The sequence below is a fragment of the Solanum verrucosum genome, unplaced genomic scaffold (assembly GCF_900185275.1).
Source record: "Solanum verrucosum unplaced genomic scaffold, falcon-dt-bn FXZP01000007.1, whole genome shotgun sequence".
In the NCBI taxonomy this organism is placed as follows: Eukaryota; Viridiplantae; Streptophyta; class Magnoliopsida; order Solanales; family Solanaceae; genus Solanum; species Solanum verrucosum.
Genome location: NW_026020177.1, coordinates 4261194 through 4333282, shown reverse-complemented (window position 1 = coordinate 4333282; position 72089 = coordinate 4261194). Strand labels below are relative to the sequence as shown.

The 72089-nt window shown below is 35.4% G+C and overlaps 2 protein-coding genes across 2 annotated transcripts; one reads left to right on the top strand and one right to left on the bottom strand.

Moving 5' to 3' along the window:
* The first annotated feature begins 32541 nt into the window (after positions 1-32541).
* Positions 32542-33528, top strand: LOC125829113 (uncharacterized). Its single transcript, XM_049508379.1, has 2 exons — positions 32542-33211; positions 33326-33528. The coding sequence occupies exons 1-2, from the start codon at positions 32542-32544 to the stop codon at positions 33526-33528; spliced, it is 873 nt and encodes a 290-aa protein (XP_049364336.1).
* Positions 33529-41359: 7831 nt separating this feature from the next.
* LOC125829066 (probable prefoldin subunit 3) lies at positions 41360-67207 on the bottom strand. The gene is made up of 6 exons (XM_049508339.1): positions 66939-67207; positions 59198-59255; positions 58189-58260; positions 47908-48027; positions 47706-47807; positions 41360-41641 (listed from the first exon to the last, which is right to left on the bottom strand). Exons 1-6 carry the CDS (start codon positions 67088-67090, stop codon positions 41561-41563), a joined length of 585 nt encoding a protein of 194 aa, XP_049364296.1. The 5' UTR covers positions 67091-67207; the 3' UTR covers positions 41360-41560.
* Between the last annotated feature and the right edge of the window lie 4882 nt (positions 67208-72089).

Sequence of the window (72089 nt, the reverse complement as noted above, 5' to 3'; positions counted from 1 at the left end):
GCTTATTTTAGTGAAGGTTTGAATAATAAGTTAACACAAAATAATATTGCAGATTTTTTTGTGAATGTTCAATGTGAATCGTCATATTTTATTTTTTCATGCGAACCTATGAAGATGGTGAGTGAAAAGTTTTATTAGTTAAATGCAATAATGTATATATTTATTTCAATTTGAAAAAAGATATTCAGAAGCATATATCTAAATCACAAAAGAAACTGTTAATAAAAACAAATGAATTTAGAATACATCATGTTAACTTCATATATTGGAACAGTACATACTAATGTATATATTAAGCAAAAAAAAGAATTATTATATCATTAAAATTATTTTCCTCAATTACTCGATATTATGGAATATACCCTCTTAGGATAGAACGATTTACTTCATCAGAATAGTGGTACCTGATATTCCGATAAGCTTCAAACTCACTCAACGACAATAAATCACTCAAAAATTTTAAATTTCAAGAAGAAGAAGAGTAGAAGATTAAAAAAAGTTGTGGTTGAAAAATGAGAGGAAGCCCCTCTATTTATAGTCAACAAATGGTAGTATGAAGAAGTGTTTTTTGTGTCTTATCTATAAAGTCATGACCTTTCCGAGAAGTCACAACCCTTTAAAAAAGTCACAACTTATTGAAAGAGTTACATTTATTTGGAAAAGTCACAACTCATCGAAAAATCACAACCCTTTGAAAAAAGTCACAACTTATAGGAAAAGTCACAACTTATAGGAAAAGTCACAACTCATCGAAAAAGTCACAACCTAAGTTAGGAATATTATAGTAATTTAACATTCAAGTTAGGAGTTCATGCTTTTAATGTAATATATAAATATATATTTAAGAGAACCCTAGGCCCGCCAACGTGGAGCCACCACAAAGCAGGATTCCCTTTTAATTTATTTATTTCAAAAACTAGCCTTCCCTTTTCATGAAAAGTTGTGACTTTTATGAAAAGTTGCGTCTTTTATGAAAAGTTGTGACTTTTATGAAAAGTTGCGACTTTTATGAAAAGTTGTGACTTTTATGAAAAGTTGTGACTTTCTGAAAGATGGTAACTTTTTCAAAGACTTGTTACTCCCTTCCGATAAGGCACAATAAGTATTTCTTCACACTACCCTTTGTTGTCTATAATTCTAAACTTCGACTTCTTTTTATTCTACACAATTAAATATTCATGTACTTTACTTCTGTTGAGTGGCTCACTAACACCATTATTTTTGTATCAATACACTTGTGAATAGAATTGTTCCATCCTGAGAGGATTTATTCCTTTATACCTCAGGTACTAGAGGAGAATAATTATATTAAGGAGACATTTTGCATTCAGTGGGCTCGATTTTTCCTTTCTATTTTCATTCTATTGTTACAGATCCTGGTATATTTCTTTACAATCATTAATTTATACTTATGTTATTAATTGTTGTTTTTGAGTACATGTTTTAAAGTTTGTTTTTTATGTTTGTGCAAAGTTATTGTTATAAGTATTTGTTAGTATAGATTAAATAACACACGTTAATTGAGTATTCACACAAGTTTTCTCTACTGCAATTGTTGAAGGTACAATAAAAAAATCCCTTAAAGATCTATACTACCATCTCTTGAAGACAAAATTCAAATTTGGTATGCCATTGTAAGGACATAAAGACCTTAAAAACCTTATCGTACATTGATGTGCGAAGTGAACCACGAAAAGAAGACAAGAACTAATAAACTTTTGATATGACTTCAAGGATGTTGTGCCGGATGACCTATAGAGGAATGTGACTTCACTGGAGACTCTTTTAATCCCAAAGACATAGATAACTACACAAGTGTTTCTCGACACTACAATTGGAGTAGAAGTGTAGTTTCAAATTGAACTCCATCACTCTAGTATGCTGATTTTTAAAAAGCACCCAAACAAATTAAAGAGTTTTGTGTAATATTTTTCTCTTTCAAGTATATATGATAAGTTGAATTGCTATCCAATATGATACATTATTCCTTTAATTTTCTATTTAATAATTTGTTATGATACATTTATATGTGGAACTTTAAAATGATATATGTAAAACAAAAGGTAGGGCTGAACTTTCTACACATTAAAATTAGAATTTTTGTTCACTTTTTTCAGTGTTTTAAAATTTATTTATCCCCTCAACAATGATTATTTATTTATTAGAAAATTTAATATCTCAGGTTGATGTTCATTTGATTCCCAAAAAATGTCATATAGTAACACTTCCCGAAAGAAAAAGGATATATTATAAAATTATTAATGTTCGTGACTACGTAATCTTGTATGTAAGATAATATAGTGTTTTAGTTTTAATGACTCATAAGTTTTAAGTACTATTTTATAAATTCCATGATAATAAAACACTTCCCGAAAGCAAAAGGATAAATTATAAAATTATTAATGTTTGTGATTACATAATCTTGTATGTAAGATAATATAGTGTTTTAGTTTTAATGATTGATAGGTTTTAAGTATTATTATATAAATTCCGTGATATTAAATTCTCACGCGAAGCGTGGATAATTTTACTAGTACAAATATATTTATAAAACTCCTCCTTAAATGGTACATAAATCCAATGTCTTATACATATAAAGCGTCCTGGGTCATAAATTGATGGGCCTTGAATCCAACATATTTTATCACGTGCACCAAGACTTGAACTCGATATCTTACCCTCTTTGTGCGATTGGACATGAATCCATCGTCTTATCCTTTTGATGTGATAGAATTTGAATCTATCGTCTTATTCTCAACCAATGATATAATAGGTAAACATATAATGAGGTTCATTATTGAACGTTCTAGGAGATAGAGCCAAAGAGTCTTATCACTAAAATAATATTAACAAAACAAGTATACTAAAATAATTTTGAAATTGTCCATAATTTTATCAGAAACTTTGAATACAATAATAGAATATTGTATTAACAACTTGAAAATAATAAAATATTATATAACTATAAATAAGTATTTGTGAGTTTCAATCAATGACCATGCAATCATTACTTATCATTACAACAATATAGTTAGTATTAATTTTGACATATATTCATACTAGAGTATATATATTTTCAGCAAATAAATTATATTTCTCTTCCAAATTAGTGCTGCCAGAAATGGTAGTAACAGTTATTTTTCTCATACTTACATGAGAGAAATATTTCTCATTTTTGAAATCATATATGTTGTACCAGAATCAATCAAAAAAATGTCTTCATAATTAGATAATATATTTAGAGAACTATCCATATCTTCAAATAAAATGAAATAAATATCTATTAAGCTTTTACTACAAAGTAAAACTAAGATAGTATAATAAATTATTAACTATCTTCTACTAAGTAATTAATAAAGTTAAGGGTACATACACATACTATACCAATTTAAATTTTGTACGTATGTGAATAAGTTATGTTACTAGACATTCTGCAAGAAAGAAATATTAACTAGTGTATAATAATTAAATAAATATTCAATAAATTTTCAGTACACTATTTTCGATATACTTAATACACTCAATTTATTGAACAGATTCAACCATCATTCAAAAGTAGAGGGAAAAATGAAAATATACAAAATTTATTAGAATACAAACTAATAATAATTTTAATATTTATTCACTAGACCAATTTAAGACCTAGTTTGATATAAACATAATGAAATTTAGTGTTTGACTAAAAAATTCCTCCAAAGCTTTTTTAAATATATATAAAAATCAACTCCAATATCTTGAGATAAACATGTTTAAGGTTACAACAACAAACTCAAAAGTTTTGTAACAAAGAATAATAGAGAGGTTTATTATTATTATTATCGGAGAAGGGCCTAAAATTCCCCTCAACTATTAGAATTGGTACAAAACTACCTTCATCCACCTTTGGGCCCCCAAATACCCCTGACATTAATTTTTTGGCTAAAAATACCCTTATGTCTAACGGATCATACTCATTAGGTGGATGGAGCGCAATATTGTACCAAATCTCATAGTTTAAGGGCATTTTATGTCATTTTTCATTAAAATAATTTGAAATTACTTAATATATAAGCTCACATGATTGACTTGATTTTGAATTTCATAGTAAATTAAAATTAAAATAAAAGATTAGGCATCTACTCTCTACGTCCCCCCCCCCCCCAACTATTAGACTTGGTACAAAACTACCCTTCATCCACCTTTGGGGCCCCAAACACCCCTGACATTAATTTTTTGGCTATAAAAAACCTTATGTCTAACGGATCATACTCATTAGATGGATGGAGGGCAATATTGTACCAAATATCATAGTTTAAGGGCATTCTAGGCCATTTTCCGTTAAAATAATTTGAAATTACTTAATATATAAGCTCACATGATTGACTTGATTTTGAATTTCATAGTAAATGAAAAAAAAAATTTAGGCATCTACTCTCTACGTCCCCGTCCCTCCCCCTCCCCCCCCCCCCCTCCCCGCCTTTCACTTCCTATCTCTTTTCAATTATGACAAACAAGAGAGAAAAAAAGAGGAAAATAACGATGCATTCATATAGAAATAATTAGTTCAATAAAAGATGACTTAATTAAGCAAATATGTACAAATATTACATTTTTCTTTTGTGTGTACCCAAAATTTAAAAAAAAAATCATTTTTCATATCCTCACCATAACAATAATACAGAGTAATAGAATATAAACATGTGAGTTCATTTCAAGTTTGAGTCCCGAATATCTTAATTATGAATAAGAGATTAAAAAAGGAATAAAAAAGAAAATGAACAAGACATTTGGATAATTGATAGAAAATTTTATATAAATGAAAAAAATAATTTTTTTTAGATAGACAATCAGTCGGGTGAGTATGGATTTTAGTTGTATCCCCATTTATGAGTTGGGTTACGTATAATAAATTGGGAATTGATTTAAAATAAGCCAATAGGAAGATATCATAAATTAATTATTTTTTCAATATTATTTTCAAGTGTTAGGGTCAAAATATGAATTATATGTGTTTTTTAAAAAAACAAATTTTTAAAAATATCATTTTATTATTTATTTGTAAATTTGGACCAATCACATCAAGCACTATAGTATATAAATATTTAATAATTTTACTTTAAGGGATCCATTAAAAATAAGGGCAAAAATGAGTCAAAGGATTACCATTGAGGGTATTTTTGAGCCAAAAAGATGGACGGTCGTGGTATTTTAGGGCCAAAAGGTAGATGAAGGGTATTATTATGTCAATTCAAATACTTAAGGGGCATTTTACACCATTCTCTGTCTTATTATTATTATTTTTCTTTGTTGTAAGCAAATAAAACAAAGAAAATTTCATTTAATTAAGCCAAAATCAAATTCAAGGCAAATAAAACAAAAAAAAATTCATTTAATTAAGCCAAAATTCAATTCAATTCTATAATATGACTAAACTAATTAATACTACTAGTACTCATTTTAATAACTATATGATTTATTCAAATATTACTATCATTAGCAAAAACAAATAACTTTAAAATCATAAAATTATTTATTCTTTCATGGCCACAGAACCATCATCAATCACTGATCTATAAGTCCTTAAGGGTGTGCGAAGAAATCTGCTACATCAAAGTGTGTGATGTTAGCATGCTTTTCAGAGATAAAATTTGCTTCAGGATTTTTCTCTTTCTTCTTTAGTGATGCTTGAAAATCTCAATCAAATGTTTGAGAGTACGACAATCACGTGCATGCGACCTTGCACCACATCGGAAGCAGTCAAAGTAGACTGCTTCACGCTTTTCATCCTTTCTTTTTTATTTGATGAATAATTAGCAACAAGAAAAAATTTTGTTCTTGAGCAGAATCACGTTCACATTCCCTATCACGATCAGGGTCGTGACCTTTTTCACGCCCAACATAGTAGGTGTACATCTCATTCATTTCAGGAAATGATGTAGATCCAGTAGGTCGGTTCTCATCATTTTTCATTAACAAATCATTATTTTGTTCAGCCACGAGAAAATGAGAAATTAGTTTTGAAAACTTCTTGAAACCTTTCTCTTGATATTCCTGTTGCAGGGGGCATCGAATCATGAAAAGTGGAGATCGTCTTTTCCATCATATATACCAATATCACTAATTGTTTCTCCACATAATTTCAATTGAGAAATAATTCTGAACATAGAAGAATTGTACACATGAATAGACTTAATGTCTTGTAGCCTCAGATGCATTCAATGATATCTGTCACGCCTCGAGCCTACACCCTGGACGTGGCCAGCACTCAAGAACCATTGCTGGCCCCAAGCGAACCCTTGGCATGACTCAACTCTTAGAGGAAGATTTACTCATAAATAATATGAACTCAAAATCACAACTTTACTCAATGTCTCAAAAAAATACTCACAAAATTTTAAAAATAAAACATTCAACTGGCCAAAGAGGAAACTCAAGTCTTTAAACATTAAAAGTAGAAATGAAGAGACTCTTGAATTACTATTGTCTATATATCTATGAAGCCTCTAATAATATGAGGGATGTCAGGACAAGACACCCAATCATCCTAACAAAACTGAAATAGATGAAGGTAAATAAGGGATCCTCTGGAAGCAAGGAAGCTCACCAAACAACTCTGAAACTCAACTGGATCAACGAAGAGCTGGTTGATCATCCTGGTTACCTGTATCTGCATCATGAAACGATGCAGGCCAAATTACGTCAGTAAATGGAATGTACGAGCATGTAAGGGGAACACTGAACATAACCTGCAAGCTTGAACTGATATAAAGGAAACATACTCACCTCGACTATACTCAACTCAACCTCAACTTATGGATACTCAACTTAATGCAATATAAAACGAAGATAAAAGTGCAATTTATATAAAGCATTTAAATCAGTAGATAACAACTCAGTGTATTTCAAAATACAATAATAACTCAGTTTGTATATAAAAATACAGAATAACTTTGTTTGGGAGATTCTCTAACCGACAACCATCACTATGAGCTATGTGATGAAACAACGTCTCGTCCACACTGCCAGAACAGTCCTATACCTTGTCGGGACTCCTCAACTAAGTGGATCCACTAGTCTATGCTTAGAAAGAAATAAGGAATCATCTAGAGGTATGACCATTTCTACCCACGTTGACAACATGGTTTACGGGGGTTGTGAGTTGTTTGAACTCTCCCCCATATCGGTGCTCAATACTACTCCCAAAATATAACTTAGCTCATATGTTTTTCAGAAAAGAATTCCTCATACTCAACTTTGAGATTATTACTCAAAAGATTTATCTAAAAAGAGAAAGAACTCAAAATTGCTCATGAATTATTTTGGAAATCGGTGTTTCCTCTCATCTTAAATGTAAAAACATTTACTCTTGGGAATACTTAGTTCCCATATTTCATTTTGAAAAAAATGAACTCAACTCTCCTCATACTCAAACTCAAATACTCAATTTTTAAAACAAATTTAAAATATTGTCAAAGACTTCTCAAATTATGAATTCATAGATATGATTCATGTTATGAATGATCTCTCGATGTTTAGAAGTAGTTTAGAGTGTGTATATCAAGTAGAAAAAAATAGGTAGGATTCGAGGGAACTCACACCGAAAGAAGGTCAGAAGGGTAAAGGACATGCGACTCTGGTGACCCTGGCGCACTGAGTGGCGTGGGGTGCCAGCCCCTGAACTACTGAAGGTGGGATAGAGTGCACTGAGTGGCACGGCACCCCAGGACCCAAGCTATAGAAACTTACTTGGGGCGCACTGAGTGGCATGGCGCCCCACCCCTTTTCCCAGAATATTGACGAATTTTCTTTCTTCGTTTTCAAGTCTAACTCCTCTAGAATCGAACGATTCCCCTCCAACTCTTATGGATTCTTAGACCCAACATAATTACAACGAAATCCACCCTAAATTACCCAAAAAAAAAATACTCAAACCCAAGATTCTTATCGCAAGAACTCAACAAAACCTCATACTTAAAGAATAGATCACAAACTTCAAGAAACTCATCAAGAACTCAAATTTATCAATATTTATGGATGGATTTGAATATGTAAATCATGATTGGTGTGTGGGTGAATGAACCCAACACTATGAAAGCTTACATACCTTAATTTGGTGAAATCCCTCGATAAATTTCCTGAATCTTGACAAACGCCTTGAACTTTTCCTCTTTTCTCCTCTTCTTGAACTCCTCTCAAAAACCCTAAGCTTATTTGGGATTATGAAAACTGACCCAAATCATATTTGACCCCAAAAATATTACTAAAAGTTTATGGGGTAAGAAAAAGACCAATAGATCCCTCATTAATTTGGGTAACTTTCCTTAACTAGACATGCTAACTTCAAACGGGCATATTTCCCTCATCCAAACTTGAAACTTAGAAAACTTGGTGGCATTGGAAAGATGATTTAAACACCTTTTATTTGATATCTTAAGGGTCACCTAACTCATCATGTACTGAAAGTTATGGTCGTTTGAAGTTGACCCAATACTCATAACTTAAGCTTAACTTGAACAAAACTCAAATTTGCTCATTCCAAATTAGTTCTTTCTATATTTAGCTCTTTCTAAGGCAGGATATTACAATATATCCCCCTTGGGAACATTCGTCCTCGAATGAGATTACTCTAAGTAGACTAAGGGTGGCAACATCTCACACCTAGCTCAAACACTCAACATGCAAATCAACACAACATAACAACGTAAAGAGTACCAAGTCTGGTCCTATTAATCCAGCCTCACCAACCTCAAACTATCCAATAGGAGATCTATATCCTCTCTCATAAAGAGCCTCATAGGGAGCCATTTGGATGATAGACTGATAACTGTTGTTGTAAGCAAACTCAATGAGAGGTAAGTGATCATCCCAATTACACTTGAAATCGATCACACACTCCCTCAATATATCCTCTAAAGTCTTAATTTTACACTCTTCTTGACCATCAGTTAGAGGATGAAAAGCAGTACTCAAATTTACCTTCGAAACCCAAACCTTTTTTAAAAGACTTACAAAATTGTGCAGTGAATTGTGCACCTCTACCTGAAATGATGGACATCAGAACTCCATGAAGTCTGACAATCTTTTGAATATATATCTTGGCATAATCTTCTGTCGAATATGTAGTCTTCACCGGTAAGAAACAGGCTGATTTAGTCATCTGATCCACAATCACCCAAATAGAATCATGCTGCCTGTGAGACCGCAACAAACAAGTAATAAAATCCATATTAATCATTTCCCACTTCCATTTCGGAATCTCTATAGTCTGAGCCATACCACCGGGCCTTTGGTGTTATACCTTAACTTGTTGGTAATTCAGGAACTTAGCAACGAACTCTGCAATACTCATTTTCATACTACTCCACCAATAGACCTCTCTCAAATCACGATACATCTTTGTGGAACTCGGATGTATAGAATATCTGGAGCTACGAGCTTCCTCCATGATCATCTCTTGAAGTTTATCCACCCTTGGCACACACAGTCTACATTGATACCTCAATACACCATCTCCCCCCTTGTTCAAAAGCCATCACTTTTTACAGGATCTTGGTCTTGTTTCTCTTTCACTTCGGACACTAGTGATGATTCAACCCCATTCATCACCACCGATCCTCCTCATTGGAATCCATTAACCAGACTCCCAATCGTGCAAATTTGTGCACATCTTTTGCTAACTCTTTCTTACCTTCCTCAACATGGAAATTACTATCCATAGGCAACCTACTCAAAGCATCAACAACAATATTAGCCTTACCTAGGTGAAAGAGAATACTAATGTCATAATCCCTGAGTAACTCCAGCCACCTCCTCTGTCTGAGATTAAGCTCTTTCTGACTGAATACATATTTAAGACTCTTGTGATAGGTGAACACATCTACATGAACACCATAAAGATAGTGACGCCATATTTTCAAATCGAACACAACAGTAGTCAACTCTAGATTATGGGTTTGGTAATTCTTCTCGTGAATCTTAAGATGTCTGCAGGCATAAGATAAAACCTTGCCATTCTGCATCAATGAACAACCCAATCCAACTTTGGACGCATCAAAATACACAAAACAAACCTTGTGTACCCTTCGGTAAGGTCAACACTGGGGCAGTAGTGATGAGTCTAAGATTTTGGATCATTTAGGGCTTTGTTTCCATAGTTTTATTGTCTTCAATGCCTAATTTATACTTTAAACTAATGTTAAAGTGTTGATTTGCAGCAATGAAGGCTAAGGAGCAAGGCAAGGACATTATCGGGAAAAAAAGAGTGAAAAAGCTGAAAAATCTGAAGAAAGGCAGTCCTGGTGATCGCCAAGACCACTCGGCAAACCACTGAGTGGCTCTTCAGCTCGCCAAAAGTTCTAGTGCGCCAGCCCTGGGAAAGAACCAACCTGGCGATGTAGATGGACATTTGGCAGACCACCGAGTGGATCAGCGACCTCGATCCTCATCACTTAAAGTCATAAAACCTTAAGGTTAAAGATCCAAGGCAAACCAGCGATGGAATGGGACCATTAGTGCATCGCTGACGATGCTCGACTAACCTAATGTAATGATACTGAAGACCAAAATTGGGGAAACAATAAATTGAATTTCAAAAAGAAGAAAAAAAGTCTTCAATCCAGTCTTGAATCCATTCATTTTCCTGAGTAATTTTTCCATTATAGAACTTTGAGCTTTCTTTTGAGACTTTGTTTTACTTGGTTTTGAGCAATTTTGAATTGGGTTTTCAAATTGAGTTTATTTGAAGCATTGTAGAGATTTGGGAACCATTACCCAGTTCATGGATAACATAATTGGTAATCATTTCTCCCTTTTTTATGATGTGTGGCTAAAATCCCAATTATTAGGGTGTGATCATGTGATTAACTGCTTTAATTAGCCTATGGGTCAAGCTTTTTATTGATTTAAACGTTGATTTGAAGTTGTTTTAATTGATAGTTGTGTATCAATCTATGAATTGTAGTTGCAAATGCAATTATAATTTAGTGTTCTAGGCTTGCTTGAGAGAAAGGTTCTAGAACTAAGGTTGTTGATTGATGATTGTAGTGATTGGGTTGTTATGGGTTCAGCTCGAGAGAGTGAATCTTAACTAGATTCTACCTATCTAGCTCGAGAGAGTAGATAAATTGAGGTATTGGGCTGCTTATAGTGTTATGTTTGTCGAGGTTCGAGAGAAAGCTATTGTATCTATAGTCTAGCCTACCCACTGAGATTCAACAATTATTAGTAAATTACAATTATCCATATAGCGAAATTAGCCTATAATCGATCACATCCCCGAGAATTCCTCTCTACTTATTGTTTCCCCTGTTTTTCTACTTGTTATAGTTGCTAATTAACAAACCAAATCCCCCTCATCTGACATTCGTGTCAACCCCTTTGACTTATCTAAATGATTTTGATAATTTATCTTCTTATAACCGATTAGACCACATTTATAACTTCATAATTGAATTCGAACTTGTACCGCTCCCTGCGGGTTCGACCCCAACTCTTTGTTGAGTTTTATACTAGATTACGATTGCCTACAACTAGTATTGGATGAGGTGTAGTTAAACCTTTATAAAAAATGGTGTCGCTGCCAGAGAGTGGTGTTTAGAATTCTCTTATTGAAGTTTAAATTGTGATATTTTTGTGTTGTAGTTGAATCAACTTACTTTGTTTGTGTTTGTTGTTGGTTGTTTGTGAATAGAGGATGAGATGAGTGTGAACGTAAGTAACGGTAGCCAACTTGGACACCAAGATGACTTGGGCAATATGAATGATGTCAATGAAATTCACTTGGGTGGTGTAGGTACTATCCGTTTACCTCTAGTTGAGGAAAACGTTGTGTTCCACATGACAAGCACGATGCTGCAACTATTGCAAATGAAAGGGTTGTTTGGAGGCTTGGCTCATGAGAATCCCCATGACCATATCCGAAATTTTGTAGACATTTGTGGCCTCTTTTCTTTCAAGAACATCTCCTAAGAGTCTGTCCAACTTCGATTGTTCCCTTTTTCACTATTGGGGGAGACAACCAAGTGGTTAGCCGACCTACCAAGGGACTACATTACCACATAGGATGACCTTACTGAGGGGTTCTACATAATGTTCTTTCCTCCTTCAAGGATGATGTCATTGAGAGAAAATATACAAGGTTTCAAACTCTTGGATGATGATCCAATCCACGAGACTTGGCTACGGTTCTAGAAATTTCTACTCCAATGTCCGACTCACGGACTCCCAAACAACGTCTTGCTACAACATTTCTATCGGAGTCTAGATTCGGTGAACAAAGGTGTGGCAGACCAACTTGTCCGTAGAGGTATCATGTAACAGCCTTTTGAGATTGCATCCAATTTGCTTGATGTCATTACCACAATCAATCGTGCTTAGTACACGAGATAGGATCAAGTGTCTCCTTTAAACTTTAGGATGACGAAAGAACAAATTAAAAAGGACCAAGAACGAGATCAAAACATGGCTAAGATTATGACCCAAATGGACTTGTTGTCAAAACATGTCACGAGTAGTGGTCCAAAAGCTGTGAATGGTGTTGGTGTTAGTGGGGAAAACCTCGATTATGCACACTTTGGGGCTCTATATAATGAGGAAGTGAGTTTCCATGCAAATCAAGATGGTGGTTTCCGTCCGAACTATACAAGGTCAGGCAGGAATCAAGGTTGGAATAGAGAGCATGATGACGATTGAAGAGACCGTGATAGGGAATGGCGTGAGCGTGGAACTAATTGGAAGGAGAGAAATAGGGACAAGGAGAGATATGTACCTCCCCATGAGCATCAAAAGCCTAAAGAGCAAAGGTTGAACCCGGAGAGTTTCTGCACGAAAAATATGCTTTCATGCATTCTCAACAAAGTGGAAGGGTCAGACAAAATTTTGAAAGGAATGAAGGATGACGTCTGAACTCTCAATCAGACTGTCACTTCTCACTCGGTTTCCATTAAGCAGCTACAGACACAAATAGGTAAAATCTCCACTCATTTGAACCCAAGGCAAAAAGAGGGACTATTGAGTCACACCATGACAAATCCCAAGAATGAATCTTAAATGTGTATCTTCGTCGTGCCACGATGTTAAATAAGGCGCTTCTTAAGAGGCAACCCAAGTTCTTATGTTTTTAATATTGCATTTGAATAACGAGTGTTGAATGTGAAGGTTGGAAATGTGAAATTTTGGGAAAATGGCAGCTAGGCGAGCCAAAGGTCCAGTCGGCTACTCGCCGAATAGGTCGACGAGCCTAACTTGGACCGCCGTTTGAACCACCTAACTTGTTGGAGGTTCTGTAAAACTTGGCGGGCTAAAGTTCCACTCGGCAAATCGCCGAGTGGGTCAGCAACGTAAGTCGTGAGCGCTGACATGCGCACGAACTGAAGGGTCTTTAAGGTCAAACCGTTTTAAATTCAAAAATCTCCCTCATTTCATACTTTTCAACTTCCAAACTTTCACAACCGCATAATTTCTTGCTTTTGTACTATTTTATTTGCATTGTGTGTGGGATTGACAACTCGAGGAGGACTTTTAGATTCATTGCTATCCAACCATTTCAAATTTTTAGCATATAAGATTGGTATTCTGAACCCCGCTTTACAATTTTAGTAAAAATCGAATGCATAATCTATGTGTGGTTGATCTCTGTACTTTATTATAATTTGTTGAATGTGTGGTGTAAACGTTTGCCCATATTTAGTTTAAATCATTGCTAATCGGACTTAAGTTGTGAAATCTCATGTCTAAGCATGTTAAAATTGTTGTGTTGTGTTGATTTTACTATGGGTCTAGTGGGGGTGAAGTCTGAGTCACCCCGAATTGTGTTAATTGTCAGATTTTTCCTGATGATAGAGTGGTTGACGTCATTCTCAAGGGCAAAAGATGTCAATTGGCCAATTTTGGCCAATTCTGGGGAAGTCTTAGTACCCCGTGGCCATGGGTAGTATGGGTCTGAGTCTAATTTCATGGAATAATTATTTAATTATGTTTTCGTGGGCTACGGGTTAGATTTTGAAGATCGGGATAGAAATCTAGTTGGTTGGACTATTCGACGAGCTGGGTCGAGCTCGTCGAGTGGTTCAGCGGTTCACCTAATGATCCCTAGATCACCTTTTAATTCTTTATTTTGTTGGCTTGACTTCTGTAAATTTTGGCGATATGCCTGAGCTCACCGAGTTCACTCAGCGACTCGTCGAAAGTCCCTTCTGATCACCCTTCTGCACCCCAAATTTTGGAAAATGTTTTGTAACATTCGGCGAGCTACTTCTAGTTCGCTGAATGGTGTCGGTGATCCACCGAACGACCCTATGCATCGCCAACCTTTGCTTATTTTTGAAATATTTTATTCAAGAACTTTCGGCGAGCCAGACTTGGCTAGCCAAATGGGGTCGGCGACTCACCGAACGGTTCGGCGAGTCTTTCTGGAACTGTGATTTTTTTCTCTGAACTGAATCTAATGTTTTCAACATTGTTTTGCAGGTATGGCTAGACCCAAATTCGCATGAAGAAATCAATCGCCCCGGAAGCGGGCTAGGGGGATAGTGATCAATGAGGACGTTGCAGCCTGCTAGGCCCCGATTACTAAACTTCCTCCAAAATGGGGAAAGGGAAAGGGCAAAGGCCCAGTTCAACCCATACCAGTGGAGAAGAACTCCGACAGTGGGGTATTTACACCACGTGCCTCACCCTCTCTAATAGTGAGGTCCATTCAGGTGACAGTTCCCCAGCCTTCGAATCAGAACCAGAGGACGATAAGCTCTTACAGGCTAGGAGAGCAGAGCTACGCTCCAAGTCTATGAATGATCTTTCTAGGATCCCGGTGCCTTCTACACCTCCTCTTCCTCCCGCCCCAGCTTAGACAGTAATGCAGGCCCCTCCTCTAATTCAGGCTCCTCCACCCCGATTACTCAACAGACTAAAGGTCGAGGGTTCGAGGACTATTTTAGAGGAAAATAAGTTGTCTACAGATGGTTTGGTATATCGGTACCCCGAAGTGTGGAGCACTCTGAAGTTCTACAAATTTGAAGTTTTCACAACACCTCCGGACTCTTACATCCCTACTTGGGTCCGGGAGTTCTACTCTGCTTATGGGGAGCTGGTTCCCAAAGGGAAAAAGAATGCCAATATGTTTAAGTCGGTAGATCATGTGATGGTTCGAGGGAAGAAGGTGAAGTGTATTAGCTTGGATATTAATGAGGTACTCGGGTGTTCACATGACTTCATAGTAGACCGGTACCCCGAAGTGTGGAGCACTCTAAAGTTCCACAAATTTGAAGTTTTCACAAAGCGACGAGGCTCTTACATCCTTACTTGCGTCTGGGATTTCTACTCGGCTTATAGGGAGCTATTTCCCAAAGGGAAAAAGAAGGCCAGCATGTTTAAGCCAGTAAATCATGTGATGGTTCGGGGGAAGAAAGTGAAGTGTAACAGCTCGGATATTAATGAGGTACTCGGGTGTTCATGGGACTTCATGTATGACTACATCGACCTCATCAAGAAGAAGACCCTAGATGATCTAAAGGGTTGGTTGGCACCCCTCATTTCTGATATGACACAGAGATGAATCAAGGCAGGTGCACCGATTGACAAGAAGGACTTGAACGTGGCTGCCAGATACTGGTTCAACTTTATTAGCAGAACCACCATGCCTTCGCATAATGAGACGATCATGCGACATCCGAAGGCTGCCTATCTAGGTTTTATCATGGATCGACAAAGATTGAACTTGGGTCTACTCATTGAGCAAAAGATGGCCATGAGGGCCAAGCAGAGTCAAACCTTTCTTCCACTTCCAATGCTGACCATCGAGTTGTGCAAGTGGGCCCGTATCCCAAGAAATGAGAAGATGGATGTGGAGATGACACACACATCTTCTAATGACATATGATGCATCTAGGCCAAATACATGAGGGACAAGGTCTATAGGAGGAGAGTTGCACCGGTGGATACGTCCCCGGTAGTTGATGTTGATATGCTTCCGACCGAGGAAATACTTTCTCCTCAGGCAAGTGAGCCTACAAGTACATCTGTACCCTCTACTTCTGCACCCACTAGTTCTTCTGATGCAACCCCTCCTAATGTTGTTATTATTGTTGTTGCTGCATCCCGACCTCCTATCACCCAAGCTATATTGTACAAGATGCGCCATCTGGCTCATTCTGCTGATGTGTGTACCTCTCGAGTAGAGGCCATTGTGCATAGGATGATAGAGCGGGCGATTGCTGCTACCATAGCCCTGATTAGGGCTGAGATGAAAGAGCACCGAGAGTTGATAGATGCTCACCAACTTGCCTTCGATTCCCTTACGTTAAGGGTTGCAACTTCTGAGCAGGGTTGGGGAGATTCTGCTGATGTGACGACCTTAAAAGCCGATGTTCTTGGGTTGAGAAAAGATTTGGACGAGCTGATATCCACAGATTTATCGATGCTATTCGGCACGATTGAGATTCCCGACATCTTGAGCACAGATGCTCCACGACCAGAAATGTTGCTAGGGCTGATGATGCAGATGTCGATTCTGAGGCGGAGACTGATGAGGAGAAGCTCGGTGTTAAAAACGCAGCCATGTGTGATAATCTAGAAGATCTGTAGGTCATGGTTGAGACAGTTGTGTAGGCATCACTCTGAGATACTTTGATAGTGCGCTCTACTGGAGCCAAGGATGTTGCTAAGCCGAGCATTGATGCCCAGACAGATGGAGTTACCGACATGCAACGCTCACCCCAAGCTTAGCCTAGCAGGATGACCATTTTACTCCATTTTTGTCATTTTTGGACTGTTTTATTATTTCTTTGCATTTTGCGAGGTGAGGTATTTCCATTCTTACCTCTTTTGAGTTGTTTTGTGGATGTGTGTTGTTTTGTGAATGTTGGATCGGATCTTGTATTTTTATATATATGTGATTTTGATCCATTGCGTCTGTCTGTTGTTTTGAATTGCAAATGGTTTGAACCAATTTTAAAATTTGCCACATCTTGATATGTGTGAATGTGGTTGTTCTCTTGCGAAATTCAAGTGTCGATTATCGTCAATACCGATGACTTGAATATTGCTCTCAATTAAACAATATAAGTGTACGTCTATGATGAGGCAAATTGAGTTACATAGGTCATATGTGAACTCCTAGCATATCGTTGTGACTAGTCGGTTGTTGAGTTGATCTCTTGTGATGATCATTGCACGCTAGCTGAAAATTGTAGAGTCTTGTTTGATGATTGTGCCGAATGCCATGTATGGTGAGGTTGTCTAGAACTATGTGCTTAATGATACCTAGAACTTGCCCCTTTTTAGTCCAATTGATTGATGGAAGCAAGCAATTGAAATGATCTTGGGAAAAATTTGTGAAGAGTGAACCAAAAATTGATAGTATACCTCTTTGTGGCCACCTTGTGAGAGTGTGAACCTAGCTTGGCACCCTTTGAGCCTATCCTTTTCTTTGGAAAACACATGTACAACTTTGGCCTCTTTGTCCCATCACCCTTAACCTTCATGAAGTATTGGTTCGTTTGAATACCCAACTTAGGCCAAAAGCCTAAGTTGGGGGTGTGGTGAAAAAGAAGGAAAATCAAGGAATTAAAATAATCCGTCTTTGAAAGATTATGCTAAAAAGATAGAACCCCTCCATGTAAAGAAAAAGAGAAAGAAAAGAAAAGAAAAGGGTGAAAATGAAAAAGATTGAAAAAGAGAAGTGTTTGTGAAATAAAGTTTGTGGAAAGAGCAAAAGAAATGGGGTATCCAATGAGTCATGCTTAAATGAATAATAAGGTGGATTGTGAACATCATAAAATGTTTAAGAGAAGGAGGAAAAGTGATTTGTAGGCCATACTTCATGAAGGTAGAAGTCACTAAACCAAAATAATCATACATTTGCACTCGGCCCCGTTACAAGCCTTAAAAGACCTTTGTTATCTTGAGCGAGCTGAAAATGGTGTTGACTGTAAAATAAAGGCAATCATATGGTTAGGGTCATGCATGTGTTAGTTTTTGAGAGAGTGTGAGTTGTGTTGATTCCAAAATTCTAAAAGTTGATATGCTTTGTGTGAGCATGGAATCATTTTTTATATGAGGGCATTCAAATGCTTTTGTTGAGCTTGAACTTGCATATTAAGCAAGCATTGTAAGCTTGAGCCCATTTGATCATGGTTAGACACAATTTGAAATTTAGAGTGCACATTTGAACATTGCATGCAAATTTTCAACCTGTTGTGTGCATTTATGTTGAGTCTGGGGTAGCACTGTTTGTAGGTATCCTTGTTGAACTAATTGATCTTGAGTTTTACTTGAGGACAAGGAAAAGTTTAAGTTGGGGGTGTTGATGAGTATGAGATTTCGACTCATTTAGGGCTTTGTTCCATAGTTTTATGTCCTCAATGCCTAATTTATGCTCTAAATTGGTGTTAAAGTGTTGATTTGTAGCAATAAAGTCTAGAGAGCAAGGCAAGGACATTATCAGGAAAAAAGGAGCAAAAAAGCTAAAGAAGTTGAAGAAAGGCAGTCCTAGTGATCGCCAAGACCACTCGGTGAACCGCCGAGTGAGTCTTCATCTTGCCAAAAGTTCCAGTGTGCCAGCCCTGGGGAAGAACAAACTTGGTGACGGACATGGACAGTCGGCGGACCGCCGAGTGGATTGGCGACCTCAATCCTGATTGCTTAAAGTTACAGAACCCTGAGGTTAAAGAGCCAAGGAAAATTGGCGATGGAATAGGACCATGGGCGCATCGCCGACTTGGTCGGCGATGCTCGACTAACCTCGCCTAATAATCGTGAAGACCAAAATTTGGGAAACAACAAATTAAATGTGAAAAAGCAGAAAAGGGATTTTCAGTCCAGTCATTTTCCTATGTAATTTTTCCATTGTAGAACTTTGAGCTTTCTTTCGAGACTTTGTTTTACTTGGTTTTGAGGAATTTTTAATTGGGTTTTCGAATTGAGTTTATTTGAAGCATTGTAGATATTTGAGAACCATTACCCAATTCATGGATAACATAATTGGCAATCGTTTCTCCCTTTTTATGATGTGTGGCTAAAACCCCAATTCTTGGGGTGTGATCATGTGATTAACTGCTTTAATTAGCTTATGGGTATTGTTGTTTAATGATTTAAACGCTGATTTGAAGTGGGTTTAATTGATAGTTGTGTATTAATCTATGAATTGTAGTTGCAAATGCAACTCTAATTTAGTGTTCTAGGCTTGCTTGAGAGAGAGGTTCTAGAACTAAGGTTGTTGATTGATGATTGTAGTGGTTGGGTTGTTATGAGTTTAGCTCGAGAGAGTGAATCTTAACTCGATTCTACCTATCTAGCTCGAGAGAGTAGATAAATTGAGGTATTGGGTTGCTTATAGTGTTGTGCTTGTTGAGGTTCGAGAGATCTCACTTGAATCGTAATAGTTGTTCGAGAGAAAGTTATTGCATCTATAGTCTAGCCTACCCACTGAGGTTCAGCAATTGTTAGTAAATTACAATTACTCATATAGCGAAATTAGCCTATAATCTATCACATCCCCGAGAATTCCTCTCTACTTATTGTTTCCCCTGTTTTTCTACTTGTTATAGTTTCTAATTGACCAAGCAAATCCCCCCATATGACATTTGTGTCAACCCTTTTGACTTATCTAAATGATTTCGATAATTTCTATTCCTATAACCGATTAGACCACCTTTATAACTTCGTAATTGAATTTGAACTTGTACAGCTTCATGTGGGTTAAACCCCAACTCTTTGTTGTGTTTTATACTAGATTACGATCGCCTACACCTAGTATTGGATGAGGTGTAGTTGAGCGTTTATCATGTAGTCAACCTAGTTTTCAATTCCTAAAAGTTTTACTCACAAGCTTCAGACCATAGAAACTTTGTTTTTTTCTGAGTCAACTTAGTCAACGAGGATGAATCAGATGAGAAACCCTCGACATACGTCCTATAATAGACAACCAATCCCAAGAAAATCTTAATATCAGTTGGAGATGTGGGTCTAGGCCACTTCTACACTACTTCAATCTTCTGAGTGTCAACTCAAATCCCATCACCATAAACAATATTGCCTAAGAATGCCACAGACTTAAGCCAAAATTCGCACTTAAAAAATTTAGCATACAACTCCTTATCCTTTAGAATTTGGAGAACTACTCTAAGATGACTAGCATGATCTTCTACATTCCTCGAGTAAATTAGAATGTCATCAATGAATACAATAACAAACATATCAAGATAAGGCCTAAACACTATGTTCATAAGATCCATGAACGTTGTAGGAGCATTAGTCAAACAGAAAGACATGACTAGAAACTCATAATGACCATAGCGGGTCCTGAATGTTGTCTTAGGGATATCACTTTCTCTTTCTCTCAATTGATGATAGCCTGATCTGAGGTATATCTTAAAAAAACAAGTGGCACCCTGAAGTTGATTGTAAAGATCATCGATTCTCAGAAGAGGATACTTATTCTTGATAGTAACCTTGTTCAACTGATGGTAATCTATACACAGTCTAAGTGAACCATCTTTATTCCTCACAAATAAGACCGGAGCTCCCCAATGTGAGACACTTGGTTGAATGAAACCTTTATCAAGAAGGTCTTTCAACTGCTCTTTTAGCTCTTTTAACTCAGCTGGAGCCATTCTATATGGCGGAATTGAGATAAGACGAGTATCAGGAAGAATATATATACCGAAGTCTATTTCTCTCTCAGGAGGGACTTCGGGAAGATCATCTGGAAAAATCTCTAGATTCTCACTCACAACTGGAACTAACTGAATAGGTGGTGTTGCTCGGACTAAGTGATAGATGCACCCCTTGGAAACTAACTTTCTTGCCTTAAGGTACAAAATAAATGACCCTTAGGCACTGTTGAACTACTTCTCCACTCAGTAACTGGATCATTAGGAAACTAGAACTTAACTACTCGAGTTCTACAATCAACTGAGGAATAACAGGCATGAAGTCAGTCCATTCCTAGAACGACATCAAAATCTACCATGTCTAACTCGACTAAGTCAGCCATGGTGTCCTTATGATTGATGGAAATGACACAATCACGATAAACTCTCTCAGCTATAATAAACTCACCAACATGTGTGGAAACACTGAAGGGCTCAAGAAGTTGTTCGGGAATAATATCGAACCTCATAGCTATATATAGAGTCACAAAAGATGGACTCGCACCTGGATCTAGCAAAGCATAAACATCAAAAGTAAAAACATTGATCAAACCAATGACAATATCATGTGATTCTCTTGCTCTTGGCGACTGGCGATAGCATATAGATGGTTTGCCCCTCCAAGTGTCCCCGAAGTAGCTCCTCTAGGTGCAACTCTGTCTGGCGGAGCCACTAAATAAGATTTGGCTCTATTTCCCCATTACCATTACCATGCATGTTCTTTGGGCACTCTCTTATGAAGTGACTATTCTGACCACACTTGAAGCAACCAGTGGAGCCATCACGACATGTTGCTGAGTGGTTCCTACCACACTTAGCACATCATGAGTCTCATTACCTCCTTGTGCCACACTACCTTGAGACTGTGCAGGTCTAGCTCTGAAATTCTGCGAATTCTGATTCTTGAACCCACCTCTGTTCCTTGGTGCAAGAGCATTAGCTGATGATGGAGCAGGTCCATTTTGCTTGTGTTGAAAGGATGACCGATTTGTATTACTCTTCTGCCGCCTAGACTCATTTTTTGTTGTCTTAGCCTTCTTGTGTCGGAACTCTTCTCTATCCCTCAGCTTATCTTCCTCAACATGTTGCACATGGATCATCAATCTTGCTATGTCCATGTCCCCTATCAATATCACAACCTTACCCTTTTTGCTTGACAGATGAGACAATCCAGACGCAAACAGACTTATCCTACTCATATCAGCAACCATCTCCAGAGCATAACGGGAAAGTTGAGTGAACTTGAGGTTGTACTCATGCACACTCATGGATTCTTGCTTAAGAGTGAGGAACTCTCTTACATTTGCCTCTCTTAGTTCACAGGGAAAGAAGCGCCCCATGAAGGCCTCTGAGAACACAGCCCAGCCCACAATTGGTGCACCTTCAGCTCTATTCTTCTTCCATTAGTCAAACCAGGTTCTAGTAAAACCCTTCAATTGGTATGCAGCTAGTTCCACTCGCTCAGCGTCAACAACATGCATAACCTCAAAAAAAAATTATAGCTCTTCCACAAAGTTTTCTGAATCCTCAGTGACACTTGAATCGGTGAAACCTGGAGGATTCATCTTTAAGAACTCACGGATTCTAGATGTATCAGCCACATCCTGTCGATCCCCTCTCTGCTGACCAGCTTGGCTGGCCACCACTTGACTCAATAGCCGGATAGCATCCCAAAACTCAGCATTTGTGACCTATCGTTGGGGTTGCACTTTTAGTGCATTGGGGACCCCATGATCCTGGGGATCAACATTCCTCCTAGCAGGACGATCTCAGACAACTCTTTATGGAGGCATGATCTGAAAGATACGCGCAAGCACGAATTAGAAAGAAACTTTATAGAGTCGAACTCTATCGCACGAAAAGAGTATGAAAGAGGTGAGATAGTTCCTAAATGTCGCAGCCTCCTAATTATAGATGTGGCGTGCTTCACACAGATAACTAGGACTCTACAAACATGGATTCATAGACACCCTAGGACTATTGAACTTTGGGCTTTGATACCAAGTTTGTCACGCCCCGATCATACACCCTGAACGTGGCCGGCACTTAAGAACCATTGTTTGCCCCACGCGAACCCTTGGTCTGACTCAACTATTAGCAGAAGACTTACTCATAAATAAAATGAACTCAAAAGCACAACTTTACTCAATGTCTCAAAGAAATACTCAAAATATTTTTAAAATAAAACATTCAACTAGCCAAAAAGGAAACTCAAGTCTTTAAACACTAAAAGTAGAAATGAAAAGACTCTTGAACTACTACTGTCGATCTATCTATGAAGCCTCTAATACTATGAGGGATTTTGGGACAAGACCCCCGATCATCCTAACAAAACTTAAATAGATGAAGGTAAATAAGGGATCCTCCGGAAGCAAGGAGGCTCACCAAACAACTCTGGAACTTGACTGGATCAACGAAGCACTGGTAGATGATCCTGGTTACCTGTATTTGCATCCAAATGACGTCAATACATGGAATGTACGAGCATGTAAGGGGAACATTGAACATAACCTGCAAGCTTGAACTGATAAAAAGAAAACACACTCACCTCGACTCTACTCAATTCAACCTCAACTCATGGATACTCAATTCAATGCAATATAAAACGACGATAAAAGTGCAGTTTATATAAAGCATTTAAATCAGTAGATTAAAACTCAGTGTATTTAAAAATACAATTATAACTCAGTTCGTATACAAAAATACAAAACAACTTTGTTTGTGAGATTCTCTTACCGATAACCATCACTATGAGCTATGTGATGATACAACATCTCACTCACGCTGCCAGAACTGTCGTATACCTTGTCAGGATATAGAACTCCTCAACTAAGTGAATCCACTAATCTATGCTTAGAAATAAATAAGGAATTGTCTAAAAAGTATGACCATTTTTACCCATGTTGGCTACATGATTTATGGGGGATGTGATTTCTTTGAACTCTCCCCCATATCGGTGCTCAATACTACTCCAAAAATATATCTTAGCTCATATGTTTTTAAGAAAACATTTCCACATCCTCAACTTTGAGATTATTACTCAAAAGATTTCTCTAAAAAGAGATACTACTCAAAACTGCTCATAAGTTCTTTTGGAAACCGGTGCTTCCTCTCATCTTAAATGTAAAAACATTTACTCTTCGGAATACTTAGTTCTCATTTATCATTTTGAAAAAAAAGAACTCAACTCTCATCATGCTCAAACTCAAGTACTCAAGTCCTAAAAAAAGTTTTAAAAGATTGTAAAAGACTTCTCAAATTGACTCGAAAGAATCCTCAAAACTTGACTCTTAACTCTACCTTGAATTTGAATTATGAATTCAAGGTTATGATTCATGTTATGAATTATCTCTCGATGTTTAAAAGTATTTTAGAGTGTGGATATCAAGTAGAAAATATAGTTACAATTCGAGGGAACTCACACGGAAAGAAGGTCGGAAGGTAGGGGACCTAGCGACCCTGGTGCACTGAGTGGCGTGGGGTTCCAGCCCCTGAACTACTGAAGGTTGGTTGGGGCACACTGAGTGGCAAGGCGCTCGAGGACCCAAACTACAAAAACTTACTTGGGGCGCACTGAGTGGCACGGCACCCCACCCCTTTTCCAAGAATTTTGACGAATTTTCTTGCTTCGTTTTCATGTCTAACTCCTCTAGAATCGAAAAATTCCCCTCAAACTCTTATGGATTCTTAGACCCAACATAATTACAATGAAATCCACCCTAAATTACTCAAAAACAATACTCAAAACCAAGATTCTCATTGCAAGAACTCAACAAAACCTCATACTTAAAGAATAGATCACAAACTTCAAGAAACTCATCAAGAACTCAAATTTATCAATCTTTACGGATGGATTCGAATATTGAAATCACGATTGGTGTGTGGGTGAATGAACCCAATACTATGAAAACTTACATACCTTAATTTGGCGAAATCCCTCGATAAATCTCCCGAATCTTAACGAACGCCTTGAACTTTTCCATTTCTTGAACTCCTCTCAAAACCCTAAGCGTATTTAGGATTATGAAAACTGAACCAAATCAGATTTGACCCCAAAAATATTACTTGATTCGTTATAAGCTGATGGGATAAGGAAAAGACAAAAATACCTCTCATTAATTCGGGTAACTTTCCTTAACTGGAAAGGCTAACTTCAAACGGGCATATCTCCCTCATCCGAACTTGAAACTTAGCAAACTCAGTGGCATTGGAAAGAGGATTCCAAGACCTTTCATTTGATACCTTATGGTCCACTTAACTCATCTTGTACTGAAAATTATGGTCATTTGAACCCAAAACTCATAACTTAAGCTTAACTTGAACAAAACTCAGATTGGCTCTTTCCAAATTAGTTCTTTCTATATTTAGCTCTTTCTAAGGCGGGATGTTACAATATTGTGTTTTGGATGTATGGCCATCTTCAAGTGGTCATATTTTTCTTTCATGCTTTTCCACAAAAAAAGTTACTCCTTGACTGTGAGATATTCAATTTTCAAAATTTCATCAAGATGATGACGCAAGAATATCATAGTTTTAGCACATCCTTTCTCTGATGCTTTATTTTTATCTTTAATGATGTCTCCAAGACCCATAGCATTCAATACCTATGACAGGTAGTTCTTCTTGCCCGAACTATGAAGGGAAACAAACTCAAGTTTCGTAAGATTAGTCATATTAAAAGGGAGGAAAATAAATAATACCTTAGCCTACAAACTTAACCTTCAATCTTTAGGACGATAGAGTCTCGTGCTGATAACGTGTTATGAAACTATATAAAATAATAAGAAGAATATAGTAGGAAGAAGAGAGAATATTTCTTATTCCTCTTGAATATTATTCAAGGATTCATAGATCTAATTTACTATGAAGAAAAACCCTTTTATTTATAGGGAAAATATGACTTGGTCCCAAGTAGGATTCCTATTTTTCTCCGAAGGACTCCACATAATAAACATTCACTATAATACAAATATGTTTATACCACTATTCATTTACTGTTAAATATGAATAAATAAAGTAAATTTAATTGGTGTTCCTAATTTTAACTGTACTTATGTCACGATCCAAAAGATGAGGTCATGATGACACACACCTAGAGAACCCAAAAATTGGTGTGTGATTCGAATGAAATAACACATACGAAATTCAGGCCACAACAGAAAAGAAACAACAAAGAATATCCCGAAACCTGGTAGCATAAGTATAAAGAGAATCTAATACATTTCTAGAATCTGGAATAGATCTCAAGTCTTCGAAAAGAAATTTAAAGAATGTAAATAATAGATGGAGACCAATGGCGATCCAGAAGCAGGAAGTCCCCACAACTCCGAATGAGAAGAAATCGCTAGATCCGATCAACCGCTACGAAGATCACCCTGACTAGGATATGCATCAAAAGGATAACAGGATTAGGGGTGAGTACAATCCATATGCACTCATACGTTAGACCAACTGAGTATAAGCAACTAATCAAACTTAAAAAATAAACTATAAAAACACTTCCACCTGCACGCAACAAAGTCCCATTCTGACATCGGTGCCACCAATTTATTTAATAACGGTTCAAATAAAGTAAACACAAAAGGATACAGATAAACAAGTCACACAACACAACAAAGCTTGCCAATGTAATGTAATGAGTGACGAAATAATGTAGTGGAATCAAGGTCGTCGCACAATCTGTCGTATACACCTTATCGAACTTTAGCTTCCAGACAAGGACCCATAGGGGACTTGTAGTCCATATACCAATCTCTAAATTTCAATATCTCATCAACTTTCACCTAGCTCGTGGTCAAGGATAAAAGTGAGGTGTCTCATTTTCTTACTTAAAAATAGTATTTCTCCACTTTCTCATGTTCCCATGAACAATGATATGTTGAATGAGGATGAATGCATCACACCACATACAACACAAAGGCATTCAATTCATCAAGGATTTTGAATAACATAAAATTTCCAAAGTCACAAGTCATAAAATACGTCCTCAAATGATAGGGATAGCGGAGGAATCCATTTGAAATCAGTCTTTGCCACTTAGAAAGCATTTCTTTCATTTTTAAGATGATCAATTATTAACTCAGGCCCCTAACTTGGGCATCTCAATGTCAAATAAGGATAAGTCACACAGACCTTCGCTCGGGCAATTACTCACATATCACAGGTTTTCAACAACAATGAAAGGTATCACACGAGCCTCCACACAAGTTAAGCACCACAAATAGGAATCACATGAACTAAACAAGAAGGTCAACACTTACCAACTCTAAGTTTGTAAGGTAAAACTCATACTACAACTCATTTAACAGTTGACTTCCTAAAAAAGATCACTTACCCATCTTAGTCTAAAAGAGGGAAAGTCAAACCTACCTCGATGCCAAAATTTCACTCAAACAACTCTATTAGAGCACTTCCTCAACCACACAATCACCAAAACGATCCCCAACTATCAAGAATGTAAATAGTGCATCAAAAGGAGCTCAATGATATCTATATTGATAGGATTAGAAATTGGGGGTAAAATAGTCCGAAAACCATTTTAAAAATTGAAAGGGTAGAATCAAATTTTTAGTTGAAAAACATGTTCTACAAGCTAAGAGGGATTTGTGGTTGAAAACCCCATTAAAATCGATCAGAAACGAGTTCCAATTCATGAAAATACGAATTTTTAAACTTAGGAGAAAACCCTCAAAACTCATATTGAAATCATGATTTAAAGGTGTTTTTGGAAGATAAAATTGGATATCAACAAAGGATTGGTAGAGAAAGCTTACCTACATGATTTTTCACAAAAATGCTCCGAAGAATCGCCTCCCCAATGCTCCAAAAGATTGAAAATGGTGGAATAAGAAAAATGAGAAGAATCCCGAATTTAGGTTATGTCCGGGTGAAAATTGATCATCGCAATCGTGAGCCACTAACTCTCTTGATCACAAAGTGAACAGAGGTTCACATCGCAATTGTGAGGGCCCAGTCCGTAACCGTGAAGGCTAAGGAAAGGGCTTCATCGCGAACGCAAGCCTATGAGCCGCGATCATGAACACCACGGAGAAGAAAATTCGTGATCTCGAACCTAAGGGTCGCGATCGTGAAGGTCAAAATGACCTCCACCAGAACTGAAAAACCCATAACTCTACACAAGAAAAATTAATGCCTCAAAATGGATCCTCGAAAATTGTTTGGAGTTCCAATAAAAATAAAGTGGACATGCTACCCCACCAAATTTCACATCCTGACTCAATGGAATCGTCAGCTTTTCGAAAAGAGGTCGAATGACAGAATTACCCTCTCGAACCATTCTTAAGGCTTATAACACAACTTTTGGCCCAAATGTCTGAAACTCAAACTAAGGTCTCGGAAACCTAACCAACCACCTTACTAGATCAAACTCAACTTTTCTAACGCGATGAAACTAACAGAATTCCCATCCGATGGTCAAAACTCAAAATATTGACCAAAGTCAACCATACCAAGAATTCTCAACTCAAAAGGGTCAAAATCACTAAAAATACACCTGATCGCATCGAGGACCACACCAACCAATCCCGCAACACAAACTAAACATGAAATCACTAAGGAGAAGGGAAAAATAGTCAATTCACAATTATAAAAAAATTCACAAAAAATGGGACATTACAAAATACTACTCCAACTATCCCCACTTATATTTCATACTTTCTTATTTAACTGTGAATTTGCAAATTTATCTTTGATAATATTATTTATATCTTAATAGTCATACAAATATTTACAGCTTAGTTTAAATTAAAAGTTGCAAAAATAATTTAAAACTCTATATTTAGGCAAATATCGTCACATGGACTAAGGACTATGTCTAAGACCTTAACATGATTTCAATCTTTCAAACATGTTCGTTTAAAATATCCCTTAAAAATAACATGTCTTTTTTCTTTATATTGCAATTTTTCTTCATAGTAGAAAATTAAATGTTGGAGTTCTTGATTCATTGAATGGAGCATGTTATATGAAATTAATTTAGTGCAAAAGTTGTTATGTTTGCCATTATTTTGAAGAGTGCACTTGGTGATTCTCTTCTAGATAATCGTTAATTAGTATCATTCTTCTATTGGACGGTTATATAAAGGACATATAATGTCATATTTTAAAAAGAATTTTTTTTTAATTTGTAGACTTTAGATTCTAGACAGACACCACCTTATTCTTACAACTCTTAGTTTAAAATTAAAAACAAATCATTTCCAAGATTTTAATGGAATATATAAGATTTTGTGGAAAATTAATTTTGATTATTTGGACTAGGTGTGACCTCTTTATGTTATGTTTTTTAATTTCAATTTCGATTCTTTGTAGTGGTCAATCTAGTTATCATCTACTTAGAATATTCACCATTATTAATTTAAAAAGGATAAGTTTAATTGATAATGTTTGAGCTACCGACTACTCTACTAGTATCTAGTCATGTGATGATGAAATAAATTAATTAGATACAACTTTACATTATTTTTATTAAAGATTCTTTAAACATTTATTTTTGTCCTTAGATAGAAGAAATTAATTTGGCTCTAGTTTGAAAAAGGTCTTTATTCTTCTTAACATTCGGAATGCACTTGAAATGAACCTCAAAAGTGTGAACGATTTAAAATTTTAAATTTAAATGAGAAAAAAAAGAAGAATGCTTGGTCTTTTTATTTTTATTTTTCCCTTTAATTGAAATGTAACATAATATTGCCTTAGAATTCAAGAAAACTTAGATATAGTAGCATAAATGAAATGAACCAAAAAAAGAATTAAAAACACAATTAAATTGTGTTACGGTTAGCATAAATTTACTATCTTAATTAAATTCTACCTCATAATTGTGTTTTACTTTTTTTAAAAAAGTTTATTTGGTAGAAAAAGATTCTTTTATATCTATCATTTCTTGAACAAAAGTTTTGGACTTTTATAAATAGAAGTTTTTCTCGTGTCAAACACAACACAATAACATTCACAATCACAAATTTAATTTGAGGCAAGAGTTATTCTCTCAATGCCTTTAGAATATTTTTTATATTAATATTATTATATGTAGGTTAATTGACCAAACTTACATCATAAAAAAATTATAATTTTTAAGAAATTTGCTATTAACTTTCTTGTAATTATTTTGATAGCAACAAATTATGTATGTATATTAATTGGGAGCGTAGAGATGAAAGAGCCAATATATCGGTTGACAAAGCAACTCCTCTAGAAATTGAAAGAATCAAAGGCAATATGAGAACACTCAGCGATGATTGCGGCCGGTTAAAGCACCCAAAAAATAATAATTTGAGGCAACCAAATTACCCTTAAATATAATTCTAATGGCTAGAAGCAGACATGTTGTCCAAGACGTGCTTCTAGCCTCATAGTAGAAATTCTTTTAAAAGAAAAGAATAATTTTAATTAAATTTCTTGTTATAAATTTTACACACGTTTCATAGTGTTTTAAGAACTAATTACATCTTATTTCAATTTTTTTCATATTAAAAAAATTCCTTAAAATTTAAGGATTTCTAATACATCACTCAATGTTCCGATACATCGCATTCCGATTTTGGATATATCGATCAACCTTCCACTACATTGCATTCCATTTCGAATACAGGGGTGTAGCTAAAGTCACTCCAGGTGTCTAACTGTATGCCCTTCGTCGGAAAATTACGTTGTATATCCTTGACAAAAGGTATGTCTTTAGAGCAGTGGTAATGAGTGTCCATTTGAAGGAAGGTGTTTTGGGTTCGAACGTCAAATAGCGTAATATTTTTTTTGGACAGCCACACATCATTATTCTTGGACATCCTTAATAAAAAAATTGACTATGTTACTGTTCGGATACATCACTCAATGTATGATATATCGCATCCTCATATTTTACCTTTGTTTTGAGGTCCTGATACATTGCATAAGAGTGATGTTTCCAAGAATAGAAGAGATAGAATTTTTTGTAATTTTTTCAAATGATAGAAAAAATTTTAAAAATAAATATAATAAAATAAGTTGTGTAATTAAGTAATAAAATAAATAAAACTTGTGTGAGGTGAGCTAATCTCATATAAAAACAATAGTAAAATTTGTAAGTTTGTGAAACTGTTTTGAGCAGTATATATATTGAAGTCAAAAGTCAAAGAGCTTTATTTTTGTCATTTTGGTTTATAATAACATTTGATTTGAGACGTAAACCGCGTCAAGTTTTACAAACTGACAAAACAAAACACAGAGCCTCAAAAAAAAGGGCGAATGAGAGGACAAAATCAGCCTCGTTATGCGTGCACGTTCTCTCTATAATATTAGTAGTATTTTGCTCTCTCTCTTTTGGGGTATGCCATGCCATCATTGCATTTTCATATACAATACATATGGAAGCTCAATTTTTGCACATGCCCACCCATTACAACATCTTCTAATTACATACTCCCTCTGTTTCAATTTATGTGACTTACTTTCTTTTTTTGTCAGTTCCAAAAAGAATAACACATTTTTATATTAAGTAACAATTTAACTATAAAATATCTATTTTATCCTTAATGAAATGATTTACAGTCATACAAATTTCTATCATTCATTTTGAACCACAAGTTTTAAAAGTCTTCATTTCTTTCTTAAACTACGTGCCGAATCAAACTACCTTACATAAAATGGGATAGAGGGAGTATAATATAAAGTTCTTGTGTTTTTTTCTATTTTATTAATTTTCTATCTAGTGTCCGAAGTTCATAGTTTATATTAGAGCTCCGATTAAATTCAAATAGCATATTGCATGATCTATTTGAGGGTGACACTCCAATAGAATTTTCTCTATACCAATGGTTCGAACTCAAAACTTATAGGTAAGAGTGAAATAGTCCGACCACAACGCCTCCTTATAAATAGTGGATCGAATGTAGAAGAATCAACATGCATAAGGGTCCTTTGGACATGATACAAATTATAATTAAATTAGTTTGATTTTTTTTTTAATTTGGAAATGTTATTTGAATTTTTCTAAATAATATATATCTTTTCGTAAACATGAAAATCTTCATAATTTGTGAAAATTACTTTTAAAAAAATCATTCTTCTAAAATCTTATCAAATGAGCAAACTATCGTTCATAAATAAGGTATCATAATATCGTAAGATGTCACATTAATAAGTCATGTATCTTCATGTTTCTTTCATAAATGATTGCTCGATCATGATTACATGTTATTACAAATTTTCAAATACACATAATTTTACAAATATTTATTGATCCAAAAATCAACAATAATAGTAACTCATTATTCTTTAATATAATTCTTCCATATGATACAAACAATGTATTCACATTAAATATGAATCTTTTTTTACAAAATTTAAAATGATGGGTATTTTTTTTACAAAATATAAATATATTTGTCAAGTTTACATTTTAAAGAAATCAAAATCACAGTTTGAAATTTAAAATTCTAATTTTTGAAGAACTTGAGATTTAAATCATGATTTCAAATTAAAATTTTGTGCATATTTCATAAACAGATGTTGATTTTGTTGAAAACTTTGAGTTGGTTAAGGACTGTTGCCTTTGATTTAGTCAAAGACTGTTGCATGAAGTCCTATTTTCTAGGATTGTTAGATGTTTCTGATTTTATCTTTATCTTAACTACTTAGTATTATTGTTTGCCTGGTATTTCTCTGTTTTGTTAAGTGAACGGTTATATTAAGCCAAGAGCAACCTCAATAAAATGATCACTTAAAATTCCAATTGTTGGTGTTTCTCTTTTCATCTATCTTTGTTGTATAACCTTTCAATTGGTATCAGAGCCCCCACTGGGTTCGTAGAAAAGAAGTAGCAATCTTTGAGTGATCAGAAAAACTGAGAGAGAATGAGCGAGGACAAGACTCTCACAAAGATCCCTCACTTTGATGGTACTATGACCACTGGAGTGAACTGATGAAAAATCTGTTTAGGGCAAAAGGTCTATGGAGTTTGGTGGAGATTGGTTTTGAAGAGCCAAGAGAAGGGACGAGACTAATTGAAACACAACAAGCACAACTCGAGGATGCTAGAATCAAGGATCATCAAGTCAAGCATTATCTGTTGCAAGCAATTGATCGAACTATTTTTGAACAAATCTTGGATCGTCACACAGCCAAGATCGTTTGGGACTCAATGAAGCGGAAATTTGGAGGAAATTTGAAGGTGCAGAAATCTCTTCTTAACTCTTTAAGAAGAGAGTTTGAGGTTTTAGCAATGAAGAGGAATGAAACCATCACTGAGTATTTCGCAAGAGTGATGATGGTCTCAAATAAGATGAGAAGTAATGGAGAAGATATGCCTGACAGGAAAATGGTTGAAAAATTTTTACGAACTCTAACTGACAAGTTCACATATGTTGTAGTATCCATCGAAGGATCAAAAGATACTGACAACATGTCTATCGATGAATTACATAGTTCATTAGTGGTGCATGAACAAAAATTCCATCGACCAAGCAATGATAATGAGGATCAAGTTCTCAAAGTAGAAGGTCATTCAGGAACAAGCAATAGAGGGAGAGCACCCTACCGGGGAAGGGGACATGGAAGAGGAAGAACAACTTTCAACAAAGCAACTGTTGAACGTTACAAATGTCATGACTTGGGAATTTTTTAGTACGAATGTCCAAAGTTGTATAAGGAAGCAAATTACGCAGAATTGGAAGAAGAAGATGAGATGTTGTTAATGTCCTATGCAGAACTACATGAAGCCAAAAGGAGCGATGCATGGTTCTTGGATTCTGGATGTTCAAATCACATGTGTGGAAATCAGGATTTGTTTTCAAGCTTGGACACAACTTTCTCTTACATTGTCAAGCTTGGAAATAATACAAGAATGAGGGTCACTGGAAAAGGGGATTGTGAAATTATTCTTGCAGGGAGTTTGTTATTCCATTGGTAATGTGTATTGGGTTCCTGAGCTTACAAATAATCTCTTGAGCATTGGGCAGCTTCAAGAAAAAGGATTAGTTGTGTTATTTAAGGATGGTGTGTGCAATGTTCATCATCCACAAAGAGGAAAGATGGCAGAATCCATTATGAATGCAAATCGAATGTTTATTTTGCTTGTTGAGCCCTCATCCACAAATATTGAGGCAAGATGTCTCCAAATCAACAATACAAATTAGTTGACTCTTTGGCACTATCGTTATGGCCATCTTAGTTACAAAGTCTTGCGCACTTTGAGATGGTGAAGGGTTTGCCACAAATTGTAGCACCAAGTGCCACTTGCGAGGCATGCATGAAAGGCAAGCAACATCGGACTCCAATTTGTAAAAGGAGTCAGTGGAGAGCAACTGAAAGATTGGGTCTAGTTCATGCGGATCTTTGTGGTCCTATTACTCCAGCATCAAGCAGTCAGAAGAGGTACTTATTGTGTTTTATAGATGATTTTTCCAGGAAAGCATGGACTTATTTTCTTTTGGAAAAATCAGAAACATTTATCACTTTAATTAAATGTTTCAAAGCACTTGTGGAAAAGGAAATTGGGATGCCTATTAAATGCTTAAGAACAGATAGAGGAGGAGAATTCAATTCTGCGGAATTCAATGATTTTTGCAAACAACATGGAGTGAAGAGACAATTGACCACAACTTATACTCCACAGCAAAACGGAGTAGCTGAGTGCAAGAATCATACAGTAATGAACTTGGTGAGAGCTATGTTGACAGAAAAGAAAGTGTCTAGGATTTTTTGGCCTGAGGAAGTTAGGTGGACGATTCACGTCTTAAATCGATCACCTACTCTAGTTGTAAAAGATATGACCCCAGAAGAGGCATGGAGTGGAGAGAAGCCATCAATTGATTATTTTCGAGTGTTTAGATGTGTGGGACATGTTCACATTCCAGATGCTAGGAGAACCAAACTTGAAGAAAAAAGTGTGAGTTGTGTTCTATTTGGGGTTAGTGGTGAATCCAAAGGGTACATAATGTTTGATCCAGTTGCCAAAAGAATTATAGTTAGTAGTGATGTAATTTTTGAAGAAGATCGTATGTGGGACTAGAATGCAATTTCTGAAGAAGAACAACTAACTGAATTAGATTGGGGAGACAACATTGAAAAGAGAACACAACTCAAGAAGGAGAAGTCACAGAAGTTGACATTAATTCACCAACTGGAAATAATTCGTCAGCTGTTGCACCAGACATGATAGTAAAGGAAAGCAGAAATTGACGTCCACATGTGTGGTCGGCAGATTATACTTCCGGCGAAGGTTTGTCTGAAGAAGATGAAGCAAACATGGCCCTGTTGATGATATCAGATCCTACAAGCTTTGAGGAAGCTGTCAAAAGTCCACAATGGAAACTGGCCATGGATGAAGAAATCAAATCCATTGAAAGAAATCAAACTTGGTGCTTAATGGAACTACCTGCTGATGCAAAGAAAATAGAAGTAAAATGGGTTTATAAAACCAAGCTAAATGAGCTTGGTGAAGTTGACAAATACAAAGCAAGATTGGTGGTTAAAGGTTATGCTCAGGAACATGGGATTGATTATACTGAAGTTTTTGCACCTGTGGCCAGCATGGATACAGTAAGAATGATCATAGCTTTTGCGGCTCAAAGGGGTTGGAAGTTGTATCAATTAGATGTCACATTAGCTTTCCTATATGGGGAGTTGAAGAAAGATGTTTTTGTAGAACAACCAAAAGGTTATGAGAAAAAGGGAAGTGAGCAGCTTATGTATAAGCTACAAAAAGCACTTTATGGACTAAAACAGGCACCTAGGGCTTGGTTTAGTCGAATAGAGTCCTATTTCATCAAGGAAGATTTTGAAAGCAGTTCCAGTGAGTAAACACTCTTTGTTAAAAAAAAGGGAGGTAAAATTCTCATTATGAGTATTTATGTTGATGATCTTTTGTTTACTAGTGATGATGAAGAGTTGTTGGATGAATTTAAATGTTCCATGAAAAAGGAGTTTGATATGACAGACTTAGGTCAGATTAGATTCTTTCTTGGAATTGAGGTGATGCAAAGATCTAATGGTGTTTTCATATGCCAAAGGAAGTATGCAGCGGAAGTTTTAACCGATTTGGAATAGAAAATTACAATCCAATTTGTAATCTTATTGTTCCAGGACAAAAGATTGGAAGAGATGAAGATGGCATAAACGTGGATGCAACTCAATACAAGCAGATAGTGGGAAGTCTGATGTATCTCACAGCCACTCGTCCTGATCTCATGTTTGTTGTAAGTCTTATTAGTCATTTCATGGCGTGTCCAACACAACTACATTTTGCATCAGCAAAAAGGGTACTAAGGTACTTAAAAGGTATGGTGAACTATGGTGTGTTTTATAAAAGGGGAGCAGCTAGTGAGCTGGTTGGATTCACTGATAGTGACTATGCTGGTGACATGGAAGATAGCAAGAGTACTTCAGGCTATGTGTTTATGATGAGTGGAGGAGCAGTAGCTTGGTCATCTCGAAAGCAACCTATCATCACCTTGTCAACTACAGAGGTTGAGTTTGTTGCAGCCGTTGCATGTGCTTGTCAAGCTATTTGGATGAGGAGGATTCTAAAAGAAATTGGTCATGTGCAGGTGACTGGTACAAAGCTAATGTGTGATAATGCCTCAACTATTAAGTTGTCCAAGAATCCAGTCTTACATGGTCGTTCTAAGCACATAAGAATAAGATTTCATTTCCTAAGGGATCTTGCTAGAGAAGGAGTCATTAATTTTTTGTTTTGCGGCACTTAAGATCAACTTGCAGACCTACTGACAAAACCTCTCAAAGTGGAAGCATTTCAGAAACTGCGTGAAGAGTTTGGCATGTGCACCGATTCAAATTTGAACTGATTCTTGACAAGAGGAATAAGTTCAAGGGAGGGAATGTTGAAAACTTTGAGTTGGTTAAGGATTGTTGCCTTTGATTTAGTCAAGGATTGTTGCATAAAGTCCTATTTTCTAGGATTGTTAGATGTTTCTAATTTTATCTTTATCTTAACTGCTTAGTATTATTGTTGGCCTAGTATTTCTCTGTTTTGTTAAGTGAACGGCTATATTAAGCCAAGAGCAACCTCAATAAAATGATCACTTAAAATTCCAATTGTTGGTGTTTCTCTTTTCATCTATCTTTGTTGTATAACCTTTCAGATTTTAAATTAAATCTTGAAATTGGAACCTCAACTCTTAAATCTTATTAAGTTCGTATTATCTATATAAACCTTTTGTTTCTAACTACTTTTTACTAGGTTTATTTTATTTAGTTTTTTTTGGTAAAGGAGGAGAGTTTTTAATTACTCGATTTGTTTTAAGTTATTTGTCCTATTTGTTACAATCTTTTTTTTGGGGTAATTTTCTAATTTTATCTTTCTGCATGACATGTTTAAAATCACAAGATTAGATGATATTTTAATATATTTTACATATTTTTAATTTAAGATCACAAAATTTAAAAGTCTTTTCTATTTTCTTGAACTCTATGTCAAGTTAAAATAGAATAATCAAATTAAAATGGAGGGAATATAAATTAAAAGTAATGTGAAATAGTCAAAAGATTTGAAGATAGCTTGTGGGAATTATAGTGGCTAGCTAGCCTACAATGAGTAAAAGATGAATAGAATAGTGAAAACTGATGCCCAAACTTAGCAAATTTTGTTGATTGATTGATACACAAAACTCATACATGCACATATAGAAACTTTTGAGCAAGCCAGTTTGAATTTGACTTATTTTAAAATATTTAAATATTTCTATACGTAGTATATTTGAATAAGATAAAAAAAATTAAGCTTTTTTTAAAACTAAAATAATAAAAATAAGTCATAAGTTAGAATTTTGGCTGATGCTTATAAATGTTAGAAATGCACAAATACTCTATTTTGAGGTTGCTATTTAACTTGTGTCAGTTTTGTGTTTTCTTTAAAAAAAATAAAAATTACCGGTTTTGGAAACAATTCAGATATACACAACTGGGGTTAAAAAATTGTGTTTGATTCCTTCATGTAAAAATTATCTTAAATCCCAGTTATGTGTGTCTGAATGTGTTTTGTTAAAAAAAAAATTGTTCCTCAAATTTCAACAGTTTAACATCCAAATCTACTTTAAATAAGCTTAAATTGAACCATAAGTTTCAAATATCATAAATCACAAACTTCAATCGTTAATTTGTCAAAACAATAATAAATGTAATAAACTTATTTGACACCTTTTAAATGTTTTCATATATGCATGATTCTAATTATACATGACAGAAACACATGTTAGAATTGATTAAGATTTCAATCCTATGTCTGTGAATTTTTTTCATGTATGCCTGGAAATCGGTCGTACACGATTGGAACAAGTTAAAAATTAGCTAAATTTCCAATTATGCGTGCTAAATGTTTTGTGAAAAAATAATACTTTCGTGCTTTAAATTTTAACACTCAGATCTACTTTAATTAAACTTAATTTTAAAACAAAAATTTCATGTTTCATAAAGAAAAAGTCTCAAACGTTATTTTTTATTTTATAAGTCATAAATTATAAGTCCATCCAAATAAACTTCAAATAAAGTGAAAGTAATGAGCTTAATTTTCTGGTTTTAGATGGAGAAAAAATTAGGGAGAGATATTGAGGTCAGTCTAATGCCACGGACTATATTGAATTTAATTTCTCTCTTAATTTGCTTGCACTCCCTAACAAAAGCGGACGATTTCCTATTAGGGGGATTCAAACCTAAGACTTGTGGTTAAGAGTTAAGACTGAAAAAGTACTTATCACTCCACCACAGTCCTTATTGATCACAAATTTTATTACTCCCTCTGTCCCAATTTATGTGATATATTTAATTTTTCGAGGATCAAACAGTCTAAGTTTGACCGAGAATTTGATTATGGAATTTTCAAAGTTTTTAAAATGAAATTTATATATTTGTAAACTACGTAAAAAGTATTACAAATCACAATAATTGACAATTCAAAATATTTTAAAATATATGAAAAATTTATAATAAAAAATAGACTTGTTTGAATCTCGATATCTGAAATGTGTCATATAAATTGGGACAGAAGAAGTATTATATTATTCGAAAGGTGTTTTGTGGGAGTAGAATACAATTTGTGAAGGCAGTGTTTTGAAGCCCTACAAAGATCCTTCCCACACTGTAGTTGTAAGTCAAAAGAAGTCCATGTCCATGTGTTGGCACAAATGCCAAGAACCGTCTTTTGATTAATCTCATTGTCAAACATACTGTTATTTCACCTGCATTGCCAACCCAACCCCTCAATGCACAAAAGTCATAAATCTGTGTCAACCAACATATTGATCTTGACTTACTGTGTGAACTCAAACCACAACATGCTCTGCTATCATATTATATTAAGGGGGAAAGGAAAAACAGAAACACGAGACGGTGAAAGGTCAAACAATTTGTCTGTTAGCCTTCAAATGAGAATCAACTGCCATACATTATTATTTTACTTACTTACTGCATAAGGATTATATATATATTAAGTAGGCCTTGGTGCAATAAAACGTTATTAGTATTAATTTACATAGAGATGAAATGCTGAGCATAGTCTGAAACTATTACTAATACTTTTGCATATTATGTCATTCATCAATACCTAATTTATAAAAAATGAAGATGACTTTGGTCAATTTGAAACACCAGACTGCCAGAGAATATTCAGCAGGAATCAATTAATAATAAAAGCTGCACTTACAACATTTCTAGCCAAGAACAACCACCAGACAACCACACATAGCAAGAATCAGACCCTAGCAATGCGGAGATAATATCTCATGGTCACTCAACTATGAACTATTTTCTCAGAAAGTCACTCAACTATGAACTATTTTCTTAGAAAGTCACTCAACTTTAGTTTTTAACTCAAAAATCACTCTTTTCACAGTTATTTTGGTATATTTTTTTGTTAAAAAGTTGCAACTAGATTATTCTTTTGACTTTTTCATATTATATTAAATCAAGATTAGAACATCAATTAGTACTCAGTGTAATAAAATGGCCACTGGCCAAAAATTGCTTAAAGAAAAACAATTAGTACTCAGTGGTAAACAAATTATTAACGAGTAAAGGGAACTAAGAATAAGAACTAAAATATTCCTCTATGGTTCTTTTTAATTATTGTTTTAAATTATGTTACTGGTCACATTTTACGTTTAATTATTGTATTTGAAGAGTAAAAGTATTTTATGACTCATTTCTATACATTTTTGCAGGAAGCTAACGTATGAGTATACAGACATGAGACAACAGATTGGCTTCTAAAGTTGAAGGAAAATTGTTTACTTTATTTTATGGTTTGCTGTTGAAATTTTTTGACCTGTTACCTGCCCTGTCCTATAAAATTATTTCACAGATTGAGTTTTACCCTAACCTACCCCGCCCTGCCCTATTTAAGTATTCCCCTGCCCTACCCCGTTAAGGTTTTTCCCTGCCCCGTCCTATTGCCATCCCGACTCCCATCCCTGTTTCGTTCTGTCTGACATGGGGCACATAGGCTTGAGCCTTGAGGAGAACTGTCATGACTGGGAAATGGGCACCTTTATGGGTTGGCAAAATCAATCTCAATCCGCCTAACCCGTTTAAGTTTGGGCCGATGATAAGCTCAATCCATTTCAACCCACTCAAAATTGATTCATGAGAAATATTGTCAAAATATTTTTTAAAAACTTTTTGTTTAATTTGATATGTTATATGTAGCCATAATAAAGAAAAAATAATTTTATTACGTACTAAAATATTTTAAAAGAGTAAATAAAACAATTAAACTTCATAAAAATTGGTTTGAGTTAGGATCTTCGCCCATTACCTGACCCAAGTAAATTTGGGTTGGGTAAGGCCTTGACCCATTTGTTATCTTGACACTGGTCCAAATTTCACTCAACCCACCTAATTGTCACCCCTATCTCTGTCCTTTGCAGAACAGGAAGGGGAAACTATAATGCTCATTTACCATCTTATCTATTGTCCCTTTGATTTACCATCTGATGTCCAAAACCCATTAGGCCGAGTCGTTTACATTCGCATCATAGAAAACCAGCTAGAGGGGTTTCAAGCACTCCCCGTAAAGGAGAACCCCATTCCAGAGTCAAATTCGAGAACTCTGATTTAAGATCTCTGATTAGGAAACAAAAACCTTTGTCATTTCACCTCATCCTTGGTTCTTACAGTCGAATTTGCTACAACCTTTCGGTAGAAACTCATCCAAAAAGGTCGAAGACATTGAAAACTTAATGAATATATCTCTTGGCAGGCAGAGGCGGATTAAGGATTTTTAGTACGTGGGTGCACTACTAAAAGAAGAGGAAAATGTATCAAGTGAGAATTGATCCCTATTCCTCTTGGTATAACTCAACCTTCAACCAAACACTATTCAACCTTCTTGGAACATGAGTGTCAATAGTTAATATTATACAAATTTCAAAAAATTTATACATTAACCAACTAATTTTACGGAGAGACCATGGTTTCACGTTCCCCATAGTCTCCTCTATAAATTTGCCCCCGTTGGTAGGATTGTTATGTATGAAGCATGTTTAACTATGAATAATCTCCAAATGAATTATAACTTCAAGTAGATATTACCTATGGTGAACATTTAACTGAGATAATAAAGTCAGGCAAACTGGAGCTACTCATTCATCTCTTTGGAGTACAATGACAAGAGACAAGCCCCCTAAAGAAACAATATAACATGGTGATACCACAATTTGACAATCTTTGTAAACAATTGTATCATTATACTTTTTTTTTTTAGACAGATTGTATTATTATACTTTTGCTCCTAACCATCTAGTAAATACACAGACTCACCAATAAATATTTGCTTTCTTACAAAATTGCTACAAGCCCAACAACTGATGGTCTGAATAATAATCCAGGATCCTGCTAGAGGAGAGTGCAAAGCAAGCAAACCTAAAACGATGAACAAAGATCTAACTCGTACTCTTTGCAGCAAAAGTGAGTACCACGTACATAGATTTTTATAACGATTCTTTTGGACTGGCAGCTTGTCGAAACTTGCGTTGATGCACATCCCAGTTGTATACTCGGGCAATCGTGACCTGAGACACAGCAGCTTAAACAATAAGCAAAATGTAAAAGATAGCAACAACCTGGTTGCTGAAATTATGCAGATGTGAAAAATAAACAAAAGAAACAACAAGATGCTCTTTCAACTCTCTCAAGATGGAATCTATTCCAAACATATATGTCATGGTTCCTTACTTTGACAGGATACAAATATCTAAATTTGATACTTTTAGATATTTTTTTCAGACCTATTGTCAATACAAAGAAGTCAAAATTTTGTATCCATTTTTCATGATACTACACGTTCTGCGCATGTTACCTATATTAATGATTATACAACTTTAAAGAACTTTGTGTAAATAACCAAAACTCAGCTTCCAAGGAGATGCGAAGCTGTCGAAATTTTACAAACATTCAAAAGTATAGGGGCCTTCTATCCAAAAAACATACAAGCTTATACATTGCCAATTAAATCTACTAATTCTCCTATCCCCCCCCCCCCCCCCCACATATTTTGTTTACACCAATAAAGAACAAACTAAGGCAAATCAACCTAATTTTCTAGATGGAATTACTAGTGTCATCGAAATGTCTAGAGTTCCTCTCTTTCCAAACTGTCCACCAAATGCAAGCAGGAAATACCTGCCACCACTCCTCTTCGGTGCTGCTTGATAAGAATCGGATTACCAGAATAAACAAGAAAATAATGCGGAAGTGAAATTATAAAGATTAAAGACAAATTTTGAAAGATATGTGAAATTCAAGAATAAAATCTCAAATTTCAAGATAAAGTGCTAAGAACCCTAATTAATCTTAGTATTCAAAATTAGCGGATTAAGACTAATTATGATACTAATAGAGTCAATTCAAGAACTTAGATCAAAAGTGATCTAGACCCCTATTACGAAGAAATTAGAGACAACAATTACTATAAGACTAATCACCTTCTTTAATTTACGAATAGAAACCAAAGATATCAAATTAAAAATTAATCTTACCTCTTAAAGAATCGTTCTTATAAAGTTGTAAGATAAATCCATAGTCACCACACACAAACGTGTAAAGAAGAGAAACCTCTCAAATAATATTAATCATGTCTATCTCAGAATAATAAAATCAACCCATATATATAGGGAAAACCTATCCCAAATAAAATAGGATTTATTTATGGAAACTTTAAACTAGGAAAATTTTAAACTAGGTAACTTTTAAACTAGGAAACTTTAAACTTTTTAAACTAGGAAAGCTTTAAACTAGGAAAACTTTAAACTAGGAAACTTTTTAAAATAGAAACTTTTGACTTTAAGTGTTCAGCTTTTTGGACTCTTTTATTGGGCTTCGTGTGGCCCAATCTTCTTTCTTTTGGGATTGAATTTGGACACCTCTTTCGTGATAAACATATTCTTGATTTTGTATTGATGCCCGTCAACTTTAGAACAAGTAGGCTGACATGGATGCTATCACTGCTTCTCACCACATTCTTCCAGCTTCGCAAAAGCTCCAACGTAGACTTGGGCATGATCCATTTTATCCTCAATATACTAAAGAACATGTGCCACAAATTTATAGTTGTCTTGCAATGAAGGAAAAGGTGCTCATTACTTTAACCTTTGTGTCCACATAATAGAGACATCTTGAACAAATCTGAAGACCTCTTTTTTGTAACTTATCTTGAGTTAGGCCTTCATCACCAACCAAACAAAAGATGATACCTTTGGTAGACCCTTGACTTTCCAAATAAGCTTCCAAGGCCAAGACACATTTTGATGACTTGTGTGGTTCATGTTGTAGTAGACAGACTAGACTAAAAATTCTCCTTTCCTGTCTAACCTCCATTTAAATTGGTCTATGTTCTCAGTAATTCCTCAAAAAGTATCCACGAGCTGAAGCATTGAGGTAAGACTTTCAAATTCCCAGTCACTGAAAGCTCTTCTGAAAGTTAAGTCGCAACCTTGTACACTTCAGACTTGATCTATCTTAGCATGTTTTTGGAGACTTAATATATATAGAACAGGGGCGGTGGACTACAAACTGGGACCACCAATCCATTGATCCTCCCGAAATTCAGTCTTACTTTCATTACCCACTGTGATCTCTACTTTGTCCCAGAAAACTCGCACTGATTGCCAAGGGTTATCCAGACACCACAACCATAAGGGCTTCTGACTTCTTTTGTAATCCATTGGTTTTCCATTCCATATTTCTATGAGATGAAATTTCTACATAGTGCTAAAACCTCCATGCTGAACCTCCATAGCCATATTTGTAGAAGACTTCTTGTGCAGCCACAGATTCTTGATGCCCATACCATCTTGCTTCTTGCGTAAGGTTAGTGCTTCTCAGTTAACCAGGTTGATGCTTCTGTTCACTTTGTTGCCTTGCCAAAGGCATCCAACACTGAGTCAATAAGTGTAGGTCTTCCTCCTAAGGATAAATATTGGGCCAGTTTTCTATCACATCTCTCAATAACCTCGTTCCATATCTCTATTGACTTATTTTTAGCCCCCATGGCATCCCCAAATATTTAGTTGGGAAAGTCCCCATCTGGCATCCTAGGTTTCTTGCAAGAAGTTGCAAATTTGTTACTTGATTGACTGGAAATAAGGAACTTCTGTTCAAATTAACATGAAAGCCAGAAACAGATTAAAAATAGATAGGATTTCCTTGAGATGCCTCATCTGCTCCACTACAGCTTCACAAAAACAAGAGAATCATCGGCATATAGTAAGTGAGAGATTTCACATCCATCCCCAGCATTTGTTTGGGATCCACAAAGCCTCTGAACCATTCATTTTCGTTCGTTGTCCTGATCATATGATTAATACCCTCCATCGCCAGCAAAATTAGGAAAGGAGACATATGATCCTTGGTTGTAGGGTCGATTGATGAACTCATGTTATGTATTTATTCATACATATTCATACTTATTGTTGCATGATAAGTAAAGGTTAATATTGCCCATTGAGCTATTTGTGATTTTTATTCATATTATGCAAATAGGAAATATTTCCGGCCAGTGACATCATGCAAAGTCGATAGAAAATGATTCCGACGAGTGCTATTATGCAGATGGGAAATTGTACCGGTGTTTGTGTTGATGAGAAATAGTTTCGACAGGGTATATAGACCGCATAAGTCCCATGGATCCCGACTCTCCAAAATGAGGAAGTGGGTGTATACATGTTTTTGGTCAATGCATTGCATTTCATTTGCATTCATATGGATTTGGTGTTGAGATGGTTGTGGTCCGATTTGACTTGATGCATCTGAGGCACATTGAGAAGTACTAAAGAAAATTTGAATAGTTTAAGTTGGGTAACATAATGGCAACGTTGGTATAGCATTCGTTTGATATTGAAAGGCTAAGTTGGGTACTACACAACAAGAACATTTAAAGTGGCAGTCAATGGTAGATATTGACGAATTTAAGTTATAAGATGTTTGGAGATTGAATTGAGGATCTGTAATATTATTTGTAACTAAGAGGGAAGGAGGATTCTTTAATTAAAGGATTTTGGCAAGGATACTTATACAAAGCTATATGAAAACATTCATAGAGACGTGCATATAGTAGTTAAGAATAGGCCTGCATACCATGGACCAATGCAATGGTGGTTGGGATTATTACATCGGCAAATAACTAACACTATTGGAGTAACCAGGATTTTCCTAGGTATTGTTTCAGTATGCTCCCGACATGCTACAATTTTATTCGACCATGGATCTACAACCTTTTATGTATGTACCTACGTACTTTGTTTTGGATTTGGATATGCTTTGTCAATCTCCCTATGTTTGTACATGATTCTACACCCATAGATGGTTCTTAGTGTTGGATCGATTACATCAATCTTGTGTGGTTGACTAGGATGTACATGACACGTGGGTAGACTTAATTATATTGGATAAGGTAGATATCGACATCATATTGGGTATTGATTGGTTTTCTCCCTATCATGCAGTTCTAGATCATTACGCCAAGACAATGACCTTAGATATGTGGGATATTCTTAAACTGAAGTGGCAGGGCAATCTCAGTCTAAGTTGCTCAGACTCGGGTGTGGGTGACCGATACGGGTGTGGATCTAGAGGTCGGATCCTCCATTATCTATTTTTTAAGATTTGGGGATATGGATCCATGTATGGATACAAGTGCGGGGATTCGCCTAATAATAATTAAAACATATAAAAATAGAGTTATAAAACCTAAATTATGAGATATTATGTGGAGAACATGAGGAGAATCCTGGAAGGAGATTAAAGGAAAAGGAGTGACATAGAAATTACTATATAAAAGATATTCCATTTTCTTCAATTTCACCTTAGCTTTTGTATTGATTACAGAAATCATTAAAACCGTCCGGACTTTCCCCATCGATTTTGGTCAAAGTACCCAAAATCGATTGACCAAATCGGACACGAATCCCACACCCATGTCGTGTCGACACGGATGTGGCACAAAAAACAAAGAGTCCGAGCAACTTAGCTCTCACTCCCTATCCAAGGAAGGTAATATTGTTTCTAAAGGCTCAACACATGGTTAAAAGGGGTATCTCGCCTATTAGACTTATATTCATTATACTAGTATAGATACTCTTCTTTTATAAAAATTACCAATGGCGAAAGAGTTTCTAAAAGTTGGTAATCCATATCAATTTTGAATTGTAAATTTTCAGTTTTACTTCTAGATATAAGAAGAATTGTAGTGTGCTGTGATATTTTCATATTTAATATATTTCATTTGTTCAAGAATTTTCTCGTAATTAAGAAATCTAACTACATCTTGGGTCTATTATCTACGGAGACGAAGAGATGGATGAGAATGACAAAATAAGGGAACTATTCATATAAGGAATTTCATTTGTTTGTTTGTTTGTTTATGTAAAGTATATTTTTTTGTTAATTGTTGGAATTTTTTATATAAAAAAAAAAGGGTCAACAATAGCTAGAAAATTGGTATTTGGTTAGTATTAGAAGTCCATGCAAAAAGTCATATTACGTATAAAAAGAATTGAAATAATTGCTATAAATTAACCAAATTGTAATTGATTTTGAAGTCTTAAATGTTATGACTTTTAATATAGTTCAAATAAGGAGAGATTTAAGAAGCAAATTTTAGACAATTTTATTAGTTTTTATCTTACAAATAAGTAGAGATTTAATAGTTTTAACTTAATTAATTTCGAAGTTCTAAAATATTAGGACAACAATTAAATGACAATTATTTGAGGAAAATAGTAAATGATAGTTTTGCCAATAGTAGTGTCTTTTAATGAAGGGCAAAAAGTTCAATCAACATTTCTCAGGACTTCCATGTTTTTTTTTTCTTTGAGAAGGAACTTCCATGTTTTTGAAGTAATATAGATAGATTATGCATGGATTAGGTATATCTAGTGTTATCAAAGGCGCGCTTAAGCTCTGAAGCGAGGCTCAGAATGCATTGAGCGCTTCACCTTGCTTTATGTGCAATTCACTTATGTCATCGAGGCTCTAAGACATACTTTTCCTTGTGAATGAGCATTTCCTGAAGAGGTGACGCCAAAGCATTGATATTTCACTTTATCATAAAAACAAACAATTACTTTGTCCATATATTTGTTATTTATGCTTATAATTATTAGTCTTGGACTAAACATATATATATATATATATATATATATATATATTTGTATGTTTTCTCCATTTGCGCCTTTTCTCAATAAAACCCACCCTTTTTTTGCTTTTTGCACTTAAAGCCCCAACAAACATTAGAGTAGTTTTGTGCTTTACGCTTTTGATACCATTAGGTATATATTATGGCGAATTCTTCAGAAAAAATTGTCACTTCCACAATGGAATCTGAAAAGTAAGATCTTGAGCTACTAAAAGCTTTTGCTTCAAAAATTTGCTCACTTCTAACATTAGATGCATTCACAGGTATTTACAAATCAATTTCTTTTTTTGGACATAAAGCAATATCATTTTCTTGCATAGCATAGCATATGCAACACAAGTTTGAAGTAAATGAAAACCAACTACTAGAATGTAAAGACAATTTATTGCCAGCGAAACACTGCCCAAGTTATAGTCCGACATAAGAGTTAAAGCAGAATGGACCTGAGTGATTGTCACTTGATCCCTCAAAAATTGTAGATCGGCAACAAGAACTTCTAAGCTGGCTTTTGCATTTTCCAAGTTTTTCTTAAGAAGGGTAGTAGCCTGCTCCATCAAACATGCAACAATATCTCTTGATTAGCACTACAAATATCACAGTATTCAAGGCTACAGGAAGGTCTCGTTTCAACTACCAGACAGATACCTCTTCACATGAATACTCCAGCATGACATTTGCCCCAAGCCATAGACACACCGAATCAGATTCTTCAATTCTTGCCCGAGAATAAATCCCTTCTGACACTTCAAAATCAGCAATTAGTGCCTGCAACCAAGCAGCCAACCAGAGGAATAAACTTAATGGAAGGACCTTTCAAATGATTTACATATCAAGGAAACAAAATTGTGGCCAAACTATATTATGTGGACTTCTCATCTGTGTTGATACCATTTTCATTAAGGTGTAAGAGTCGTATAGTACTTCAACCTTCTAAAAACACCAAAAAGCTATCAAAAATAGAGTATACCTGTACCGCACTTTAGTATACACATTTCAGAATTTGTTCAGTTCTTGTTCAATTCATAAATGAAGTACACCATCGACCAATTAACAAACAATTTCTTCAATTCTTGCTCGATCAGTTAAGCATTCAGAATACACAAACTAAATTCTTACAGAGATGGTGTCAGCAATGTGGCCATTTATTGAATATCCATTACTAGTTAGGAGGAGCCCGTGCTATGCACGGACCCAACATCGACCTTGAGTTAATATTTTTTTATAATAATTAGAAATGATTTTTTTTTCTTTTTGATAGCTTCCTAATTCTAACTTTCCACATAACAACACAAGATCAAAGAACATGTTGATATATTCTACATACTTCTAAGTTTAAGATCATAAGATCCAAAAGTCTTCTTTATTTTCTTAATTCTTTGTCTAGTCAAAATCAAACAAACAAATTAAAACGAAAGGAGTATTAGTTCTCTAATAACATGAAAAGTTCAGCTTTTAAACAAGTGCTTTCCTTTGTCAATTTTTATATGTCCGACTTTGCATAGCCCTTAATCAGGGGAGGCTCAACGTAACCGGGGGCCTAAAGCAAAATTTTAATTAGAGGCCTAAAATCTAAACAAACTTCATATGTATTTATTTAAAATTTATTTTTCTTACACTTTTTAAATGAAAATTATTACTTAATATTTATTATAAATGATTTTTTGATCTTTTTTTAATTATTAGTTTTAGCTAAGATTTTATGAATTCAATATTGAAAAACATCTTTTCACTGAGACAATCATTATATGAATTGTGGACATAATTCTATAAGTTAATACATTAACAAATTATAAATAAAGATGAGAATTAAAACAAAATGGGTATATATATATATATATATATATATATATATATATATTTAAAAAATAATTTTTATCAGGTATAATAAATTTTTTCTATGAAAAAAATTAACACATAATTTATTCTTATTAAAAATTTGAAACCCCGCCTAAGGCATATGCCTTAAAAATCAAAGCATAGAGCCGACCCTGCCCTTAATGAACAATAAATAAAATGACAATTTTACTATATCATTGTTTAAATGTAATTAATCCAATGTTTTGAATAAGAATAAATTAGGAACAAAGTACAAACTTATCTATTAAATTGTTAAACAGGATGAATAAAAGTAAAAATCATTCCCTCAAGTATAAGACAATTTTATTTAGTTTGAATTTAAATAGTTAATGATATTGTAAATTTTTGTGGAGCCCAGGTGGTGATGATAGCATGAGCATCAAAGGATGCTAGCCTCATTGAGACTTTTAACCTTTATTTTTTTGTTATTAGCCACATATTGAGCCGAATCTCTTTTTATTGATATCATGGCTTTGTTTGATCCAAAAGTTCATCTTTATGTCAAGAAGCAAAATGAAAACAATGGTAGAAGTGAAGTAGGGTGGAAATGTTTTTTGTGGTAAAATTATAAAAGGGAGGTGAAAAATTTACCCATGACAACCAAATTTAAGTCTTCTTGATTCCATGATTAATGCTTTGTGAAAGTTAAAGTACACTAAGGGCAAGCCTATGCTATGTTAGGATATGTAAGAACATCATTTGTGAGAGTGAAAGTTTGACTTTGAAAAATAGGCTTTGGTTTGAAATACAATATACAAACATGATGAGTGAAAAGCTATACTAAAGAGGGCATTCATGATGCACATTTGGGTGAATTGTACTTTGGTGTGTTCTTATTTGAAGAGTCATTCATTGAGGCTATATGGTGTTAATTGGTATACTAAAATGTGAACTACATTGTTAATTTGTTGCATGAAGTGTGGATTACAAAAGCATGATTAAATGTGTATGGTTGATTTTAATACGGGTAGATGAGTCCAAAGGCGTGAATGATGAGTTGAGAATCGAGAGTTTGTTCGAGGCCGAACAAAAGCTTAAGTTTGGGTGGTGATCTTGGGCGTATTTATACGCCCATTTACTACGAATTACCTATATATGCCTTACGTTTTGAGGACGTGCTTGATTATAATTGATAGTTTTGATTGACTATAGCAATGAATGCACACTAACCTACATGATTAGCATATGCAGGGTTTCCTAAAGGATTATGAGCTAAATAGAGGTGATGGGAGCGAAAGGAAACGAGCACGACAAAAATCAAGGCTGAATATTATGAGTGGCTAAAAGCCTTTGTTTTGGGGTTGTAGCTACAGGTAATTGTTAAACATCGATTGTTTTGAATTAATCTTGGTTATCGCTTAAATTACTTTTGTATCCTTATTTTAGTATATTTCATGATTGGCCACCATTGAGATAAATATATTGTCTATTCTTGAACTCGAGAGACGGAGAGGCAGATAGACCAAAGAATACAAAGAGCTCGATCTCTCTTGCATATCACTTGTTCAAATTCGTGTTTAGGATTGACACTCGGACAATCACCGAACAAAACAGGATATAATATAAATGCTCGCCAATTGAGCATGTCTATACCCGCTCAACGATGTAGTTAGACAGTCAATTGGAGTGGGCGATTAGAGGTCGAGAGATCATGATCATAAAATCAACCTCGTAAATCAGTAATTCGATAACCATAGTTAATTCATGCATGAAATGTGATACATGAAACCTTAAGCATGTTGCAGCCCTAGAATTGTCCCTTAATTGTTTAAATCACCGAAATTGAAGTTGTCGTTATTAGTTACTTTTATAATTCAATTACTCGCAATAGTAATATTAAATAAAATACAAGTTTGTGAAAATACTTTCTTTAAATTGTGGAACTAATAGAATTGATATAAATTGATCGCAAGTCCTTTGGGTTCGATAACTCGGTTCTAAAAGAGTCATTAATTACTTCTGCGACCACGTACACTTGTGTGTGCATTTGGGAGCACCAGTTATCACCTTGCTTTAGCCACAAGACTCCGAATTTTTGTCTCCATTTGGACTCCTCATTCTTGGCCAACTCCCCCAGTTCAACTACAATTGTTGTTCTCACCATCATCTCCTCTCAGATAGTTCTCTACTTTCCAGCAACAAATCAAGTTTAGTCAATTCTTCAAGCAAATTGTTCTTCTCATTTCCCCAAAAGTAGCTCTGCTCCAGACTTCAAGTTTATGTTTCAACATCCTTAGTTTGCTACTATGCTTGTAATCAGGGCAACCTTGTACTACGAATTCATCCCACCAATTTTGTACCATCTCATTGAAACCCTCCACCTTTAGCCACCAACTTTCAAACTTAAAGTTTGACCTCTTTTGCTCCAATTTCCACTTTCCAGTAAGACTGGACTATGATCTGACATTACCTTAGGCGATTTTTTTTGCCTGATGTTGTTAAAGGTCTCCTCCCATTCCATGGAGAAGAAGAATCTGTCTAGTCTAGCTGCACCAGGATGATTTGGACCCCTAAACCATGTGTATCTCCCTCCAATCATGTGGGGATCATGATGCTCCATATCTTCTATCCATTGAGCAAAGTCAGTCATCACATTTGTCATTCTATTACACCCTCTTCTTTCCCCCATGGTTCTGTTGGTATTGAAATCACCACAAGCCACCCAGTGTCCCCCACCACATAGCTCCCTGGTTGCTGATATTTCTTCTCAGCACAACAATTTTTCCTCCCTGGTATGAAGAGCATACACCCCTAGTGAGGTACCAACTGAAAGAAGTTTGGGTTGATATGAATTCATACGTGATGAAATGGTGTCCCCATTTCAATCTGATTTCCGGTCCATATCATGCTGTCCCACATGAACAAAATACCCCCCCCCCACCCCCACTACCTTCTGCTTCCATGAATCCACATCGCATTCATCTACAAGCCCATAACTGTTTACCAATATCTTCTATGTTCTAACTCAACTTTGTTTCCGGGAAGCAGTACACATCTGCTTTCCATTTCTGAAGTAAGTTCTTCACCAGAACTCTGGTGCTAGGTTTATAGAGTCCCCTTACATTCCAAGTGACTAAGTTAACTTTCATTGGTAAGTTAAGCTTAGATTTCTCCCCCTGTTCCCACCACCTCCTACTTCTTCATTCAAACAGGACTTTAAATTCTTTAATTCATTCTTCCAATGCCTCTGCTTTTTGTAGTTGAGGTTGTCTTTGCTTGACCCTTTTTATCTAGAACAAATTTCCTCTCATCAATTTTCATAAGGAGCTCTAAAGTTTCTTTTCTGAAACCTTCGAAAGAAACCCCGTAAGTGTTGCTCAGTTCCAATATGTGGGAATTGACCCAGTTCGAAGCGTCTGATTCGGCTTCTTCATGGGTGAAGGGGGTTTGGATATTCACTGGTTCTGCATCGTGAATTTGCTGGATTTGGAGGTTTCCTTCTGATCTTTGCATGTTGTGGCCCCCTGTACCTTCCTCTTCTCTTTCTGTTTGAATTTCATTACCAACTTCTTTCCTCCTGCCTGCTTCATCCTCTGGATACGAGTTTATTTTTTCCCCTCTGTTCATCTCCTCCAACAAGTGTGGTGTGCTGCATGTCTCTTACATGCCTTCCCATCCTTCGAAGGGTTTAAGGAATTTAGAAGCTAATCGGTGTTGTCAAAGGCGCGCTTAAAGCACGCTTAAGCCCTAAAGCGAGGCTTAAAACGTGGTGAGCGCTTCACCTCGCTTTATGTGCGTTTCAGTGTTATCATCAAGGTTCTAAGGCATATTTATCCTTGCCAATGAGCCTATGTTGAAGAGGCGACATTGAACAATTGATATTTCACGTTAATCAAATAAAAAAATCAATTTCTTTGTTCATATATTTGTCATTGATGTTTTATAATTATTAGTTTTGGACTAAACACATATATTTGTATTTTTTTTCTCCCTTTGCGCCTTTTTCATTAAAGTCCATGCTTTTATTTGCGCTTTTCGCTTAAAGCCCAAATGGACCTTAGAGCGTTTTTGCGCTTTTCGCCTTTGATAACACTAAAGCTAATTCCTTGAGTTCATTTAAACCTTTTGTCGTGCTTACATGCTCCTCACGTGACACCACAATCTTTTGATTGGGTTCTTTTGGAACAGGATTTTGGCTTTAAAATTTGAAAGCAATGGACCTTTACCCGCAGGAGGCTGGCCCAACTTCAAATTTGAATTTTCTGAAATTTCACGTGTTTGCAATGACAACACATGGTTCAGAATTGCCACCTGCAAGGTTTTCTCCATTACCCATCGTGTAATGACTCAAAGGCTGACAGTTTTGACTTTTGTCTTCTTCGACGTTGATTCTTGTCGGTGACTATGTCCAGAGTTGCATAAAGGAGATAATTCTGACACTGACAATGGTACCTCCTTAGGTGTTTTAGACTCATCACTTCGGACTCTGATGGCTACAGAGTTTTATCTCCTCTTCCGTCTCGACCCAGCCTCCAATGGAGTCTCCAATGACCTTGTTCGACTTGCAAATTCGAACAAAAATATTTCGTCTCCCATCTCATAAATGTTAAGCCCATGTGTTATCTTCCAAATCCTATTCAACCATCTCCTAACATCACATAGCGTGGCCATTTGGTTAGTCATATTCTCGAATTTCCCCACCAAACTTTTCTTTAGGACTTCACCAAAGGTGTTAGATTTCTCATCAATGTAGATAGGGGCCCCCTTCATTAAAGATGCCACCACATTATCCTCAGCTTCTTTATTGCTAGCCCATTTACTACTTCTGAGAGACTCTGCATATGGAATGTTGTTATCAATCAATCTGTGCAAATTTCTGTTTTCTTCAACCCTCCTTACAACAATGCATCTTCCCACTTTATCTACAATAGCCTCCCAACCTAAGTTGAACATTAGCTCTGGGATAATAATGACAGACCTTCTTCTTCCTCTCACAAGTTAATATACCTACCAAATTTGTTGTAATTTCTGGCACAAAAAATTTTGCCCTATCCTTTGATTTCCTCCATCTCTAACCACATTCCCTTTTGTTTTCGAAGCTTCCCGCAAAACTTGAGAGACCCAGATCATAGATTGTCTACTGAAAGAAGTTCAGATGATTGTTTTTCTGCTTCTTTCAGTCCATTCATACCTTTCTCTTGTTGTCCCCTTTAGTCGTGTGATGTCAAAAGATTTAAAACCAACGCAAAATAAATACAATCTTCCATTGATGAAGAAGGTTTGTGTTATTTTAAAAAAAAAAAAAAAAAGAGAGTTTTCAACAATTGGAAGGATCACCGGAGGGTTGGTCAGGGTGGATCACCCTCTTAGAAAGTAGGAGAGAGAAGAAACTCGATAACTGTGCCAAGGAGCATTTTATAATACGAATGCAACAAAAGTCAGTATTGTAATTGTCTTATACTTGTGGGAATGACATCCACTTGTATTTGTCCAGTTCAAAATTTAAGAGAACTTATTACTTCGTTCCTAGTTTATTCTTACTATTAAGGGATAAGGGTCTGAAAAATACCCCAACTTTGGCCGAAATTATTGTTACGATACCAAACTTTATGGAGGACCTATTACCCCTGAACTATTTAATAGTGTATTTTTTACCCCCTGACTATTTTAAAGGTATATATGTGTCCACGTGGACACATTACTATTTATAATTTTGCATTATTTTTTATGTCCACGTGGGCAAATATATATGTTTAAAATACGGTATTAAATAGTCTGGGAGGTAATAGGTCCTCATCAAAGTTTGGTATCGTAACAGCAATTTCGGCCAAAGTTGGGTATTTTTCAAACCCTTATCCCTACTATTAAGTATAGTTATTTTTCTAAACATTGAATTTATTACATTCAAAGGATGATATAGTAAAATTGTCATTTTACTTATTGTTCAATAAGGGCTATGCGACCAATACTGGACATATAAAAATAGACAAAGGGAAGTACTTATTTAAAAGCTTAACTTTTCATGTTAATAGAGAACTAATACTCCTTTTATTTTGATTTGTTTGTCTAATTTTAACTTGACAAAGGATTTAAAAAAATAAAGAAGACTTTTGAATCTTATGATCTTAAACTAAAAATATGTAGAATATATCAAGAAATGAATGAAGTGGGCCCACATTAAAAAAAAAACTACAGATATAGTCTTTTTTGTCCACAAGGAAAAAGGCACACAAATTGTAACTTTAGTACAACATCATCAAAGCATGAAACTATAAAATGGAAAGCCTTAACTGACATAAATATCCTATAATTCAATGATAATTCGAATAAGCACACATGTTGACCATGTGGTGTGTGTTTATTGCCACTTATATATTAGTAGTTGAAGTAGATAGAAGTAGAACTAGATAGATAGTAGATATATTAGTAGTGATAAAGCTAACATAAAGTTCTTTACGTGATCTATGAAGTAAAAGGACGCCTCGATAGATTTTTTCTAATGACCCAAAAATATGGGACCAACCACAGCTTTCGGAGGGGATGATGGACCCACCCCTAAGTTGCTCGGAGAGTGGGTGTGGGATTTGTGTCCAATTTGGTCAACCAATTTTGGGTACTTTGACCAAAATCGATAGGGAAAGTCCGGACAGTTTTAATGATTTTTGTAATCAATACAAAAGCTAAGGTGAAATTAAAGAGAATGGATTAACTTTTTATATAGAAATTTCTATGTCACTCCTTTTTCTTTAGTCTCATTCCAAGATTCTCCTCAAGTTCTCCTCATAATATCTCATAATTTAGGTTTTATAACTCTATTTTTTGATATTTTAATTATTGTTAGGCCAATCCCTGCACCTGTATCCATGCATGGATCCATATCCCCGAATCTTAAAAATTAGATCATGAAGGATCTACACCCGTATCGAACACCCGCACCCGAGTCCGAGCAACTTAGCCCACCCCTCTACCCTTCTCCACTTAAATACTGGACTTACTTCGCCGAAATCTCAATAAACTTTATGAAGTAACAAAAACAATATCATGGTCATATTGAGAAAAGAATACATCCTCATGTTCTCCCCTCCCAAATCCTCATAGCAATACACAATAAACATCCTTCCAAGTTCCAACAAAGATAGTAACTTGTGAATTGCTTCACATGGTAAAGAAACAGAAATAATTAAAGCCACCATCTCATCAAACATGATATTGTGTTACCAAAGCAATTACAAACCATCAAAATAGAGATTAATTAGAGACTTCGTCCCTAAATCCAAATGATGGTATAGTAGTAGATGGCGATTGTAGAGGAATTCACTCAAAAATTGCTAAAGTTAGCTCTAAGAAGGGTCAAGAGGCATAACAGCTTAAAAGCTTTCTATGTTTCTCAAATAGCCAGCAATATTTGAGCCCAACACAAAGAAGTAAACTGCAATATAATTAGTGAGGGACTCCGAGAGGAGCGGGAGAGATATATCTGAAGGTAGTAAGTACAAGCTAAAGAGAACACATTCCCAGAATTTAACTCCTTCCTTACCACAGTTGCAGCAGCGAACAATGGCGGATGAATGCAATAGTTGACGAACCAAGGAAACAGTTATGTGGTCATAATGAACTCAACGAGAGAGACTATGATTAAGTATAGATGAGTTGATACAGTAGTGAGGCAGTTCCCAAAAGGCAAAGGTGAACAGTGTAATTAAAAGCCACCAATTCAGTGCTTAAAACGATGAAGTGATGTGTAGTGATGGGTTATCGCTTCATGTGTGAAGCAATGAAGCTTCAAAACAATTACTTGCAAAGTCATCCCAACAAGAGCAATTTGTTATTGATACTCCCTTTGTCCCAATTTATGAGGCACCTTTTCCTTTTTAGTTTTGTCCCTAAAAGAATGTCATCTTTCCATAATTGAAAACAATTTAACTATAAAATTTTCTTTTTACCCTTAATAAAATGATTTATAACCACACAAATATCCAAGATTTGTTTTAGACCACAAGTTTAAGAAGTCCTCATTTTTTTCTTAACTTTGTGTCAAGTCAAACCGTACCACATAAATTGGGACAGAGGGAGTATTATTTTGTATTTTCAACAAGTTAGATGCTTCATTTTAAAGCAGCATGTTTTTTTTCTTTTAGATAAACCGAGAAATTCTCAAGGGCTTATGGGCGCATGATTCGAACTCAGTGGATAATGGGCCTCGCTATACTCCCCACTCAAATACCAGGCTTTTGTGTACAGCAAAGTTCGAACCCACTTAAAGAAGCATGCACTTTTAATTCTTGCTTTTTGCTCAAGCCCGTCAACCTTGTCGCTTTATTGCACTTTTCTCTTTTAAGAACATTGCAGAGAAGATTCTTCCATGGTTTGACTTTAGTGAAACTTAAATGAAACAACAAAAATTCACAAAATGGTCAAATTGAGATCATTTCACGTTTTGATAGCTACATAAGCACAACCAAAAGATTTGTGGCTTAGATGGAACTGCGTAGAATTTGATGGTCCTTGTGCACTTCACCTAACATTATAGAGGTAAACATTTATATTCAAATTCAACATCATCTCTATTTAATAGTATGCCATAAGCTAATGTAAATGGCATGAAAACACAGTGTACCCAGCTCCTCCAACTCATGAACTTCTTTCAGCTCATGTTCATTGAATCATTGCATCACGATTACCGTCTTTGTTCTAATCCTTGGGTAAGGTCACTCATGTTAGAGATGGAAATATGCAAATTTAAGTATCAGGACTAAAGGGACCATTTGGTTCAACCAAATCCACCAATTAATATCTTATACAGCCACTTCAAGTCCCAAAGTTTAGCTAATACCGAAAAGAGTCTCCAACACCTTAAAATGTCCTTAACAAAACCAGCTACCGTAAGAAAGTAGTAAATACGTTGAATTGTTTCACCACTGTACGATAAATTATTGTGTCAGATAAGGGTGATCAGACTATTATTTCTCAACCTCAGAAAATTTATTTGCAAATGTTGCAAACATGCATGTCCCGAATTTGGAATAGTCAAAATGATATGATGTCAACTACCAGATAATGTGCACATAAAAAAAAGTGGTGAGACCTTCAATTGAAATTTAAAAAAAAAAACATAGCACTAGAACAAACCTCACCACTGCCCTTTTTAGCTTGCAAGGTAGCAACTATGTCCAAGCATTTCTCTATATCAGGAATCTTTGCCTGGCATAGATGAAACAAGGATAAGAGACTCTCCACAAATCTGAGTAGAACAAAATGAAAGCATTACCTAGCAAAACTGAGACATTTTCGGTATGATTTTTACCAATCGTATCATAGAATCTGACTTCATTAGTGAAAGCATGCATGAAGATGTTAAACATTCGAGGGAAAACCTTTGGGACTAATCAGTATCACAACATATATCTATACAAACAGTCAATCGAATTGTAGAGGCAGGCTAACTTAGCTTATCCTTATTTCAGTGGGTTTTTATATTGGGAACGGCACCAATACGTTCACATTAGTAACATGAGGCAGTCATACTGGCAATCGGAAGCTAGCAGAAGTGGAGAAGTTTAACATTCTATAGTTCTGCAATGCATAAGCTATCTTTGAGGGTCAGGCAATTCCACTTATAGGAAATTATAGGAGAAGCCATTCATCTGTAGAGTGACGTAATTTCTGTAATCCTCATATGTTGGGGTCTAACTAGTAAATCTGAGCCCTATTCATAGCTTTGACATGAAGCAAGTAGCAACAAAATGCGAAAGGACAATCTTTACTCCTCTTGCATAAAACTTTAGTCTGAAAATTTGTAGGAAAATTGATATGATCTCGTAAGTAACATAGATTTACCATATTTTATTTTTCTTTCAATCTGATGAAAAGGCTAATCACATCATTGTCTTGATAATATTCCTGGAAATCAACAGCAAAATACGCGGAACTTAAGCATGGTTCTAAAACTTCCCATGCGCCTTCTGACAAGAATCAACCATTAAAATTCTGAAAGGTGAACACTTATCCACTTAATTTCTCTAAAAAACAGAACAATGATAGCACATTAATCCAAGGACCAATCAAATGTCGGTATCCACATCAGGACAGACTTAGTTGTGAATAGAACTAAATTTGAAAATAAGACAAGAACATGTACCTGAAGATCCCTCTGCTGAGCCAGAAGTTTCATTTCAACCACCCTATACTGCTGAAGTCTGCAATGGATGACATGAATTTATCATTAAAAAACTATATATTGAAAAGTTAAAGGAGAACATACGTAACTAACCACTTGCATATATTTTAAAGCAGGACTATTGATATGCATGGCTTTGGGGCTTATTAACTTTTAGTAGTGACAAATATTCAAATACAGCAACCCAAATTGGATAGGATTACAAATTTATGATATATGAGTTCTAGTATACAGGCCAAATCATTAAAGAACAAAAGAAACAAGAGAGTTCCAATTTTGTCCAAAAAATCCCATGTGATTTTATCATTTCAGAAATGAAGAGACTCCTACAAGGCTACAAAACTTGGAAGAACAAGAAATCAAGGCTTACGCTCTATTGATTTTAGCAAAGCGTGAGAATCCTTTTTAAAAAAACAATAGGTAGCTTTACCTGAGAATCCTTGTTAAATAGAACTAAAACTGATAGTGCATTATTATATATAGTTGAGCTAGGAGCTAGGAGCCGTGAGCTATGCTCCATATGAAGTTTTGACGACTAACAAACATGATGCAAGAACCAGATATTAAACATATCTCAAATAAGGACTGGTAGTGTTTTTTTTTTTTTTTGAAAAAGTTAACTTGTATTATGAACAAAAGGAATACTCAGAAAAGTACTCCAGTAATACTTACAACAAAATTACAGAGGGAGGGGTGTCCCTACTAAGATTCATAAATAATCTAAAATACTAGGGAATATCCTCTTCTTCTTGAGGATATTCGTGTTTACACCAAAAAAAAGAAAAGGACTAGACAGTTCATCTTCAGTTTCTGCAGAGAGCAACTCTTGTTTTCGAAACATCTCTGGCTCCTTTCCATCCATATAGTCCACCAAATGCAGGCTGGGACAATCTTCCATCTCTCCCTGTGTCCCGACTGATTCCCATCTCTATTCCAGCAAGCTAGAGCCTCTTTGATGCTCCTTGGCATAGTCCAGCTTATGCCTCTTAAATTGATGAAAATCTGCCATAACTTCACAGTCTCTCTACAATGTAGAAAGAGATGATTTATTGTCTCAATCTCACATTCACAAAAAGAGCACCTAAAGCAAAACTGACGACCTCTTTTCATAAGGTTGTCCTGGGTGAGTGTGGCCTGTTTGGCTAGTAGCCAAGTGAAACATGCAACCTTGAAGGGTACCTTGACTTTCCAGATCATTTTCCAGGGCCAGCCACTACTCTGAGAGACTGATCTTTGTGATGTCTTGTAAGCTGAACCAACTGAAAAAGGACTGGTAGTGTTTATGACAACTAACTATTGAAGAACCAGTTCCTTAACATGTCTATTGCAAAAGTTGATTACAGAAGTACACTGCAAGAAGTGAAGGAATCAGGACTGTTGATCAGGGGCAAAGCAGATTCCAAGTGTATGAAGGATTCCTTGAGGAATTGCAAGTATGGCTATTCACATGGATCAAGGAACAAGAAACTAACATGGAAATATTACCATATTTGCACGCATGGAAAGAGCTTTGGAAATAGGAGAAAACAAGTGGAAGTCGACGCGTGAATGGAAACCAAGTTTGAGAAGGATTAGGTTCTTGGATTCTTGAACCAATTCTTGCTTGATTTGGAGAAGAATACGGCCAGAGTTCCCCTCTTCATACTAATCCCTGTCTACTGTTCCATTGATTTCAAATACCCCTCTTGTGTCCAATACTCCACTACCTACTGTTACTCTCCCTCACAACAACCCTCCCTTGCTTCCTCTGCCTATCCAAAACATCATTGTCACCATGACCCTGTCTTTAATTCTTTCAAAGCCAAAATCAACTTTCCAGAAGTCAATGGTACTAACCCCAGGGGTTGGTTACGAAAATGTGAGCAGTTTTGAAATACATCAATTTCAGACCAAAATAAGATGAGCTGTGTCAGTCCATATGAAGGAGAAGGCTGACATTTGGTTTGATAGTCACATTTGGAGAAAAAAGGCACTAACTGGCCATTGTTCTCTGTGGAAGTGTGTCACAGATTTGGCAATGTTAGACCGGACTATGGCTTTGGATCCAGACTGGTTAGGATTTCAGCTCATGAAATCTTTCTTGATAGCTCTCTACTCCACCAAAATACCCCACAAAACCAAAGAGTCATAGTCCCTTACTTGGGACGTAGCCAGTCATCACAACCTAAACCTTTTGTTCCTAGACCATCAGCTCCCTTCAAACCAAACACTGTGCTGGCAAATCTGAGAGAAAGGGGACTATATAATAGATGACATAAGAAATATTTCTCAGATCATCAATGTAAGCCAAAGACAACGAATGTCACTACTTGGGAGGGCACAGAATGGCCGGAGGATCCAGTACCAATCATACAAGAGGAAGGAGAAAAGAGAAGAAAAACATGTGGGAGAAGAGGAGACGATGGAAGTTTCTGTATGTGTGGCTCTAGGCATTGATAAGTCACCGTCAACAATAACATACCCAGTTTAGTTCCATAAAATAGGAAGGGTAGAGTGTACGCATTCCTTACCCCTATCTTAGAGGTAGAGAAGGTGTTTTTGAAAAAACCCTCGGCTCCAGGAAAAAAATTTCAGAGCAGTAAAAGTAAAAAAAAATAACAGAAGTGAGGAAACCATGGCAAATACTATAGAAAATATGACAAATCATTCTGAACAGTAACTACAATAAAATAATACGATAATCAAAGTACAACAAACACTAAATAGCAATAAAATCGAAGGCCAAGAAACTACCGGAGTAATTCTACGACTAATAGTACGCAAGAATACGCAAGACAATGCCCTACTACCCACTAACCTTCCACCCTAATCCATGCCCTCCACAAATCCTATCTACGGTAATGTCCTCGGCATGCGGAAACTGTGTCATGTCTTGTCTCCCCAATACTTCTTCGACCCAGTGTTGTGAAAGGCGCGCACCCTATTGCCTTTGGTGAGAGGCAAAGCGAGGCCTTGTTGCCTCTTAGGCTATTACTAGCGAGGCGAGGCGATATCGCAAAGCCAAGAAAAGGCAAGAATAGGGGAGTGGCGACGCGGCGAGGCGATAGAGGCATCGCCATTTGTTTTTTTTTTTAAAATGACATCGATTTAAAAGTTAAAAAGGCAATATTAGGGTTTATTTGCACAAAGCCACAAACCGCGAATTTCTTCTCCAAAGTTCAGACTTCAACACTTCGCTTCAGACTTCAAGTACATCTACTATGTTGATCTTCACTCTTCTTCTTTCTCCTCTGCTTCGTGACAGTCAACACTTTGTTCTTCTTTCGCAACTCTTAACCAGTATGCCACTGTGAACAGCTTCTCATTCCTCTGTTTTTTTAAGACTCTTTTATATACTCTGTTTTCTATTTTCTGCAGTCTGCCCATTTTTTTTATAACAAAATTCTAGTCCTTCTATTTTTATTTCTGCCCAATTCAATTTAGTTATGTACTAATTCATATAGTAATTATTTACCCAGAAACAACAATTTCAATGGCATCAAATTAATATGAATTATTAAGTCATTCAAGTTCTAGACTATAGTATCTGCTATCTACTTTTAGTTTTTGAATTGAAATATTTGCTAATATGTATTTTTTTGTGTTATTTATATATGCAATTAAATATTCTAGGCTTTCGAAATTGATTGGTGCATCACTTCAAAAAGGTGAGCGCCGACCTCTCGCCTCGTGGCGAGGCGAGGCAGACCCTTGTCGCCTTTTTCCATCCAAAACACTGCTTCAGCCTACCTCTATCTCTCCCGAAACTATTCATAGTCAACCTCTTACACCTCCACATTAGGGCATTTGTACATCTCCACTTCACATGCCCAAACCATCTCAGCCTCACTATCCGCATCTTATCCTCTACAAAATCCACATTTACCTTGTCCAAATTCTAATCCTATCCTTCCTATTATTCCCACAAATCCATCACAGCATCCTCATTTCCGCAACTTTATCTTTTGTACGTGAGAGTTCTTTACTAGCCAACACTCCACCCCATACAACATAGTTGGTCTAACAATCACCCTTTAGAACTTGTCTTTTCAGTTTTGGTGACACCTTCTTATCACACAAGACTCTAGATGAGAGCCTCCATTTCATCCACAATTCATATTTTGGGATTGGCCAAGAGGGTACCCTTAGCAGGATAGATGGGGTGATTCGTGTGAGATCCAATGTAGATCCAACTTTTCAATCACTATGGAATCCGGGCAAAAGGATTTCTCGGGCGGAGAGGGGATTTGTGCATCCAACTATAAGATAAATGGCCTTGCTTGCCTTTTGTGAACTGCCAATTGCAATACATGAAAAAGGCTGACACAACCCATATTCAAGCAACTCTTATATATGCGCTATTTCAGGGGCGTTGTCAGCCACCGCTTGTTGATGAGGGAAAACATCATCAATTAAAGGGTTCTCACCATGGATTTAGTTGGAAAGGTTGGTGTTCGGCATGTCCCTTTTTTCTGGTTGAAGTTAATGTTTGTGGCACCGAAATGGGAGTTGTAGTCATGCAAGAGGGCCATCCCTTGGCCTATATTAGCCAATCACTCAGTAAAAAATATCAAGGCCTTTCTGCATATGAGAAGGAACTCATTGCATTATTGGTGGCAGTTGACAAGTGGAGACTATAAAGGTTTGAGATGTAGAAGAGGAAAGATGATTTTATTCATGAACAACATGCTCTTTATATAGAGCGGCTACAGAACTGAAAAATACTAACCCGCTAAGTTACATAGTAATCTGATAAGATACAAAGCAATAAAAATACTAAAATACAGGAAAGTATAGGAAGTCTTAAATGAATCAATGAGTAGTAGAATACAAGAACCAACAGATAGATAGAAAATAGGAATTAATAACAAACTCCTTAAACTAAAGGATAACAAATATTATTTGTTAATAGAGACACAACCTGCATCCTCACCGTTTCATTAGTAAGACTGATCATTTATTCTTAAGTTCTTGCAAGAACAAAAGACACCACTTCATTGCAGCATAAGGGACAGTCAAAATTGATGGGCTTAAGTTATGAGATTCACCACAAGAAGGGTGTTAGAAACACTATAGTTGATGCTTTATCAAGGGTACAAGATGACTCAAGTTCATGTTGTTTAATCTCTCAAATACAGCCTAAATGGAAGAAGTGTGCAGGAGTTATGAAAATGATGCAGAAGTGACTCCACTAATAGCTCAAGCAGTGATTGATCTCACTATAGTTACTGATGTTACCATGAGTCAGGGCACTAAGATACAAAGGCAGGATTTGGGAGGGAAGTCAGACTGACTTGAGACAACAACCGGTGCTTCGTATTCATTCTTCTAGACTTGGTGGTCATTCAGGGATATCAGCCACAATGCAGTCACTGGTCAAAAATGTCTTGCTGACATCAAGAAAGTGGTGCTACAGTCTGACATTTGCCAAAGATGCAAGGGTGAATAAGTGACTTGTCCAGGGTTGTTGCTACCACTTCATGTACCAGACAAAGCATCGGAGCACATCACCATGGAATTTATTGAACACCTCCCCAAGTCTGAAGGCAAGATTATATCTTTGTCATTGTGGACAGATTCAGTAAGAATACTCACTTCTTGTCTCTAGCACATCTTTTTAATGATGTTCGAATTGCTAAAATATATACGAAGAATGTGTACGAACTCCATGGTCTACCACAAAGTACAGTTAGTGAAATAGTGACAGATACAAAGTGTTTCTAAACCTTTTCTGAAAGGAACTGTTCAAGGACCTTAAGAGTGAATTGAAGTTAACTCTGCTTACCATCCCCAAACTGATGGCCAGACTGAGGGAGTAAATAAATGTCCGGAGAACTACTTGAGATGCATGTGCAGTCATAAGCCAAATGATTGGCACAAATGGCTTCCACTGAACTGAGTTTTGGTATAATTCCAACAACCATATTGCCATTAAGATGTATCCACTCAAAGTGATGTATGGCTATGATCCTCCACAATTGTCATTTGAGTAGGTGGCTCTATCCTAGGAGCTGAGGTGGACCAGTGGCTCCAAGAAAGAAAGATTATGGCTAAGGCACTCAAAGTAAGCTTAGCACAGAATGAAGTTATATGCTGATAAGAACAGGACTAAGAGAATTTGAAACTCGGGACTGCGTTTACTTGAAATTACAGGCAGATTATTGTTGCATTGAGGAGCAACCTCAAACTGACTTTACTATGGCCCTTATCTAGTGATCAGGAAGCTGTGCTGTAGCTTATGAATTGAGATTTCCCTCATCAGCAAGAATTGTATTCCATATTTCTGGTTGAAGAAAAAGACCGGTGCTCATGTGATCCCTGCTCTTGATCCTCCTTTATGCTCAGCATATGGCCAGCCTCTTGTTGAACAAGTAGCCATATTAGATAGTAGAGTTGTGCAGAAAGGAAATGCAGCAGTGTCTCAAGTGTTAGTGTAGTGGGCTAATTTGCTCACAGAGAGGGCAACTTGGGAAGATTACAACTTCCTGCTATCTGAGATTCTGAATTGGTTATCCTTGAGGAAGGATTTTAAGGGGGGTGGAATGCCATGATATGAGAATACCAGGAACCAAGTTTGAGCCCAAGAGAAGGAAAGGCTCAATACACTTTGTTGTTGGCCCAAGTAGTTTACAATAATATGTTTTAGCCCATCTGTATTTCCAGAATATGATTTTCATGTAATTGCATTAGTAGTCCTTTGTGATTTATGTTACCTAGCAAAAGCATGCCACATGTCCCCTACACATTAGCTGGACAGTGTCCTTATTAGTTGTTTGTACTGCATTTCATCATTTTTTTTATCGAATATATGAATATCAATCTTCTTCCTACATTCTCTTATTTTCTTCCTTCTCTTCTCTCTATTCTGCGGAATTACTCATGGAATGAGCTCAGTTCTAGCTCAAATCGTGACATGTAGCAAAAAACTAACTTATAATCAAGGAACCCTGAAGAAAATTAACACAAAACAAAACCAAGAAACTCATAAATTGAAGCAAAAACTCAACACTACACCCTGCCACAAAACTTGATTAACTCAAACTTTATGACACAACAAGTTATAAGTGTACCCGCAGAAAGTTCTAGGTGTTTTGAGAGCATAGAGAATAGTATGCAAACAGTTAAACTCAACTGCATTTTGTTGTTATGTTTTTGGTGCAATCAATTATACTCAAATGAAACTGCCACTATAATTGATGTTTTAGATTCAATTTAGATTTAGAACAGTGGAGTTTTGGAGTTCATCTGTATATAAGGTTTAGTACTGCCCATGTACTATTGTGTTATAATACAAAGTTACCAAGTTTCAAAAGTTGTAAGTGTACCCGCAATTACAAAATCCCTAAAGAATGGAACTCTCCCATCGTAGAGTACAACTAATGTCTAATTAAGCAAAACCTGAAGTAAACAAACAAAACAAAAACAAAGAAACTCAGATATTCATGCCAAAACTCTCCAGCACACTAAAAATTTATGTAAACGACATACATTCCCAAGCAGTCATAAGATCCCTAAAGATTGAAACTTTAACATCATATAAGATAATAACTCCTAATTAAGCAAACCCTGAACTAAACAACACCAAAGAGACCAACAGAAACCTCATAAACTAAACCTAAAATTCTACAGTACACGAGTCACTGACCTTCATTTGATATCAAGTAATAAAAACAAATAGCATTAGTTACGAAACAGATCATAGTCACACAGGGAAGAGAGAGACCTTTCTTGGAGAAAGGCAAGAGCAGAGTTGACATCGAGACCAGATTGATTGAGATAGGACTGAACATCTTCTACAAATGACGCCGCTGGTATTCCCCTTTTCTCCGTTAACCCACTTTCCGTCGCCGATGACGACTCTGCCGCCATTTCCATCGAGTTTGGTTTGCACTGATAATTAAACTCTCTTGTGGGTTTTGGCACCACTTTATTCGTTGGGAATGTTAGAACCCTGCAGGACTGAACAAGAAAGAATTTACCATGTCGTTTAGTATGGGCTGACCGACTGAAGTCGTAATGTCAAAAAATGACACACACTTCTTTTAAGTAGAGCCGTCGGGCTAGGCATGTTGGGCCGGCATGGCCTAATTCGTGATTTGATAGTATTGGATTACGATTTTTAAAATTCATTTAAGAAAAATGACTTTTTAGCTTGGTTTGAATAAGTCTGTTGATTTGTGGGCCTTGAAAAATATAGATAGGACCGATCCGTGGGTCAAATAAAAATTAATTAAAAAATAAAAATAAAATAGAAGTATTAAAAATAACAAGAGTCTAAACTCAAAATCTATTTAAAGTTTGAAATATTACAATTTAAATACAAATTATGTTTATAAAATATGTCCTACATAAAATAAAAATTCTCTAAAATTTATAGGGAATCACTACATAGGCAATAGCCTTTGGAGCATTGTTATAGTTTTTGTGTTTTACTATGATCATTAGAAAACAATTAGGTTAATATTTCTATTTAACTATGTATGTCTTTACTTGACACCAAACTTAATAAATATTATAAAGATAATTTTATTTTTGTATTTAATTAACAAGTAGTAATACTAACACCATATAATATTGTCTTGTCGATATTTATGATAATATTTTTAAATTATAATTTAATTTAAAAAATTATGAAAAAATATACTTTTAAAAAAAGAGGACTGGCCCGGCAAAGCCCGTTGCTCACGTACTTGTGGGCTGGACCGACCATTTTCTGGCCCACACAAAAAATGGGCTAGCCCGGCCTGGCCTGTCAAATTTCAAAGCTTGTATGGGTTAGCCTGAATAGAGTGGGTTAGCCCATATTGACAGCTCTACTTTTAAGTGTGCCAAACGTTAATGTTGGTAGCAAATTGAGTTGAATATGAGGATAAAAAATTATGGAAAAATTACTTGAATGAGTACCTTTTAATAAATAATTACCAATTTTAGCTATACTTTATATTTATTACCATTTATAGCCATACATAACAATATTATGTTAAATCTGCAATATGTATTAAAAGTGAATTATGTATGCAATATATATGTATTATAACTGTTTTTTAAAATATATTATGCTTGTTTGGTAAGAAATTGACACATTATATTATAAGTGTATTAAAATGTGTGATAAATGTATTATCCATCAAGAAAACTTATATTATATATGAATAATAAATTGTACTTTGTAATATGTATTAAAATTGTATTATAAATGTATTAAAAGTGATCAAGTGAAATAAAATGTTATTGCTATAAATGATAAATATTTTTTTAATATAGTATATTTATATAAGTTTCCCAAATTATTGTAAATTACTAGAATATTCAATTTAAGACTTTTATTTACATAAAATAAAAATAAATTTAAATCTACTTCTTTTTATTTACAACATTAAAATTTTAATTATAAATATGACAACTTATTAAATATGGACAATTTTACACGTTTTGTATATCTGTTTTTTTACCTTAGTAAAGTGATTTTATGGGACTCATAATTAATTATTTTTACCTTTTGGATTATCGATCACATTTAGTATAGGTATTCGTGCGATACGCAGAAAATATTAAAAAATTATTTTTAAGTGTATTTAATGTGATATCTTGTCTAACCATGTTAAATAATATTACCTTAGGAAAAAAATCCAACTATCATATTATTTTTTAGTGAAATGTAGTCCTCCACCCCTATTCCCACCCCACCCCACTCCACCCTAAATGTAATCCCCCAACCTTATCCCCATCCAGAGGTAGAGTAAAGAGTTTGGGAGTTCTTTTGAACCCACAACACTAGTGTGAAAAAAAATTTCACTGCTCTTCCTTACTACTGAGTTTGTTCATCAATTTTGTTAGGAAGTTCACAAGTTTATATATATATATATACAACACTAGTGTGAAAAACATTTTCACTGCTCTTCCTTACTACTGAGTTTGTTCATCAATTTTGTTAGGAAGTTCACAAGTTTTATATATATATATATATATATATATATATATATAATCAATTTTCTAATACAAATAGGTTTACGAAAAAACTAGTGCATTCGTCTTAATCCACGAACCCCCATCTACCTCCGCGACTCCACCCCACCCCTTCTCAATTTTCATAGCTAAATCTATATATATACACTACAACAAATATGATATATAGCTACGAAATTATTAGCTACGACATCAAATTCGTCACTAATTGTTCGCTTTTAGTGACAAAATTTACTTTTTGTGCTTAAATATATGAGACACATACTTTTAGTGACGAAACAGAAAAACAGTAGCAAAGTTTCGTCTACTAAAGTTTCCCACCAAAAAATTAATTGGCGCCATTTGTTAAGTAGTGTTAGTCACGAATTTAAAGTTATCGGTGACACAGTATTTCGTCACTAATAATGTATCTAATTCATGACAAATTATTTTTTGTCTTAAAATTTATTGATTTTTTTACCCAAAAAAATTTCATCTAAAAAAATATGTTGTTACAATATCGACAAATTAGAATTCGTAGTTAAATATTATAAGTTTTAGCTATAAGAATTTAACTTTAATTATGATATTTATTTTCGTCACTAATAGTATAAATAATTGGTGACAAAGATTTTATTGTCTCTAAACAATCTGTGATTCAGTGACAACAAAAAAATTGTTACGAAATATGTAAGGTGTTAAATAGCGACGACTTAAAATTTGTAGTGAATAATTCAACTATTTGCTACGAAAAAATTCATAGCTAAATACAATTTTTTTTGCTACAATTGTTCATAATTACAAGTGACAACTTACAAAAAGAAAAATATAAGTGCTTCATAAGAAATAGACAGAGTCCTTTCGTTAATTGGCGAGGGAAAATATTAAAACCAACGAATTCGGTCCATTTTGTAAAAATGAAAAAGTTCAATTCATGAATTTTCTTAAATTACACAATTATGCATCATTTCAAAAATACAATCCAGGTTATAAGTATCATGAGTGGGGTACGATTCTGCCACTAGATCACTAATATTTGTTGGTTTAACACTTTTGTTTTTTATTTGATACACTTTCATCGATAAAGACGATAGAAAAAATAATTTCTCAAGTCTTGGTGCTAATTTTTGTGCGTGTCTATTGATTTGTGATTGGTAAACTGCATATTACGCCTTCTATCATTGAGTATAGTGGGGTCCATTTAATTTTACAATTAACACCTATACAATGATAACTTTATTGAGTTTCTATATATTTCCATTTTTATTCTCTACATATATAGTTAAATAATTTAATAAAATTTTATTACTTAGCTTTTATATTCAAAACAAATTATTTTTTAATATTATATATATCATTAAATAACTATATAAGATTATTAATAGTCATATTTATATTTTTAAAGTATAATTAACAAAATTATTATTTTAAATAAACTCCTAATAAATAATTTATTAAGAAAAACGTCAAATTAATTTAAATTATTTCTTTTTATTATACTTTACTTTACTTTACTTTTACTTACTTATATAGAACAGACATCAAGATGACTGATTTTTGCCATCTTTATAAAAGAATAAGGGTCTTTTGGTCATTTACACTACCAAACTCATCAATAAAGGCTGCATACTGATACGCTCAAATTACACCTCCTTTCAGAAGCATATGCAATCGTTATCAAGTAAAGAACCCAACTTGTAGGTTGGGATCGATCCGACGAGGAAAATGGTTTAGACTTTACTTTTAACCAACAATTATATTCGATTAGTCAAATGATTTCCAGAAACAGGTAATAAAAAAGGGGGGTTGTGCTTGTGTGAAACAAATAGTAAGACTTAATATTGTAATCAATAATTAAATTCAACTTTGGTTGTTATCAAGATAAGAGAAATAACTAGGGTACACGTGTTCCCCATAATCTCATAACGCAGTAATCCTAGTAATAGCAATCCTTTTCTAGTGTATTACATGCAAAGTGATAAGTTAGGTATCTCTAAATCCTTGGTCCGGCATCTAGAGAATTTCACCCCGCACCTTGGTCCGGCTACGTGTGTATAATTTACTGACCCTTACCTTTACCTCATATTAGACATCATAATCGATGTTTGGCTTAGTTATTACTTCGCACCAATCGACACTAGCCTATTAGATAATATCACACTAAATCTATGTTGATAATTCTTTTCTTGTTAATTACCTCCTTGGTCCGGCAAGTAGTAACAAGGCGAGTTCTAACGTTGGCCACTGTTAAAAAGACTTCTAAACGAAAGAATTATCAATACATGCAAAATACTAGTCAAGAATTGCTTATTTACTATTCATACTTTGTTAATTGATCATGGTTCCCACAACCCTAGTTGTGAATTTAGTTACTCATATTAGCAAGAACACAATTCATAATTGTAGATGGAGAAATCATGAACTTACGTAAAGAGAATAATAAACCCAGAAAATTAACTTGAATTGCAAAGCCAAAATCTTCAAAACGAACTTGGGAAATCAATAATTGCTAGGGTTGCAAATTAATCTCCAAAGTTACAAATCAAAAATAGAATAATAGTGTCTAACCCCCAAAAACGAGGTTTACATGTCCTATTTATAGAAAACAAATCCTAAATAAAAAAGGAAACAAATTAAGGAAAGTTTTGTTCAGGTCCGCGTCTTCGATCCACGAGACTGACTTACGGACCGTCGATGGATCTACGGTCCGTAAGTCCCTTCCGTCACTCGGGACTTAGAAAATATTTCAGCATCCAACAATCAGCTTCTCTGAAGCAAACGACGGACCAGCAACACGGACCGTAGATCGACCTACGGTCCGTCAATCCCTTCCGTAGCTCTATACTTAGCATCTTCAAAAATCAGGTACTGGAACCCTCGCAGTCTCACTCTACGGATCAACAGTACGGTCCGTAGATCAATCTACGGA

Coding starts and splice junctions, on each gene's coding strand:
- LOC125829113 (XM_049508379.1), top strand. CDS start 32,542: ATGAAAAATCTGTTTAGGGCAAAAGGTCTATGGAGTTTGGTGGAGATT. Junction 33,212..33,325: donor CAACAAAGCAACTGTTGAAC/GTTACAAATGTC, acceptor TGTCCTATGCAG/AACTACATGAAGCCAAAAGG.
- LOC125829066 (XM_049508339.1), bottom strand. CDS start 67,090: ATGGAAATGGCGGCAGAGTCGTCATCGGCGACGGAAAGTGGGTTAACG. Junction 48,028..58,188: donor CTAAAAAGGGCAGTGGTGAG/GTTTGTTCTAGT, acceptor GCTTGGTTGCAG/GCACTAATTGCTGATTTTGA. Junction 47,808..47,907: donor TGGAGTATTCATGTGAAGAG/GTATCTGTCTGG, acceptor TTGATGGAGCAG/GCTACTACCCTTCTTAAGAA.